This window comes from Bufo gargarizans, unplaced genomic scaffold (assembly GCF_014858855.1).
Source record: "Bufo gargarizans isolate SCDJY-AF-19 unplaced genomic scaffold, ASM1485885v1 fragScaff_scaffold_79_pilon, whole genome shotgun sequence".
Taxonomy (NCBI): domain Eukaryota; kingdom Metazoa; phylum Chordata; class Amphibia; order Anura; family Bufonidae; genus Bufo; species Bufo gargarizans.
Genome location: NW_025334190.1, coordinates 2,304 through 74,392, shown reverse-complemented (window position 1 = coordinate 74,392; position 72,089 = coordinate 2,304). Strand labels below are relative to the sequence as shown.

General features: G+C 46.1%; 1 protein-coding gene across 2 annotated transcripts; it reads left to right on the top strand.

Moving 5' to 3' along the window:
• The first annotated feature begins 33,005 nt into the window (after positions 1-33,005).
• Positions 33,006-54,458, top strand: LOC122922861. Of its 2 annotated transcripts, XM_044273615.1 has the most exons (4): positions 33,006-33,063; positions 35,190-35,829; positions 39,242-39,361; positions 53,788-54,458. In XM_044273615.1, exons 2-4 carry the CDS (start codon positions 35,385-35,387, stop codon positions 53,916-53,918), a joined length of 696 nt encoding a protein of 231 aa, XP_044129550.1. In that variant the 5' UTR covers positions 33,006-33,063; positions 35,190-35,384; the 3' UTR covers positions 53,919-54,458. The 2 variants fall into 2 exon arrangements, with proteins under 2 accessions (XP_044129550.1, XP_044129551.1); XM_044273616.1 differs by lacking the exon at positions 39,242-39,361 and having other exon boundaries at positions 53,788-54,453.
• The last annotated feature ends 17,631 nt before the right edge of the window (positions 54,459-72,089 follow it).

The following is a 72,089-nucleotide window of genomic DNA, read 5'->3' as shown; positions in this document are numbered from 1 at the left end:
ATCAGCTGCTGCAATAATATCTTTCACATGTGCGCGTACCCGAACCTTCAGCTCGCGAGTCGTCAGCCCTACATAAATTTTCTTGCATGGGCATGAGGCATAATAGACCACCCTAGAGCTAGAGCAAGTGAGATAATGTCTAATTTGAAATGTCCGTTCCCTGGACAAATCCACAAAACCGCACACCCATTCCATGTTCGGGCATGCAACGCATTTACCACACGGTCGACCACGGTCAACCAAGATATCTCGTAGAGTATTCGCTCTATGAGCTGTAATAGAGGGTCTTGAGGGAACAAATTTTCCCAGAACTGGATCAGTTAGAAGGACAGGCCAATGTCTGTTCACAGATCTCCTCATTTCCTCCCAACGTGAGTGATACTTGGTCACATACAGTACAGACTAAAAGTTTGGACACACCTTCTCATTCAAAGAGTTTTCTTTATTTTCATTACTATGAAAATTGTAGATTCACACTAAAGGCATCAAAACTATGAATTAACACATGTGGAATTATATACATAACAAAAAAGTGTGAAACAACTGAAAATATGTCATATTCTAGGTTCTGCAAAGTAGCCGCCTTTTGCTTTGATTACTGCTTTGCACACTCTTGGCATTCTCTTGTTAAGCTTCAAGAGGTAGTCACCTGAAATGGTCTTCACTTCACAGGTGTGCCCTGTCAGGTTTAATAAGTGGGATTTCTTGCCTTTATAAATGGGGTTGGGACCATCAGTTGCTTTGTGGAGAAGTCAGGTGGATACACAGCTGATAGTCCTACTGAATAGACTGTTAGCTGCTTTTTTCTTGCCATAATACAAATTCTAAGTAAAGAAAAACGAGTGGCCATCATTACTTTAAGAAATGAAGGTCAGTCAGTCTGAAAAATTGGGAAAACTTTGAAAGTGTCCCCAAGTGCAGTCACAAAAACCATCGAGCGCTACAAAGAAACTGGCTCACATGCGGACCGCCCCAGGAAAGGAAGACCAAGAGTCACCTCTGCTGCGGAAGAGAAGTTCATCCGAGTCACCAGCCTCAAAAATCGCAGGTTAACAGCAGCTCAGATTAGAGACCAGGTCAATGCCACACAGAGTTCTAGCAGCAGACACATCTCTAGAACAACTGTTAAGAGGAGACTGTGTGAATCAGGCCTTCATGGTTGAATATCTGCTAGGAAACCACTGCTAAGGACAGGCAACGAGCAGAAGAGACTTGTTTGGGCTAAAGAACACAAGGAATGGACATTAGACCAGTGAAAATCTGTGCTTTGGTCTGATGAGTCCAAATTTGAGATCTTTGGTTCCAACCACCGTGTCTTTGTGCGACACAGAAAAGGTGAACGGATGGACTCTACATGCCTGGTTCCAACCGTGAAGCATGGAGGAGGAGGTGTAATGGTGTGGGGGTGCTTTGCTGGTCAATTTTATTCAAAATTGAAGGCATACTGAACCAGCATGGCTACCACAGCATCTTTCAGCGGCATGCTATTCCATCCGGTTTGCGTTTAGTTGGACCATCATTTATTTTTCAACAGGACAATGACCCCAAACACACCTCCAGGCTGTGTAAGGGCTATTTGACCATGAAGGAGAGTGATGGGGTGCTGCGCCAGATGACCTGGCCTCCACAGTCACCAGACCTGAACCCAATCGAGATGGTTCGGGGTGAGCTGGACCGCAGAGTGAAGGCAAAAGGGCCAACAAGTGCTAAGCATCTCTGGGAACTCCTTCAAGACTGTTGGAAGACCATTTCAGATGACTACCTCTTGAAGCTCATCAAGAGAATGCCAAGAGTGTGCAAAGCAGTAATCAAAGCAAAAGGTGGCTACTGTGAAGAACCTAGAATATGACATATTTTCAGTTGTTTCACACTTTTTTGTTATGTATATAATTCCACATGTGTTAATTCATAGTTTTGATGCCTTCAGTGTGAATCTACAATTTTCATAGTCATGAAAATTAAGAAAACTCTTTGAATGAGAAGGTGTGTCCAAACTTTTGGTCTGTACTGTACCTGATGTTGTTATCTCCGGGTTTTTCCTTTCTGGGTTGTAATAGGTCCATTTGTTGGTGTGCCTTAGCCCTTTGGTAATCTTTCTTTATGGAACGATGGCTCTATCCCTTTTCAGGAGCCGATCTCTTAGATCGGTGGCCTGTGCTTCGAAAGCTGTGTCCGTCGAACAGATTCTATGCATCCGTAAAAACTGCCCAGTCGGTATGGCATTAATGCTACTCCTAGGATGCGAAGAAGATGCATGCAAGTAAGGATTTACTGCAATTTCCTTGCGATATACGTCAGTCTGGATATGGCCATCATTGGGTCTGCTTATGGACACGTCCAGAAAGTCTATCTTATCCTTATTGTACATATAAGTAAGCCTAATATTGTGTGTATTTGTGTTGAGAATCCCAAAGAATTCCTGTAAACATTCAGAAGTACCCTGCCAAATAAGGAAAATGTCGTCTATGTACCATGCCCAAAAAATGTTCTGTGTCCTGCCCCTGGGCGTCTCTACGCCGGCTTGGCGCGTCACGTGACTATGTAATGTGGCTCGCCGCATGGCTTCGGCTGCCGCGCTCGGTGCGCCCATGGATGTTCAGGTGGGGGTAATCATTATTAAAGCATGGATTGGCCAAGGGCTGGTTAAATAGCAATCCCCACAGTGATGGCGTTACCCACTGACGAAGGTACGCCGAAACGCGCGTCGGGGTAACGCCATCCCAGGTATTCAGGTCGCTGTTATCTCTTGGTGAGTCCATGTTACTTCCATCCACACTCATGGCTTTTCATATATAATCAAGACATAGCTCCGGTGGGTTTATACAGCCGCCTTTTGTTGCGTTTTTTGTATAACACCTTTTGGGGACATTACTTGTTATAGCTACATTGTCTGCTAGTGACGCCTTCATACTAGGACTCGCTTCTATTAATTATCGTGTATGTCATTGTTGACGTTATATACGTAGACACTGTAATGCTGGTTGGTGTTTGTGCTCCTTATCCCCCTTGTTTTATGGTATTTCTTATCCATTCATTTTTGTAACTAATAAAGTAAACTATTTTTCATTATTGGACGTCTATGACCTTTAGTCCTCTTGTCTAAAACCTAACAGAAATTGTCCGCACGGCTCATCGTCAACTGTCACCATTGGATGCGCAATAGGTACAACTGTATTCGCTATATAAGTGTTCTTTACCTGCAGCCAGCTCTACGGACATATTTGTATTGATATTATATCTCTAGTGACAACAGTACTATATATTTTTTATATATATTTTATATATTTTTTTGGGGGGGGTTCTGTGTTTTTCTCTTTTTACCATGTAGAAGAATATAATGGATTACACAATACATGTTTGTATAGAAGGTACATTTATTCTAGATGATTGAAGTGGGGAGGAGGAGGAGGGCCTGTTTTAAATACAACTATAATTACCATTGTGAAATAATCCCTGCCACCCTATTGTCTCAGATTGACGTACTATGTGGATTAAGACGTAATACTAATGAGAGGGTCCACCCTCTGCCCACGCCTGTAGATACAATGGGCTTGTGATTGATGACGGGGATGTTCAGTGATTGCCTCACTATATAAGGCTGACTGCTGAGAGGCTGGTGAGGACAACCTCTGGATATCTTCTAGATCTCTCCGACGTCTCCTACAGGCTGTACTGAAGAATGAAGTTCTATATCTCTGCCGCCATCCTGCTCCTGGTACCAGCCCTGATAATGGGACAAGGTTCTCCTTGCGGCATTGATAACGCCATACGATCCATCGATATGGAGAATGAGACCTGACATATATCAGTCACACTTCTCATTTGTTGTTTGTCTGTTCTGTCCTCTCACCTCTTCCTTCCTGACCGGATACATTTCCATTTCTTTAGTAAAGGCAGTTTTGAAACCCACGACTTTCTTATATTTTGATATTTAAAGTGTAACCTTCCTTCTATTTTTCTTTGTGTAATGTGTAGGGGCAGTGATACTGAGCATTTATGTGATATAATAATTACTGAAATCTTACATTTCTATCAGAAAAATAGCTCTAAAGTGGCCCATCCTGAGCCCCAGCAAAGCCCCCCGTCTTCTGTTTACATAACAGTCAATATTGAGCGAGTCTCCCCTGTTATGTAAACAGAAGACGGGGGGCTTTGCTGGGGCTACTTTCACACTTGCGGCAGAATGATCCAGAAAGAAGCTCTGTCGTCGCAATCTGCATGCAAACGGACAGCATTTGTATCCGGATGCGGATCCGTCTCACAAATGCATTGTGTGACGAACTGCGACCGCCGCGGCCACAATACGTCACGAAACCGTCACAGCGCCCCTAGTGGTCAATCCGCAAACAGGCCCCCCCAGCCACTTCCAGCACACCGACAGTCTAACTTGAGTCCGTACAGTCGATAGGCTGAAAGCGCAGGGAGTGGACCTCCGATTGACCGCAAGTAAGCGTGCGACGAACTGCGACCGGAACTACACACAGGGTAGTTTAACTGCCACCACCTTGCAATTTATGGGAGCAAGGACCCCACTATCTAGATAACACAACCGAGTAGCTTTCCCTTCGGAGAGGCTAGGGTAAGTTTTTGCAGTGTTTGAAAACAGGCATATGGCTAGAGAAATGACTTGGAGGTCATTTATTATATATCTATATACAATACAAATTATCACGATGCACAGTAATTATTAACACAATAATCAAGGAGAGTATAGTCCAATAAACAAAAAGAGAGAAAAGAAAGAAAATACTTAGTTTCCGCAGAAAAGATGTCCGTTGGGGAAATAGTCCGTTGCAGGGGTCAAGTCCAAGAAGCCTTTGTCCAGTGTAATATGCCTACAGCCCACGGGTTCTCTGGCTGAGGCCCTCTTTAGGTGTTGTTAAAAGTGGAGAACTCCTTTAGCAGATTCTAGATGTGTTATAAAGGGTCTCAGAATCAAGGCGGGGAATTGAGAGTCCGCCTGCTGGGGCCGGCTGTATTCCTGAGGTGAATGTCAGTTCTGAAATATGGCATGTGCCATATCGTGGGATGTCTCCGCTGTACACAAGTAACAAGCACATATTCACATTCCCTACAAAATATGGAGTTCAGGGATACCAAATATTACTATTATAACTGGTTCTATGATGGGGTAACACCATAACTTTACCTGGGCACATCTTAGAGTTATGTTTGTCCTATGTAAACGTCCAGTGACTTCTGAGTGACACGATGATGTAATTTTTACGTCCGTAAGATGCATGGGCTCTCTTAAAAAGGTAAAAATCATATCTCAGATTCATGTTGCAGTCTGGGAAACCTTGGTGCCGGCTTGTCTGCAGCAAGCCAGCTTACAGATCCTGATAGCAGCGACACCAAATGGCTCCCCCCAGGTGCCGTCTTCACACCTAGCTGTGATATCTCTTCAGGAAGAGAAGTTCTTTTGTCAACCATAGGAAGCCAGCTGTAATTGCGTTATCTGCTAGGCATCTATTGACTGACTTGAACAAAAGGACTATGTTGTTCTCTGGGTACAACAGAAGAAGACGCTCTGAATAATCAAATTGTAGGTTCTGGGGCCTAGGGAAATAATTACTGTTTAATAAGGCAGAGTAATATTGATAATATTGGGAGGACAGTTCAATATTCTCGCGGCTCATCCGTGACACCTCCCCCCCGCGTCTGTGGCTAGACATCCGTCCGCAAGACGGGTGGCGTCGCCGCTAACCTGCGCTGATCGGTCTGGATCGCCGTTGCACCGGGATAAGCCATCCGCATTTTGATGTCTGCTGCCTGCCCTGTGCTGGATGGTAAAATCGTACTGCTGCAGCGACAAGCTCCAACGTAGGAGTTTCCCGTTGGACCCCGCAGTACGGTTCAGCCAACTGAGAGGATTATGGTCCGTAATGATTGTGAAGGAGCGGCCGTACAGATAGGATTGAAGCTTCTGCAGGGCCCACACAATCGCCAGACACTCCTTTTCTGTAGTTGAGTAGGAGACTTCTCGGGGAAGAAGTTTCCGGCTCAGGTACAGAAGAGGATGCTCGTCCCCTTTTCCATCCACCTGGCTTAAGACAGCGCCGAGACCATAATCTGATGCGTCGGTTTGCACTACGAACCGACGGCTGAAATCTGGGGCTTGAAGCACAGGGGCGCTAGCTAACGCCTGCTTCAAGGCCCGGAAGGCGTTCTCACACTCAGGGGTCCACGTAACCACTTTCGGGTGCTTCTTACCAGTGGCATCCGTCAGGGGCTTCGCGATGGCACTATAGGCCGGTACAAACTTCCTATAGTAGCCCGCGGTCCCCAGGAATGCCTGAACCTGTCGCTTGGTGATAGGCCGAGGCCACGCTAAGATGGCGTCAACCTTTCCCAGTGTCCGGTTTCAGGGTGTTCCCTCCCACTCGGTGCCCTAAATACTGGACTTCCGTCATGCCGATCTGACACTTACTTGGCTTAACTGTCAAATTGGCTGCAGCCAGCCGTTGCAGTACCTGGGACAGATGTTTGAGGTGTTCTTCCCAGGTGGGGCTAAACACCGCAATATCGTCCAAATATGCTGCAGCGAACGGCTGCATTTCCTCCAGCAGGTCGTTCATAGCCCGCTGGAACGTGGCAGGCGCATTTTTCATTCCAAAGGGCATCGTCGTAAATTCGAAGAGCCCGAAGGGAGTGATAAAGGCCGACTTCTGCCGCGCGTCCGGGGCAAGAGGGATCTGCCAGTACCCCCGGCTCAGATCCATGATTGATAGATAGCTGGCAGCCGCCAGCTTATCTAGCATCTCATCGATGCGAGGCATGGGGTAGGCGTCCGTAGTGGTTACAGCGTTCAACTTCCGGTAGTCCACGCAGAACCGCGTTGTCTTGTCTTTCTTGGGTACCAAGACGACGGGTGCCGCCCATGGACTACAGGACCGCTGAACGACCCCCAGTTCTAGCATCTCCCCCACCTCACGCTGCATGTCCGCCTGCACCTCCGGAGAGACGCGATAGGCGGATTGCTTGATGGGGGGATGTGCTCCGGTATCTAACCGGTGAGCGACCAGATTGGTCCGTCCCGGGATACCTGAGAAGGTCCGGTGGTACCGACCTAACACCTCCTGTAACTGCTCTCTCTGGGACGGGGAGAGCTGCGGGTTGACATTTATGTCCCCGTCCGTCTCCCGGGTGTCAGCCAGCAGATCTACCAGAGGGTCTGTCTCGCCCTGTTCTAACCGGCTGCACACTGGGAGTACATACTGGGTTCTATCGTGGTGAGCCTTCAGCATGTTAATGTGAAAGGCCTTCTGTTTTCTACCCCCCATGTTCACCAAGTATGTCAGGGGGTTTAAACGCTTCTCTATGGTGTATGGCCCCTCCCATGCCGCCTGTAACTTATTGTGCCGTATGGGAAGAAGGGCATAGACCTTGTCTCCTGTTTCAAATGCCCGGTCTCCCGCGGTGCGGTCGTACCATAGTTTCTGTTTGGCCTGGGCCTGGGCCAGATTCTCTGTTACCATGGCAGAGAGTGACTCCATTTTGTCTCTGAACTTCAGGACGTAATCCACTACAGAGACATCCGTGGGATCACCTTTGCCTTCCCACGTCTCTCGCATCAGCTGTAGTGGCCCTCGGACGTTCCTGCCATACAGGAGTTCAAACGGGGAGAACCCGGTGGACTCTTGCGGTACTTCCCTGTAGGCAAACAGCAGATGAGGCAGGTACCGTTCCCAGTCCCCACCCTGCGACTCAATGAATGTGGCCAGCATCTGCTTTAATGACGCGTTAAAGCGCTCGCAGAGGCCGTTGGTTTGCGGGTGGTATGGACTGGAGACGAGGTGCGTCATCTGGATCTTTGCCGCCAGGGCGTTCATCAGTTCAGACATAAACTGGGGTCCCTGATCTGTGAGCATCTCCGCAGGGAACCCTACACGGGAAAATATGGAAATTAGCGCGTCTGCTACCTTGTCTGCCCTCAGGGAGGAGAGCGCGACCGCATCTGGGTAGCGAGTCGCGTAATCCACCAGCGTCAAGATGTACCTCTTGCCGCTGTGGCTGGGAATGGGCAGAGGTCCAATTATGTCGACTGCCACTCGGTGAAATGGCTCACTTATGATTGGCAGTGGACACATGGGAGCCTTGCGCGGATTCCCAGCTCGTTTAACTTTCTGACAAACCGTACAGGAGCGACAATAATTGATGACATCTATCCTCATTCTAGGCCAGTAGAAATGCCCCTGAATACGGTCAAGTGTCCTGCGAATTCCTAGGTGCCCTGCCAAGGGGATGTCATGTGCGGATTTCAGCACATGCCCCCGGAAGGCACTAGGTACCACAAGCGACTTGGTACTCACGGTCATTTCGCCTTCGGTGGGTTGTATCGCCTCACTATACAACTTCCCACCTTCCCAGTACACTTTGAACCCGGCCCCATCCGCGAGGGGCTCAGCAGCCTGTCTTCTGAGACCCTCGAGGCTAGGATCGGTTTGAAGTGCGTGCTCGAAGGCCGCCTGATCCGTTTCAGCCAGCTGGCCCGTGGCGTACTGAGGCCTGTGGCTGACAGTCACCCTCCCTGGGGTCAGAGGAGTGGGAGGAGACCGGAGCCTCTTCCCCCTGTTCTGAGTTCAAGTTTTGGGTGGCCCGACTCCGAGTCACAGCTAGGACAGGTATGACTTCGGAGCAAGGCAGATTAGCATTTTCAATATCACATGTAGAAATCACATTAGCAGGTACATCATGCATATCATCAACATTAATATTGGATACATTCAACCCCCCTCCCACAGACTCTTGCCCCCGGGTGCCAAGCATCTGGGTGGGGGCAGAGGGCGGACCCCCTTCCTGGGATCCCGAGGGGTTCGTGGCGGGTTCATAATAGGATACCAGCTTGCCTAGATCGGACCCCAACAAAACAGGAACTGGTAGCTGGTCTAGGATACCAACTACCTTTTCTTGAACACCCACCCCCCAGTCGATGGAAACCCGGGCTTGGGGAATGTGAGAAAGAGTGCCCCCCACCCCAGTGAGGGTGAGATACTTGTCTGGGATGATGTCCTTTGTGGGCACAAGGTGCGGACGCACCAGGGTGACATCGGCTCCCGTGTCCCGGAAACCGGTGACTAGCTGGTCATTCACTGTAACAAGCTGGTGATTGCTGGTGATGGGGTGAATCTCCTCCCCACCGGCGAACAAAACAGTTGAGGATGATGGTTCACGCTGGGGTGCGCTGGCTGGCTGTGTCTGTCGTGGGCGAGGTACAGGTGGTTCAGATGCTGGCTGTGGCTGTCTCCGCTCAGGACAGTTGAATTTCATATGTCCAGGCTTGCGGCAGTAGTGACAGGTGATTCCATTAGGTGCCCCAGGTCTGGAAGCAGTAGCTGCACTTGGTGGTCTCTGTGGTGGACGGCCCACAGAGGCAGGGGGGTCTGCCCTGACATTGGGCAGACCTCCTCTCCAGTGCGATGGTGCAGATTTACGCAGATCGGGCACTCGGGTTGTGACAAAAGTCTCAGCTAAGTCTGCAGCAGCGGTTGCTGACGCAGGCTTCCGTTCTAGCACGAATTGTCTCACATCCGCAGGGCAAATACAAAGAAGCTGGTCTAGCACCATCAAGTCCTCTAGGATGTCATAAGACCCTTTTGTTAGGCCTAAAGTCCACTGGCGGAATGTAGTGCGTAAGCTGCTGACCACATCCGGATAAGAGTCCGTACGATCCTTTTGTAAGGACCTAAACCTTTTCCGATAGACTTCAGGGGTCAGCTGGTATTTAGCAATGATAGCGTCTTTTATGGCGGAATAATCTTCATCCTGCTCCATGGATAACTCCGCAAACGCGTCCAGCGCTTTGTAGCGCAACAGGGGTGTCAGGTGTCTGGCCCACTGCTCTTGGGGCAGACGATACTGACGGCAGGCTTTCTCAAAGGATCGCAAAAACAAGTCTATGTCAGTGTCCTTTTCAATGGGAGCAAATTTAAATTTTGCACTCACGTGTGATGCTGCTCCTTCTGCAGGAAAGTTGGGTGATGAGCTTCGGCTGGGTTGATGTATTCTGGCCATGCTCAGTTCATGCCGACGTTGGCTTTCTGCAGCAGCGGCCTCCCTCTCAGCTCGGCGTTCTTCGCGCTCCGCCATGTACTGCAGGTACTTTACTGGGTCAGTGTCCATTAGTTTTTGGAGGGCCTGCTGCATCATAGGGTCTGTACAAATAGATAGTCTGGTACTGGCCGGTTCCGGGCGAGTACTTAAAGAAAAATTAGGATCCGTACTGAAATACTGCGCTGGGGGGCCAACAGGGCCCGCAGGATGTTCCCCCTCCGAGTAGTCAGGATTCTCAGTCTCCGGTTCCTCAGGACTTGAGTCAGATGGGCCGGTGTCTCCCGCAGTAGACACATCCAACAGCCGCAGTTGTTGGTTATCCCATCGGAACAAGTCTTTTATCAGGTCGGTCTTCGTCTTGCGACCGACTTCAATGCCCCGTTCTTGGCACAGATTTTCCAGATCTGCCAAAGCCATTTTCTTGTATTCCCCGGACATTTTCACGCCAAATAAAAGATAGATAAAGAAAACAAGATTTCGGGGAGGGTACTGGACTACACAGTCTCTCTGTACACACAGATAAATGTATTGCACTCAGCCACACCACCACCAAATTGGTTTGGTTCTGACAGAGGTAAATTAGTTAATCTCTGTTCAGATGTTCTAAACACATGCAAAAAGGAATCCCAGTAGCTGCCTACCAATATGTGACGAACTGCGACCGCCGCGGCCACAATACGTCACGAAACCGTCACAGCGCCCCTAGTGGTCAATCCGCAAACAGGCCCCCCAGCCACTTCCAGCACACCGACAGTCTAACTTGAGTCCGTACAGTCGATAGGCTGAAAGCGCAGGGAGTGGACCTCCGATTGACCGCAAGTAAGCGTGCGACGAACTGCGACCGGAACTACACACAGGGTAGTTTAACTGCCACCACCTTGCAATTTATGGGAGCAAGGACCCCACTATCTAGATAACACAACCGAGTAGCTTTCCCTTCGGAGAGGCTAGGGTAAGTTTTTGCAGTGTTTGAAAACAGGCATATGGCTAGAGAAATGACTTGGAGGTCATTTATTATATATCTATATACAATACAAATTATCACGATGCACAGTAATTATTAACACAATAATCAAGGAGAGTATAGTCCAATAAACAAAAGGGAGAAAAGGAAGAAAATACTTAGTTTCCGCAGAAAAGATGTCCGTTGGGGAAATAGTCCGTTGCAGGGGTCAAGTCCAAGAAGCCTTTGTCCAGTGTAATATGCCTACAGCCCACAGGTTCTCTGGCTGAGGCCCTCTTTAGGTGTTGTTAAAAGTGGAGAACTCCTTTAGCAGATTCTAGATGTGTTATAAAGGGTCTCAGAATCAAGGCGGGGAATTGAGAGTCCGCCTGCTGGGGCCGGCTGTATTCCTGAGGTGAATGTCAGTTCTGAAATATGGCATGTGCCATATCGTGGGATGTCTCCGCTGTACACAAGTAACAAGCACATATTCACATTCCCTACAAAATATGGAGTTCAGGGATACCAAATATTACTATTATAACTGGTTCTATGATGGGGTAACACCATAACTTTACCTGGGCACATCTTAGAGTTATGTTTGTCCTATGTAAACGTCCAGTGACTTCTGAGTGACACGATGATGTAATTTTTACGTCCGTAAGATGCATGGGCTCTCTTAAAAAGGTAAAAATCATATCTCAGATTCATGTTACAGTCTGGGAAACCTTGGTGCCGGCTTGTCTGCAGCAAGCTAGCTTACAAGCCCCTTATGGCAGCAACACCAAATGGCTCCCCCCAGGTGCAGTCTTCACACCTAGCTGTGATATCTCTTCAGGAAGAGAAGTTCTTTTGTCAACCATAGGAAGCCAGCTGTAATTGCGTTATCTGCTAGGCATCTATTGACTGACTTGAACAAAAGGACTATGTTGTTCTCTGGGTACAACAGAAGAAGACGCTCTGAATAATCAAATTGTAGGTTCTGGGGCCTAGGGAAATAATTACTGTTTAATAAGGCAGAGTAATATTGATAATATTGGGAGGACAGTTCAATATTCTCGCGGCTCATCCGTGACACATTGCAAGAATGGATCCGTTTCAATACGTTTTTTCATTAGCGGAGGAGTGTAATAATCTCTTCTCTGTCCCTGTATCTGGTGTAATCATTAGCGGAGGAGTGTAATAATCTCTTCTCTGTCCCTGTATCCGGTGTAATCATTAGCGGAGGAGTGTAATAATCTCTTCTCTGTCCCTGTATCCGGTGTAATCATTAGCGGAGGAGTGTAATAATCTCTTCTCTGTCCCTGTATCCGGTGTAATCATTAGCGGAGGAGTGTAATAATCTCTTCTCTGTCCCTGTATCCGGTGTAATCATTAGCGGAGGAGTGTAATAATCTCTTCTCTGTCCCTGTATCCGGTATAATCATTAGCGGAGGAGTGTAATAATCTCTTCTCTGTCCCTGTATCCGGTGTAATCATTAGCGGAGGAGTGTAATAATCTCTTCTCTGTCTCTGTATCCGGTATAATCATTAGCGGAGGAGTGTAATAATCTCTTCTCTGTCCCTGTATCCGGTATAATCATTAGCGGAGGAGTGTAATAATCTCTTCTCTGTCCCTGTATCTGGTGTAATCATTAGCGGAGGAGTGTAATAATCTCTTCTCTGTCCCTGTATCCGGTGTAATCATTAGCGGAGGAGTGTAATAATCTCTTCTCTGTCCCTGTATCCAGTATAATCATTAGCGCAGGAGTGTAATAATCTCTTCTCTGTCCCTGTATCCGGTGTAATCATTAGCGGAGGAGAGTAATAATCTCTTCTCTGTCCCTGTATCCGGTGTAATCATTAGCGGAGGAGTGTAATAATCTCTTCTCTGTCCCTGTATCTGGTGTAATCATTAGCGGAGGAGTGTAATAATCTCTTCTCTGTCCCTGTATCTGGTGTAATCATTAGCGGAGGAGTGTAATAATCTCTTCTCTGTCCCTGTATCTGGTGTAATCATTAGCGGAGGAGTGTAATAATCTCTTCTCTGTCCCTGTATCCGATATAATCATTAGCGGAGGAGTGTAATAATCTCTTCTCTGTCCCTGTATCTGGTATAATCATTAGCGGAGGAGTGTAATAATCTCTTCTCTGTCCCTGTATCTGGTATAATCATTAGCGGAGGAGTGTAATAATCTCTTCTCTGTCCCTGTATCCGGTGTAATCATTAGCGGAGGAGTGTAATAATCTCTTCTCTGTCCCTGTATCCGGTGTAATCATTAGCGGAGGAGTGTAATAATCTCTTCTCTGTCCCTGTATCCGGTGTAATCATTAGCGGAGGAGTGTAATAATCTCTTCTCTGTCCCTGTATCCGGTGTAATCATTAGCGGAGGAGTGTAATAATCTCTTCTCTGTCCCTGTATCCGGTGTAATCATTAGCGGAGGAGTGTAATAATCTCTTCTCTGTCCCTGTATCTGGTGTAATCAGTAGCGGAGGAGTGTAATAATCTCTTCTCTGTCCCTGTATCTGGTGTAATCATTAGCGGAGGAGTGTAATAATCTCTTCTCTGTCCCTGTATCCGGTATAATCATTAGCGGAGGAGTGTAATAATCTCTTCTCTGTCCCTGTATCTGGTGTAATCAGTAGCGGAGGAGTGTAATAATCTCTTCTCTGTCCCTGTATCCGGTGTAATCATTAGCGGAGGAGTGTAATAATCTCTTCTCTGTCCCTGTATCCGGTATAATCATTAGCGGAGGAGTGTAATAATCTCTTCTCTGTCCCTGTATCCGGTGTAATCATTAGCGGAGGAGTGTAATAATCTCTTCCCTGTCCCTGTATCTGGTGTAATCATTAGCGGAGGAGTGTAATAATCTCTTCTCTGTCCCAGTATCTGGTGTAATCATTAGCGGAGGAGTGTAATAATCTCTTCTCTGTCCCAGTATCTGGTGTAATCATTAGCAGAGGAGTGTAATAATCTCTTCTCTATCCCTGTATCCGGTATAATCATTAGCGGAGGAGTGTAATAATCTCTTCTCTGTCCCTGTATCTGGTGTAATCATTAGCGGAGGAGTGTAATAATCTCTTCTCTGTCCCTGTATCCGGTGTAATCATTAGCGGAGGAGTGTAATAATCTCTTCTCTGTCCCTGTATCCGGTGTAATCATTAGCGGAGGAGTGTAATAATCTCTTCTCTGTCCCTGTATCTGGTGTAATCATTAGCGGAGGAGTGTAATAATCTCTTCTCTGTCCCTGTATCTGGTGTAATCATTAGCGGAGGAGTGTAATAATCTCTTCTCTGTCCCTGTATCCAGTGTAATCATTAGCGGAGGAGTGTAATAATCTCTTCTCTGTCCCTGTATCTGGTGTAATCATTAGCGGAGGAGTGTAATAATCTCTTCTCTGTCCCTGTATCTGGTGTAATCATTAGCAGAGGAGTGTAATAATCTCTTCTCTGTCCCTGTATCCGGTGTAATCATTAGCGGAGGAGTGTAATAATCTCTTCTCTGTCCCTGTATCCGGTGTAATCATTAGCGGAGGAGTGTAATAATCTCTTCTCTGTCCCTGTATCCGGTGTAATCATTAGCGGAGGAGTGTAATAATCTCTTCCCTGTCCCTGTATCTGGTATAATCATTAGCGGAGGAGTGTAATAATCTCTTCTCTGTCCCTGTATCCGGTGTAATCATTAGCGGAGGAGTGTAATAATCTCTTCTTTGTCCCTGTATCCGGTGTAATCATTAGCGGAGGAGTGTAATAATCTCTTCTCTGTCCCTATATCCGGTGTAATCATTAGCGGAGGAGTGTAATAATCTCTTCTCTGGCCCTGTATCCGGTGTAATCATTAGCGGAGGAGTGTAATAATCTCTTCTCTGTCCCTGTATCCGGTGTAATCATTAGCGGAGGAGTGTAATAATCTCTTCTCTGTCCCTGTATCCGGTGTAATCATTAGCGGAGGAGTGTAATAATCTCTTCTCTGTCCCTGTATCCGGTGTAATCATTAGCTGAGGAGTGTAATAATCTCTTCTCTGTCCCTGTATCTGGTGTAATCATTAGCGGAGGAGTGTAATAATCTCTTCTCTGTCCCTGTATCCGGTGTAATCATTAGCGGAGGAGTGTAATAATCTCTTCTCTGTATCCGGTGTAATCATTAGCGGAGGAGTGTAATAATCTCTTCTCTGTCCCTGTATCCGGTGTAATCATTAGCGGAGGAGTGTAATAATCTCTTCTCTGTATCCGGTGTAATCATTAGCGGAGGAGTGTAATAATCTCTTCTCTGTCCCTGTATCCGGTGTAATCATTAGCGGAGGAGTGTAATAATCTCTTCTCTGTCCCTGTATCCGGTGTAATCATTAGCGGAGGAGTGTAATAATCTCTTCTCTGTCCCTGTATCTGGTGTAATCAGTAGCGGAGGAGTGTAATAATCTCTTCTCTGTCCCTGTATCTGGTGTAATCATTAGCGGAGGAGTGTAATAATCTCTTCTCTGTCCCTGTATCCGGTATAATCATTAGCGGAGGAGTGTAATAATCTCTTCTCTGTCCCTGTATCTGGTGTAATCAGTAGCGGAGGAGTGTAATAATCTCTTCTCTGTCCCTGTATCCGGTGTAATCATTAGCGGAGGAGTGTAATAATCTCTTCTCTGTCCCTGTATCCGGTATAATCATTAGCGGAGGAGTGTAATAATCTCTTCTCTGTCCCTGTATCCGGTGTAATCATTAGCGGAGGAGTGTAATAATCTCTTCCCTGTCCCTGTATCTGGTGTAATCATTAGCGGAGGAGTGTAATAATCTCTTCTCTGTCCCAGTATCTGGTGTAATCATTAGCGGAGGAGTGTAATAATCTCTTCTCTGTCCCAGTATCTGGTGTAATCATTAGCAGAGGAGTGTAATAATCTCTTCTCTATCCCTGTATCCGGTATAATCATTAGCGGAGGAGTGTAATAATCTCTTCTCTGTCCCTGTATCTGGTGTAATCATTAGCGGAGGAGTGTAATAATCTCTTCTCTGTCCCTGTATCCGGTGTAATCATTAGCGGAGGAGTGTAATAATCTCTTCTCTGTCCCTGTATCCGGTGTAATCATTAGCGGAGGAGTGTAATAATCTCTTCTCTGTCCCTGTATCTGGTGTAATCATTAGCGGAGGAGTGTAATAATCTCTTCTCTGTCCCTGTATCTGGTGTAATCATTAGCGGAGGAGTGTAATAATCTCTTCTCTGTCCCTGTATCCAGTGTAATCATTAGCGGAGGAGTGTAATAATCTCTTCTCTGTCCCTGTATCTGGTGTAATCATTAGCGGAGGAGTGTAATAATCTCTTCTCTGTCCCTGTATCTGGTGTAATCATTAGCAGAGGAGTGTAATAATCTCTTCTCTGTCCCTGTATCCGGTGTAATCATTAGCGGAGGAGTGTAATAATCTCTTCTCTGTCCCTGTATCCGGTGTAATCATTAGCGGAGGAGTGTAATAATCTCTTCTCTGTCCCTGTATCCGGTGTAATCATTAGCGGAGGAGTGTAATAATCTCTTCCCTGTCCCTGTATCTGGTATAATCATTAGCGGAGGAGTGTAATAATCTCTTCTCTGTCCCTGTATCCGGTGTAATCATTAGCGGAGGAGTGTAATAATCTCTTCTTTGTCCCTGTATCCGGTGTAATCATTAGCGGAGGAGTGTAATAATCTCTTCTCTGTCCCTATATCCGGTGTAATCATTAGCGGAGGAGTGTAATAATCTCTTCTCTGGCCCTGTATCCGGTGTAATCATTAGCGGAGGAGTGTAATAATCTCTTCTCTGTCCCTGTATCCGGTGTAATCATTAGCGGAGGAGTGTAATAATCTCTTCTCTGTCCCTGTATCCGGTGTAATCATTAGCGGAGGAGTGTAATAATCTCTTCTCTGTCCCTGTATCCGGTGTAATCATTAGCTGAGGAGTGTAATAATCTCTTCTCTGTCCCTGTATCTGGTGTAATCATTAGCGGAGGAGTGTAATAATCTCTTCTCTGTCCCTGTATCCGGTGTAATCATTAGCGGAGGAGTGTAATAATCTCTTCTCTGTATCCGGTGTAATCATTAGCGGAGGAGTGTAATAATCTCTTCTCTGTCCCTGTATCCGGTGTAATCATTAGCGGAGGAGTGTAATAATCTCTTCTCTGTATCCGGTGTAATCATTAGCGGAGGAGTGTAATAATCTCTTCTCTGTCCCTGTATCCGGTGTAATCATTAGCGGAGGAGTGTAATAATCTCTTCTCTGTCCCTGTATCCGGTGTAATCATTAGCGGAGGAGTGTAATAATCTCTTCTCTGTCCCTGTATCCGGTATAATCATTAGCGGAGGAGTGTAATAATCTCTTCTCTGTCCCTGTATCCGGTATAATCATTAGCGGAGGAGTGTAATAATCTCTTCTCTGTCTCTGTATCCGGTGTAATCATTAGCGGAGGAGTGTAATAATCTCTTCTCTGTCCCTGTATCCGGTGTAATCATTAGCGGAGGAGTGTAATAATCTCTTCTCTGTCCCTGTATCCGGTGTAATCATTAGCGGAGGAGTGTAATAATCTCTTCCCTGTCCCTGTATCTGGTATAATCATTAGCGGAGGAGTGTAATAATCTCTTCTCTGTCCCTGTATCCGGTGTAATCATTAGCGGAGGAGTGTAATAATCTCTTCTTTGTCCCTGTATCCGGTGTAATCATTAGCGGAGGAGTGTAATAATCTCTTCTCTGTCCCTATATCCGGTGTAATCATTAGCGGAGGAGTGTAATAATCTCTTCTCTGGCCCTGTATCCGGTGTAATCATTAGCGGAGGAGTGTAATAATCTCTTCTCTGTCCCTGTATCCGGTGTAATCATTAGCGGAGGAGTGTAATAATCTCTTCTTTGTCCCTGTATCCGGTGTAATCATTAGCGGAGGAGTGTAATAATCTCTTCTCTGTCCCTATATCCGGTGTAATCATTAGCGGAGGAGTGTAATAATCTCTTCTCTGGCCCTGTATCCGGTGTAATCATTAGCGGAGGAGTGTAATAATCTCTTCTCTGTCCCTGTATCCGGTGTAATCATTAGCGGAGGAGTGTAATAATCTCTTCTCTGTCCCTGTATCCGGTGTAATCATTAGCGGAGGAGTGTAATAATCTCTTCTCTGTCCCTGTATCCGGTGTAATCATTAGCGGAGGAGTGTAATAATCTCTTCTCTGTCCCTGTATCCGGTGTAATCATTAGGAGAGGAGTGTAATAATCTCTTCTCTGTCCCTGTTTCCGGTGTAATCATTAGCGGAGGAGTGTAATAATCTCTTCTCTGTCCCTGTATCTGGTGTAATCATTAGCGGAGGAGTGTAAGATTCTCTTCTCTGTCCCTGTATCTGGTATAATCATTAGCAGAGGAGTGTAATAATCTCTTCTCTGTCCCTGTATCCGGTGTAATCATTAGCGGAGGAGTGTAATAATCTCTTCTCTGTCCCTGTATCCGGTGTAATCATTAGCGGAGGAGTGTAATAATCTCTTCTCTGTCCCTGTATCCGGTATAATCATTAGCGGAGGAGTGTAATAATCTCTTCTCTGTCCCTGTATCCGGTGTAATCATTAGCGGAGGAGTGTAATAATCTCTTCTCTGTCCCTGTATCCGGTGTAATCATTAGCGGAGGAGTGTAATAATCTCTTCTCTGTCCCTGTATCCGGTGTAATCATTAGCGGAGGAGTGTAATAATCTCTTCTCTGTCCCTGTATCCGGTATAATCATTAGCGGAGGAGTGTAATAATCTCTTCTCTGTCCCTGTATCCGGTGTAATCATTAGCGGAGGAGTGTAATAATCTCTTCTCTGTCCCTGTATCTGGTGTAATCAATAGCGGAGGAGTGTAATAATCTCTTCTCTTTTCACTGTCTCAGTACAACAGGTATATGAGTTTTGAATGCAAGTCTGTTAGTGACCGGTCATCCTCCGTCACCTGTCCTTCAGGTAAGTACAGTCCTGAACTGTATGTACCCACCTTGTGCCCGGTTCATCATCAGTGGGCTCCTTTGCCACTTGTTCGTAGAGGATGACATTACCACCTTTCATATTAAAAGGGTTTTCTGAGATATAAACACTGATGACCTGTCTTCTAGATAGGTCATCAGTGTCTTATCGGTGGGGTCAGACACCCAGGACTCCCCCGATCAGCTGTTTGAGAAGGCACCGGCGTGCCTGTGAGCGCCACGGAGTACTCTCAGCTCCCCAAGCACAGTGCTGTACATTGTATAGTGGCCATGTTTGGTATTTCGTTCTGCCCCATTCACTACTATGGGGCTGAGCTGCTCCTAGACCACATGACTACTAAACCTGTCATCACTTGGCCTAGGAGATATTTGTAAAGAATAAATCATGGCAACTGGACGTACTGTAGATTTCTTGAAAACGTTTCACTCTTTTTTCCAACGAGCTTTCTCAATTCTAAATGGGAAATCTCCTTGGAAGAACGAGTTAAATGTTTTCAAGAAATCTACAGTACGTCCAGTTGCCTTGATTTATTCTTTACAGATACACCATGACCTAGATAAATGAGAACCTTCACAGACATATTGGCCCAAGAGAGCTGTAAGAAGACCGCAGCACTACTCTGAGCACCGATGCCTTCTCAAACAGTTGATCAGCAGAGGTCCTGGGTGTCAGACCCCCACCAATCAGATACTGATGACCTATCCTGAGGCCAGATCATCAGAATTTCAGTCTCGGAAAACCCCTTTACGGCTTTCTTTTAAGGTTAATTCAAACCTTAGTAATGCACCTTCCATGTTTCATTAATAATTTATAAAATCTCTCAGATGTCACCACTAGGGGATGGAGGAATGCTATGATGTCACCACTAGGGGATGGAGGAAGGCTATGATGTCACCACTAGGGGATCGGAGGAAGTCTATGATGTTACCACTAGGGGATCGGAGGAAGGCTATGATGTCACCACTAGGGGATCGGAGGAAGGCTATGATGTCACCACTAGGGGATGGAGGAAGGCTATGATGTTACCACTAGGGGATCGGAGGAAGGCTATGATGTCACCACTAGGGGATCGGAGGAAGGCTATGATTCGGATCCCCACTGATGACCTATTCTGAGAACAGGCGATCAATATAAAAAACCTGATAACACCATTTATTCACATGGAGGACTGATGGCCGCTGTGCAGGGTCATTCTCATTAGGGTAGAGTATAGGTGGGGAAGATATATTATGATTCATGTCTTAAAGGGTCCTCCAGTCTCAGACACTGATGGCATACCGCTAGGATGTGCCGCCAGTATCAGATTGGTGCTAGTCCTACCTCCGGGTCCTCCTGCTATTTCCAGAATGGGCACCTGAAGTGAACACAGAGCAGCCGACATGTGCCGCCAACCTCCCTTCTATGTGATACGACTTCCGAAAATAGAATAGCGCTCGCTCGGCTGTTTTTCTTAGAACTCTCATAGCAGTGAATGTAAATGCAGCTCATGGGCAGTGAATGCTTCATCACTTTAGAGGGCCGGTTCTGGAGATAGGTGCAGGTCCCACCTCTGTGACACCGATCTCTTATTAGTGTCTGAGAGGGGAAGACCCCTTTAATAAAAAGTTAGAATAAGATGTGACAGGCCACTTAACAAATGTCTTGCATCTCCCGGCACCAGGATACTCTGAGCGGGCGCCGATTAGAGAAATAATTTACACCACGTAGCCGTATCTTATACAGAGGGGAGAAAATAACCGGGAAAGGAAAGGAAAGCCAATACCTGCAAATGCACTGAAAGAGTTTGAGCTGCACCGACGAGCCTGCCACCCACTATCAGGAGATTAAAGCACATTCAGCAATGTTTTTCATATATTTTAAGGCACTATTGTGGTGTAGAAGAGTCAGACATTATGGCGCACTGCTGTAATATATAGAAGAGGTGTATTGAGGCTCACCTAGTGGAAGACGCGGATATACGCCAGGAACCGGGCGACGAACAAATTCTAATAAAAAGGTAGAATCCAGTTGCCAAACGTGTAAAGCTTTAATAAATAAGTGCTTTAAAATCGAACATGTACATCCAAGAGATAAAGGCTCTGATGTCACCACTAGGGGACGGAGGAAGGCTCTGATGTCACCACTAGGGGACGGAGGAAGGCTCTGATGTCACCACTGGGGGATGGATGAAGGCTCTGATGTCATCACTAGGGTACAGAGGAAGGCTCTGATGTCACCACTAGGGGATGGAGGAAGGCTCTGATGTCACCACTAGGGGATGGAGAAAGGCTCTGATGTCACCACTAGGGGATGTCGGAAGGCTATGATGTCACCACTAGGGGATGGAGGAAGGCTAGGATGTCACCACTAGGGGACGGAGGAAGGCCATGATGTCATCACTAGGGGACAGAGGAAGGCTCTGATGTCACCACTAGGGGACGGAGGAAGGCTCTGATGTCACCACTAGGGGACGGAGGAAGGCTCTGATGTCACCACTAGGGGACGGAGGAAGGCTCTGATGTCACCACTAGGGGACGGAGGAAGGCTCTGATGTCACCACTAGGGGACGGAGGAAGGCTCGGATGTCACCACTAGGGGACGGAGGAAGGCTCTGATGTCACCACTGGGGGATGGATAAAGGCTCTGATGTCACCACTAGGGGATGGAGGAAGGCCATGATGTTACCACTAGGGTACAGAGGAAGGCTCTGATGTCACCACTAGGGGATGGTGGAAGGCTCTGATGTCACCACTAGGGGATGGAGGAAGGCTCTGATGTCACCACTAGGGGATGGAGGAAGGCTCTGATGTCACCACTAGGGGACGGAGGAAGGCTCTGATGTCACCACTAGGGGACGGATGAAGGCTCTGATGTCATCACTAGGGTACAGAGGAAGGCTCTGATGTCACCACTAGGGGATGGAGGAAGGCTCTAATGTCACCACTAGGGGACGGAGGAAGGCTCTGATGTCACCACTGGGGGATGGATGAAGGCTCTGATCTCATCACTAGGGTACAGAGGAAGGCTCTGATGTCACCACTAGGGGATGGAGGAAGGCTCTGATGTCACCACTAGGGGATGGAGAAAGGCTCTGATGTCACCACTAGGGGATGGCGGAAGGCTATGATGTCACCACTAGGGGATGGAGGAAGGCTAGGATGTCACCAGTAGGGGACGGAGGAAGGCCATGATGTCATCACTAGGGGACAGAGGAAGGCTCTGATGTCACCACTAGGGGATGGAGGAAGGCTCTGATGTCACCACTAGGGGATGGAGAAAGGCTCTGATGTCACCACTAGGGGATGGCGGAAGGCTATAATGTCACCACTAGGGGATGGAGGAAGGCTAGGATGTCATCACTAGGGGACAGAGGAAGGCTCTGATGTCACCACTAGGGGATGGAGGAAGGCTAGGATGTCACCACTAGGGGACGGAGGAAGGCTATGATGTAATCACTAGGGGACGGAGGAAGGCTATGATGTCACTACTAGGGGATGTAGGAAGGCAATGATGTCACTACCACGGAATGGAGGAAGGCTATGATGTCATCACTAGAGTATGGAGGAAGGGTAGGATTTCACTACTAGGGGAGGGAGGAGGGCTATGATGTCACCACTAGGGGATGGAGAGCTCTACTGTGAGGGAGAGGAGACAGGAACACTCTGCAAAATGCAGAAAAAAAGCGCCTTGCACTGGAGGGCTTTGAAGTCAGTATCAATTTATTAAAAACATAAAAAAATACATAAAAATAGGCAATGCTTTTTGGTGGCAATCCACCACCTTCACCAGGCTAAACCAAACAGCGAAGAAAAGTACTTTTATAGCCAAAAGACATGAAATGGGAGTTAACCCTCTGTGGCAGGTGCAGCACTATGAAGTGCCTTTTGTGCTGTGGCATTAGAAGAATTCTGATATCTCTGACTGTTAGTCTAACCAGACTGTCTGTTACTCTGTAATTCCTCTAGCGCCGTTCTATGGAAACAGTAGGTGTAAAGAGCACAACAAATGCTAGAAATAACTTATTTATTAACTTCAACTTTTCTTCATATATAACACTGCCGCCTCCGCAGCAGATAGTCCATGTACAAAACACGTGTTGAAAAGATATCACAAAATGGCGGTATGCATAAGATGGTGGTTCATCTGTTCAATCTTGTCATTCAACATAAAATGGTGGATATATTTCTCTCTTCAGTATCTGTGCTCTCACTTTAAGTTACTTAAGCACCTTATGATCTCTCTGAGAGGTATATCTAAGATTTGACTGATAGTTCTACTGATCTGTATGCAATTTGTATGGATTGCTATTTGTATGCTATTTGTAGTATGCAATTGTATTTGCAATTTGTATGGATTGTTAAGTAGTTCACAGTTTGCAACTGTAGCTTGCAATTTGTATTTGCTATTTGGTGGAACTGTAAGTAAACACATATATATATCTAGTTAAGTTTACAGTTCTAATCACTATAGTAGTAACATAGTACATAAGACCGAAAAAAGCCCTCCGTCCATCCAGTTCGGCCTGTCATTATGCAAGTTGATCCAGAGGAAGGCAAAAAAAAACTGTGAGGTAGAAGAGAATTTTCCCCACTTTAGAGGAATAAAAAAATCCTTCCTGACTCCAATCAGGCATCAGAATAAATCCCTGGATCAACGACCCCTCTCTAGTAGCTATAGCCTGTAATATTATTACGCTCCAGAAATACATCCAGAACTCACCATCACCACCTCCTCAGGCAGAGAGCTCCATAGTCTCACTGCTCTTATCGTAAAGAATCCTCTTCTATGTTTGTGTACAAACCTTCTTTCCTCCAGACGCAGAGGATGTCCCCTCGTCATAGTCACAGCTGTCGTCTTTTTTCTAAAGTGAATAACCCTAATGTTGATAATCTTTCAGGGTCCTGTAGTTGCCCCATTCCAGTTATTACTTTAGTTGCCCTCCTCTGGACCCTCTCCAGCTCTGCTATGTCTGCCTTGTTCACAGGAGCCCAGAACTGTACACAGTCCTCCATGTGTGGTCTGACTAGTGATGTGTAAAGTGGTAGGACTATGTTTTTATCACGGGCATCTATGCCCCTTCTGATGCAACCCATTATCTTATTGGCCTTGGCAGCAGCTGCCTGACACTGGTTTTTAAAGCTTAGTTTGCTGTTTAATAAAACTCTCCAGATCATTTTCCATGTCAGTGTTACCGAGTGTGTTACCATTTAGTATGTACGGGTGATTTGTATTATTCCTTCCCATGTGCATAACCTTACATTTGTCAGTGTTAAACCTCATCTGCCACTTATCTGCCCAAGCCTGCAATCTATCCAGATCCCTCTGTAGCAGTATACTGTCCTCTGTAGTATATATACAGTATACTGTCCTCTGTAGTGTATATACAGTATACTGTCCTCTTCAGTGTTAATTACTTTACATGGTTTAGTGTCATCTGCGAAAACCTATATTTTACTATGCAAGCCTTCTACAAGATCATTAATACATATTTTGAAGAGAATAGTGCCCAATACTGACCCCTGAGGTACCCCACTAGTGACAGTGACCCAATACTAACAGTAGGAACATTATATAACTGTTTTAAATACCTATTTTGGCCTCTTGTTCCCATAAACTCAGCTCTCAGTGGAGTGAATGTCTCTTTAGCTCCTGTCTCTGGTGAATAAGGATTCTAGCAGCAGGAGCTGGGGGAATTCCCAGACAGGCTGTGATTGTTGAAAACTTTTGCTGTGGCTGTGATTGGTCTAGACTTCTGCCCAGCAACAACAGATTAACACTATGCTTTCTGTTGTTTCTGCTGTGTCACTGAGCTTACCTTACATTACAAAATGAATCTTAAAGGCATATCATCTTTTTCTGCTTCTGTGAACACAAAATATAACAGTTATATGACATCCAAAACATGATGTCACAGTAAATAACTCTGCTTTTGTCTTTAGCACATAAACATAGGAACTGTATTAAGGCTATTGGCAGGTCTAGCTGTATACACAGATCAGCTATACTAGCAACCTAGGTCAGGTCTTTACTGGCCAGCTACACCCTAAATGGTCGAAGGGGCAGAAAGTGGAACTTAACTCTTCATAGACCAAAAGAATGGATTAGTTAACCCTATGCATGGCATGAAAGAGGACAGTATGGAAACAAATGCCCCCATAGGTGGTGTAAAAAGTTAAAATAATCTCATATATATAAAAATGAGTTTTTGTCTGTCTGTCTAGACGTCTGTCTGGACGTTCTTTATGCGCGACCAAACGACTGGACTGATCTATACCAAATTTGGCACACATGTACATCAGGTGTCCGGGAAGGTTTTAGACTGGGTCTCAGCTCTCTAGGACATACCGTTCCGGAGATATTCCGCAAAAATGAACCCCCCCCCACCCCATTTACAAGCCTGCAATTATTTTTCTTCAAATCCCAACTGCCATAAACACAGTTTTACTCCAGGTTTCCATAACAACCCAGCCATATTTCTTTACTGCCTAAAGGGGCGGTCACAGTGAAAGTCACGGGTTAAAGGGGCGGTCACAGTGAAAGTCACAGTTAAAGGGGCGGCCACAGTGAAAGTCACAGTTAAAGAGGCGGTCACAGTGAAAGTCACAGTTAAAGGGGCGGTCACAGTGAAAGTCACAGTTAAAGGGGCGATCACAATGAAAGTCACAGTTAAAGGGGCGGTCAAAGTTAAAGGGGCGGTCACTGTGAAAGTCACAGTTAAAGGGGCGGTCACTGTGAAAGTCACAGTTAAAGAAGCGGTCATAGTGAAAGTCACAGTTAAAGGTGCGGTCACAGTGAAAGTAACAGTTAAAGGGGCGATCACAGTGAAAGTCACAGTTAAAGGGGTGGTCAAAGTGAAAGTCACAGTTAAAGGGGCTGTCACAGTGAAAGTCACAGTTAAAGGGGCGGTCCCAATGAAAGTCACAGTTAAAGGGGCGGTCACTGTGAAAGTCACAGTTAAAGGGGCGGTCACTGTGAAAGTCACAGTTAAAGGGGTGGTCACTGTGAAAGTCACAGTTAAAGGGGCTGTCACTGTGAAAGTCACAGTTAAAGGGGCGGTCACTGTGAAAGTCACAGTTAAAGGGGCGGTCACTGTTCTGTCCCCAGATTCAGTTCCAGTTGTTTCTGTCTCATTATCAGTTGACATGGCATTTTAACTGTTGTAATTCATTTGCATTACATTGTGTCGTAACAGCACCATCTATTGATGAGTTTAGGTATTTCACCCAGCCTCTTTTTCTCTATGCATTATGGGAGTCCCAGTGCATTGTGGGTAGTTCCTGGTTCTTGCTAGTCTTGTGCTGGTACAGCAAGCAGCCACCATCTTATGTCTCAGCAATCCTGCTCTCTCACTGGTTTTCCTGTCACATCATTCTGTTATTCAGCCTGTTTTTGAGCATAGTCGGTAAGAGCACTATCTATGTGTCATTATCCTGCATTTTATTATGTTTCTTGTATTGATAGCTCATTACTATCATTGTATTATATCATATACTGAATGTATAGCAGGTTAATCTGTGTTTTATGCCATATACCATGGTATTTATGTTCTAAAATACTACTGTTTATTCTGTAGTTTCACCTTTCCTGTCAGTCTACGAGCAATAAAGAGAACCTTAAAGCGGAACAGTCTCTTTTCTCTCAGAGGACAAAAAGGTTTAGCTACATGTCAGATTACACACCGTGCTAACGTGTATGAGGACAGTATAGTGAAACGACTGCTGAGAACAAGCTCAGTGAATAACTGCCAAAGACAGCAGTGAAATGACTGCTGAGAACAAGCTCTGAAGATCAGACTGACGGAGCCGCCATTATCCACGTGGAGCCTGCATACGGATATCGCAACAGTCTTCTAACAGTCGCACCGAATATCTGACTATACGGAGCCCGCCATTATCCACGCAGAGCCTACTTACGGATATCGCAGCAGTCTCCTAACAGTCGCAACATGTCTATTAGTCGAGCATCTTCCATTAAGACAAGGTCTCAGATAAGTGGCTCTAATAGGACATCGATCAGAGAAGCTGCCGCCATTGCCCGCGCCAAAGCAGAAGCAGCAAAGGCAAAAGCCAGCTTCATAGAACAAGAGGTGCAGATAAAGCTAGAGAAAGCGCAACTTGAAGCTTCTCTGAATAGGGAGAAAGCGCAACTTGAAGCCACTCTAGAAAAACTGGCCGCAGATAAAGAGACAGCAGCTGCCATAGCGGAAGCAGAGTATCTAGAAGCCACGGAACTTCAGGAAACCAAGAGTCATCGCAGCAATGTCCATCCAGAAGTTGAATACCAAGATCCAGAACAGCGTACCTTACAATATGTCTATCAACATTCCAAGTCGGACGACGACCCAGATCCACAGCTTAATACAAAGCGGTTTGTTGACAAGCCAAGCCTACCTGCTTATTTGGATCATCAGAAAGTCGACTATCGGTCTCCTTGCAGCAGACTAGAGAATACACATCAGAGTGAAACTGCCTACAACAACTTCTCTCCAGAACAGAGAATCAGAAATCCGCCCCTGCTAAGAGAGATGCCCTTTGCTTCAGAACGGTATTACACAGACAGGATTAAACCAGAGACTTCCAACAGGTATGGCCATGCACCACACATTCACTCTGACAACACACCACCAGCCGGTTCCAGCGCCAATCAAGCCACAATGGACTTTGCCAGGTTCCTTGCTCGACGTGAGCTGGTCAACAAGGGACTTGTAAAGTTCAGCGACCGTGCTGAGAACTATAGAGCTTGGCGAGCTTCCTTCCAAAATGCCATCAGAGACTTAGGTCTGTCTTGTAGTGAAGAACTGGATCTCCTGGTAAAATGGCTGGGAAGTGAGTCCGCCGAACACGCTAGAAGGATTAGAGACATCAATGTAAATTATCCAGACATTGGTCTAAAAAGGGTCTGGGAGAGACTTAATGAGGTTTATGGCGCAGCAGAGGTCATAGAAAGCGCCTTATTTAAGAGAATTGAGGACTTTCCTAAAATAGTGAACAAAGGCTATTCAAAGCTTAGAGAGTTAAGTGACTTATTAATGGAACTGAGTGTAGCAAAGGCAGAAGGGGATCTGGTGGGATTGACATTTCTTGACACTGCTAGAGGTGTGAATCCCATAGTTCAGAAGCTCCATACAACTTGCAAGAGAAGTGGGTCATGTATGGTTCTCGGTATAAACAGACTTACAATGTACCATTTCCTCCATTTAATGTGTTTGTAGATTTTGTCTCTGAACAAGCAAAAATCAGAAATGATCCTAGCTTTGATTTCATGATGTCATGTGCCACCACCTCACTCAGTAAACCTCGTAGGGCAACGGTGGAGGTCCACAAAACTAACGTTTCTTCCACAGGTGCAGTCCATAAAGAGTTCAGCTCCTATCAAGGAGGAGACAAACCCAAGGACCCGACCAGACAGTGTCCCTTACACAGGAAGCCTCATTCTCTACTTAAGTGCAGAACCTTCAGAGAAAAGTCAGTGGAAGACCGCAAGACCTTCCTCAAGGAGAACAACATCTGTTTTAAATGCTGCTCGTCAACTTCGCACTTCGCCAGGGACTGTGAGGTTAGTGCAAAGTGTGCCGAATGTGACAGCTCAAACCATAACACAGCTCTACACCCTGGGCCACCATCGTGGGCTTCATCCAAAACCCAAGAGCAAAGCGGGGAGCTGAAGGACACAAATACTGACACTTTGGCAGTTACTTCTAAATGTACAGAGGTTTGCAGAGACCTCAGAGGAGGCAGATCCTGCTCTAAAATCTCCCTAGTGAAGGTTTACCCAGCAGACGACCGAAGCAAAGCCATCAAAGTGTATGCAATTCTAGACGATCAAAGCAACAGGTCGTTAGCGAAGTCTGCCTTCTTTGATAGCTTCGACATCAAAGGACCCGGTGCCCCCTACTCTCTAAGAACTTGTGCTGGTACTGTGGAAACAGCCGGAAGAAGGGCAAGCGGCTACATAGTTGAGTCCAGCGATGGTCAAGTGCGTCTGCCTTTACCAACTATACTGGAATGTAACCAGATTCCTGACAACAGGTCCGAGATACCCACGCCAGAAGTAGCAGCGCATCAGCCTCACCTGAAGCGTATAAGACACCTGATCCCGAACCTTGATCCTGAAGCTCAGATAGTATTACTCCTCGGGAGGGATATCCTACAGGTCCACAAGGTTAGACAGCAGATTAATGGACCTCACAACGCTCCATACGCCCAGAGACTTGACCTAGGATGGGTCATTGTAGGAGAAGTCTGTTTGGGAGGTGTACACAAACCAACAACTGTCTACAGCATGCTTACCAGTACACTTGAGAATGGACGCCCATCTCTTCTCCAACCATGCGAAAATCACTTCTTCATCAAGGAACTGCCTCAAAGCACTTCATCACCAGGTACCTTTGCAGGTCCCACCTACGATGACTTCGTCTGGGATGCCAATCAAGACCACCTGGGATCCACAGTCTTCCGCAAGACTAAAGAAGACAATCGTATAGCGATGTCATTCGAAGATAGACTGTTCCTAGATATAATGGAGCAGGGAATGGTGCAGGACGAAACAAGAAGCTGGGTTGCACCTCTACCCTTTAAACCTCAAAGACAACGCTTACCCAACAATAGAGAGCAAGTTTTCAAGCGATTTGTCTCTCTCAGGCACAACCTAAGAAGCAAACCTGAGATGAGAGATCACTTCTTTACCTTCATGGAAAAGATATTCCGGAATGGTCATGCAGAGCTAGCACCTGTACTTCGAGACTCGGAAGAGCGCTGGTACCTGCCCATGTTTGGCGTGTATCACCCGAAGAAGCCAGGTCAAATCAGAGTAGTGTTTGACTCAAGTGCCAAGTGTGAAGGCGTATCATTGAATGACGTTTTGCTGTCAGGCCCGGATCTAAACAACAAGCTCATAGGAGTGCTTCTCCGGTTTCGCAGAGACTCCGTTGCATTCACGGCTGATATCCAACAGATGTTCCATTGCTTCCTAGTTAAGAAGGCACATAGAAATTTCTTGAGATTCCTATGGTTCAAGGACAACGATCCCTCTAAAGATGTTACAGAGTATCATATGAAAGTTCACATCTTCGGCAATAGTCCTTCTCCTGCAGTCGCTATCTATGGATTAAGACGCGCAGTTCAGAAAGTAGAAGAAAAGTACGGAGCGGATGTCAGACTCTTTGTAGAGAAGGACTTCTATGTGGATGACGGTCTGAAATCAATGCCCTCAGATGAGACTGCAATCAGTCTTCTTAAAAGAACCCAGGAGATGCTCTCTCTGTCTAACCTGAGGCTACACAAGATCGCTTCTAACAGCCAGAAATTGATGGAAGCCTTTCCTTCTCAGGACCATTCAGAAGACTTGAAGGATTTAGACCTAGGCTTTGACTCGCCTCCGATGCAACGGAGCCTTGGCCTACTATGGGACATAAAAGCTGATACTTTCACTTTCCAGGTTAGCAGAGAAGAAAAACCCTTTACTCGCAGAGGAGTACTGTCGGCCATAAGCAGTTTATATGACCCACTGGGATTTGCAGCTCCTATACTCATCGAAGGTAAAGCTATGTTAAGAGACTTCACCAAAGAAGGGTCGAACTGGGACACTCCCCTTCCCATGAAGGAAAGAACCACGTGGGTGGCCTGGAAGAATTCCCTTACAGCCTTATCGGATCTTCACATAGCACGTCCATATGTTTCTATACCAACTACCAAGGTTGAGACACAAAAACTTTGTGTTTTCTGCGATGCTTCAGTCAAAGCAATTGCGGCGGTAGCTTACTTGAAGACGTTAGATACCAGCGGACAATGCCATGTAGGGTTCGTCATGAGTAAAGCAAAACTAACGCCACTCCAGGAACACACAATACCACGCCTGGAACTATGTGCCGCGGTGTTAGCGGTGGAGTTAGCCGAACTCATCGCTACAGAAATGGACCTAGAGATTAAAGATTCTGAGTTCTATACAGATAGCAAGATAGTACTGGGATATATCTGTAATGAATCTAGACGCTTCTATGTCTACGTCAACAACAGAGTTCTAAGGATCAGAAGATCTACCTCTCCTGAACAATGGAAATATGTACCTACTCATCTCAACCCTGCAGACCAAGCAACCAGATCCGTCGCTGCTGACCGTCTCAAGGATACAATTTGGTTTACAGGCCCCACCTTTTTGTATAAACCAACGCCCAACACAACAGAAACTGCCATGTTTGAACTAGTAGACCCCCATGCTGATGTTGAGATACGTCCTCAGGTATCTGTGTTACATACGGAGACTCTGGACCACCACCTGAAATCCCACAGATTCAGTAGGTTCTCTACTTGGAGATCTCTTGTCCGTGCCATCACTTGCCTGACCCACATTGCTCGGTCGTACAAAGCAACCTCATCGGCAGATAAAGATATCTGTAGAGGTTGGCATCATTGTAAACATGTCTACACAGCTCTCGATCTAGAGCGGTCAAAAAATGTAATTATCCAGGCTGTACAGCATGAAACCTATGCTACGGAAATCGACTGTGTAGTCAGCCAAAGACCCGTGCCTAAAGGTAGTGTTTTAAGGAAACTAGACCCAGTGATCGATGAAGATGGGCTCTTAAGGGTAGGTGGACGCCTTATGGAAGCCGATGTAGGCCTAGCAGAGAAACATCCTGTGATAGTTCCTGGACAGCATCATATAGCTACTCTGCTCGTGCAACATTACCACGAACAGACAAAGCACCAAGGTCGTCTGTTTACTGAAGGAGCTCTAAGAGCAGCCGGAATGTGGATAGTTGGAGCTAAAAGATGTGTATGCAGATTCATATTTAAATGTGTTACCTGTCGGAAACTCCGTGGTATGTCACAGGCACCGAAGATGGCAAACCTCCCGTATGACCGACTAAGTATGGATCCACCCTTCACCAATGTTGGCCTAGACGTGTTTGGACCTTGGCCTGTGGTTGTCCGACAAACCAGGGGAGGCCGTGCGCACGGGAAACGTTGGGCGATTATGTTCACCTGTCTGTCCATCAGAGCTGTCCATATTGAAGTAATTGAATCTATGGATACTTCCTGTTTCATTAATGCTTTCCGACGTTTCATTGCCATTAGAGGACCTGTCAAACACATTCGTTCTGACCGAGGCACAAACTTTGTCGGAGCAGCGAGAGAACTACAACTCTCTTCCAACTTGGATGTTAACAACATAGAAAGATACCTCAGTGAACGAGGATGTACTTGGACCTTCAACCCACCACACTCTTCTCACATGGGAGGTGCTTGGGAGAGGATGATAGGCATCGCACGGAGAATCCTCGACTCAATCTTCTTACAAGAAGGATCTTCAAAGCTGACTCATGAAAGCCTGACTACCTTCATGGCAGAAGTATCGGCTATCATAAATGCCAGACCGCTAACCCCGATTTCTAGCGATCCTGATGACCCAACAGTTCTCACACCCGCCACACTGCTTACCCAAAAGACTGAACAAATTTGTGCTCCACCTGGAGAATTCAATTCCAAAGATCTTTACAAAAATCGATGGAGACAAGTACAGAGTCTCTCAAACTCGTTCTGGGACAAGTGGAAAAAGCAATACATTCCCACTCTGCAACCGAGGAGAAAGTGGCAAACCAACAAGCCTAACCTCCAGACTGGCGATGTAGTCCTAATGAAAGACTGCCAGTCACGGAGAAACGAGTGGCCGTTAGGACTTGTGACTAAGACATTCCCAAGTAAGGACGGAATTGTACGCAAAGTAGAATTGAAAATACGGAGACAGGGAGAGACCAAATTGTTCCTCAGACCAGTAGGAGAACTCGTTCTACTGTTTGCACCAAAAGAATACAATAGTGACGTTGGTTGACGTCAAGCGGGGAGTGTTCTGTCCCCAGATTCAGTTCCAGTTGTTTCTGTCTCATTATCAGTTGACATGGCATTTTAACTGTTGTAATTCATTTGCATTACATTGTGTCGTAACAGCACCATCTATTGATGAGTTTAGGTATTTCACCCAGCCTCTTTTTCTCTATGCATTATGGGAGTCCCAGTGCATTGTGGGTAGTTCCTGGTTCTTGCTAGTCTTGTGCTGGTACAGCAAGCAGCCACCATCTTATGTCTTAGCAATCCTGCTCTCTCACTGGTTTTCCTGCCACATCTTCTGTTATTCAGCCTGTTTTTGAGCATAGTCGGTAAGAGTACTATCTATGTGTCATATCCTGCATTTTATTATGTTTCTTGTATTGATAGCTCATTACTATCATTGTATTATATCATATACTGAATGTATAGCAGGTTAATCTGTGTTTTATGCCATATACCATGGTATTTATGTTCTAAAATACTACTGTTTATTCTGTAGTTTCACCTTTCCTGTCAGTCTACGAGCAATAAAGAGAACCTTAAAGCGGAACAGTCTCTTTTCTCTCAGAGGACAAAAAGGTTTAGCTACATGTCAGATTACAAAGGGGTGGTCACTGTGAAAGTCACAGTTAAAGGGGCTGTCACTGTGAAAGTCACAGTTAAAGGGGCGGTCACTGTGAAAGTCACAGTTAAAGGGGCGGTCACAGTTAAAGTCACAGTGAAAGTCACAGTTAAAGGAGTGGTCACAGTGAAAGTCACAGTTAAAGGGGCGGTCACAGTGAAAGTCACAGTTAAAGAGGCGGCCACTGTGAAAGTCACTGTTAAAGGGGCGGTCACTGTGAAAGTCAATGGTAAAGAGGCGGTCACTGTGAAAGTCACTGTTAAAGGGGCGGTCACTGTGAAAGTCACAGTTAAAGGGGTGTTCACAGTGAAAGTCACAGTTAAAGGGGCGGACACTGTAGAGGTCACTGTTATGTGGGAAACTGTTGATATTCTTTTACTACACACGGAAACATAAAATGAAATAGATGAAATATACCCGTGCAAAGCCGGGTCCTTCTGCTAGTATATATATATATAAAAATGAGTTTCTGTCTGTCTGTCCGGGAAGGTATCAGCTCTCTAGGATAAATTTTTCTATGGTCTTGTTAGACCAACAAATCCCTGTAGGGGTCGCTAACTAATATTTGAATGATTTATAAACTTATCTTTATTAATGTCAAACTACGACTTACAGACACAAACTTGTTTAAAATTGTCAAGGTGCAGTGAGATGATATAAGGTTATAATTTATATATGCTGAATAACTCTTAGCTGCATTGCGATATTCCCTTCTGCCTGTAGGGTGCGCTAACGAGGCACATCCAATTATATGCTTGAGAGAACCGCTTATAAATTTTTATATTTTTTATATATTTATTATGTTTTTTTTTGGACCGGTCCTTTCTTTATCAACAACCTTTTTATTTTCCAAGTTGTTTATCCGCTGCAGATGGGATACAGGGGTGACGAGTACACGGTATATTGCAGTCTATCCGTGCATGCACGCTCCAGATGGCTCCTAGGGAGGGGTGTAACACTGTAGCGTTTTCACATTTTAAACAGGGACAGTGATAGATTGAGGGAGCTACAATGAAGGCACAGTGATATCAATCCAATGTTACAATGCACAAGGGAGTGTGACCGAGTCCATCTAGCTACTGCACAGGGCTATTTAGTGAATGCATAGTTATAACAGGGAGCAGTAACCCGTGCTGCAATTGAACATCCAGTAACTACACCGCACTACAGGGGGGCACCTATCAGCAAATTGAGTAGAAGACTCGGACTGTAAATACGGCTATCCCATAATAGGAGCATAGGGGATGGTGCCATCTGGAGCGTGCATGCACGGATAGACTGCAATATACAGTGTACTCGTCACCCCTGTATCCCATGTGCAGCGGATCAACAACTTGGAAAATAAAAAGGTTGTTGATAAAGAAAGGACCGGTCAAAAAAAAACCATAATAAATATATAAAAAAATATAAAAATTTATAAGCGGTTCTCTCAAGCATATAATTGGATGTGCCTCGTTAGCGCACCCTACAGGCAGAAGGGAATATCGCAATGCAGCTAAGAGTTATTCAGCATATAGAAATTATAACCTTATATCATCTCACTGCACCTTGACAATTTTAAACAAGTTTGTGTCTGTAAGTCGTAGTTTGGCATTAATAAAGATAAGTTTATAGATTATTCAAATATTAGTTAGCGACCCCTACAGGGATTTGTTGGTGAAGACCATAGAAAAATTTATAGTAATATCCCGAGGGTCTCTAATAAGGGTCTTTGAACATTAGCTCTCTAGGATGGACAAACCTGATTGTGCATGCAATTAGGGGTGACATGGTGTCATGGCACCTTTAAATGCATGTGCAATTAATAATAATTATATTCTTACCTGGTAACAGATGCTATTGCGATCTGGGTCTTTGCTGGTAATAGATGCCTTGTGCGATCTGGACTTGAAGGAATATCTTCTTCCTGATTGGAGAATGGTTCAACGGTCCGCACGTGAGTACCTATAAAAGAAAAGGATCGCATGGTTAATCGTCAGTTGGTGAGCAGCAGGCGAAGAAACCGGACCTGAAAAAGAAGTCTCCAGCATGGAAGAATTACTTAAGCAGTTAATTTCGAAAGCAGCATCTTCTGGAGGTGAAGATTGGCTAAGAAAATGCTTACAAGACGATGCAGCAGGATCGCAAGTACATCCGGATAGGTCCTCTGCTAACTCGGTCTGCGCTGCCTTTCCCTTTAGGAGCGCAGAGCCGACAACGCGTGACGTCATTCCAATGCGACATCAAGAAGTAGAAGTATTTACACCTCATCCAGTTCCAGCTAAAAGACCCAGGAAAGAAAAGAAAAGATTTTCACCGTCTAGACAATCTCCGAAACGCAGGATTAAATTATCTGCTGCGCAACAAGGCACGAGAGCATCCGACAAGCATAGCAAGCGTTATCAACAGCCACTACAGCCAACTGTCAACTTCACTGCAAGATCTACAACTGTCAAGCCTGTGACAGCAACAGCGACTCGAGATTCATCTAATGGTGAGAAAAATTACACACAAACACTAAATAGTGACTGTTTATTACAGGGCACTATACAAGAACAGGGTAATAGTCATATTTCAGATGTAAATTTTGATAGAGAAAAAATACAGCTATTTAAGGACTTTGTTTCTTTTCTATCAAAAAACGAATCTCATACTAATGAGGAATCTGTTTGGTCAATTCAAGATAATGATTCGTTAGTTGAAATCCCTAATACGTTAGCAAACTTGGATAACATTACAAAGCCAGAGGACAGGTTAGGCCCTCAGTTAATTCCATATTTAGATAACAGTTACAGGTATTAAAGAAACTTCATTAAAAGACACCATGCCTTGCCAAATGTCTCCTCTGGGCTTCCATCTATCCCATCAAATTAAAGAAAAAATATGGAGAAGAGAATATGTGGATTTATTCTCTTTACTCCCTTCTTCAAAAGATATAAAAAGTGATAAGAAGGAAGAAGAAGATAGAAAACGCAATATACAAAAATCCTTTTTAAATTGGGTACAATCATTCTGCATTTACGCAGCAGTATTAGGGGAAAAACAGCCTTTACATTGTTGTGATTTATTTTATTACTTGGATAGTATTTTGGAGGCTTTCAGAAATTTTGGAGGCACAGCATGGATTAATTATGACGAATCCTATAGGCAAAAATTAGCAGTATACCCTAATTTAGGTTGGGGGACAAAAGATGTGGGCTTATGGCTCAATTTAATGTTACCACAAAGGAATTTTCTTTTTCGTAACCAGCAAACTAAAAAAGGAGATTACATTATTTAAAACATTACCCAGACAAACAGAAGGCCCATCTTCTAATTAATGGTTTTTCAAAGGGTTTTTATGTACCAACTTTTTTAGGTACAGGTTGTACTGTTGTAAAAAATGCTAAATCCGTTGATTTAAATAAATTCATTGTTCAAGAAAAAATAGATAAAGAAATTTCGGATAATAGAATTGCTGGTCCTTTTTCTTCTCCCCCTTTTCAGAATTTTAGAATTTCTCCACTTGGTCTAGTCCCGAAAAAAGAAAATAATTATTTTCGTCTGATTCATAATCTGTCTTTCCCTAAGGATGGATCTTTGAATGACACGATTGATAAGGAATGGTCTACAGTGCATTATGCATCTTTTGATTTGGCTTTATCTCTGTTACGTAAGGCAGGCAGAAATGCTCAGATGGCTAAGGCCTCTTTCACACTACAGTATGTCCATTTCAGTGTTTTGCGGTCCGTTTTTCACGGATCCGTTGTTCCGTTTTTTTGCTTCCGTTGTGGTTCCGTTTCCGTTCCGTTGTTCCGTTCCATTTTTCCGTATGGCATATACAGTATACAGTAATTACATAGAAAAATTTTGGCTGGGCATAACATTTTCAATAGATGGTTCAGAAAAAACGGAACGGATACGGAAGACATACGGATGCATTTCCGTATGTGTTCCGTTTTTTTTGCGGACCCATTGACTTGAATGGAGCCACGGACAGTGATTTGCGGCCAAATATAGGACATGTTCTATCTTTCAACGGAACGGAAAAACGGAAATACGGAAACGGAATGCATACGGAACACATTCCGTTTTTTTTGCGGAACCATTGAAATGAATGGTTCCGTATACGGACCGTATACGGAACGCAAAAAACGGACCGCAAAACAGAAAAAAAAAACGGTAGTGTGAAAGAGGCCTAAAACAGATATTAAGTCAGCATTTAGACTATTACCTATCAATCCAGCTGGTTACAATTCACTAGGTTTCCATTTCGACTGTAAATTTTATTTTGATAAAGCTCTCCCAATGGGGTTCTCTCTTTCTTGTAATTACTTTGAAGCCTTTTCTACCTTCTTACAATGGATGGTAGAGAAGCATTATAAATCTGGATATACAATTCATTATCTGGATGATTTTTTATTCATAGGCAAGGAAGGAACAGAAGAATGCATTAATCTGCTGAATACTTTTTGTGGAATAGCAGAATATTTAAATATTCCGTTAGCTAAAGAAAAAACCGTATTGCCAACAACAAATATAAAATTCCTTGGAATCTTTATTGATTCAGAAAAAATGGAATTTAAAATTCCAGAGGAAAAATTATTCGCCACAAGGGTTCAACTTATTAATATGTTATCAGCAAAAAAAAGTACACTCAAGCGATTGCAATCAGTATTAGGTTCTTTGAATTTTATTTCCAGAGTTATTCCTATGGGCAGAATATTTTCTAAAAGACTATACGCTGCCACGGCTGGTGTTAAAAACCCATACGATCACATACGATTATCCTATCAATTGAAAGAGGATATTCGCATGTGGATAAGCTTTCTTGAAAATTTTAATGGATGTACGGTTTGGCAAGAGGAATTCGTGGATTCGGATTCTCTCCATTTATTTACTGACGCAGCTATGTCAGTAGGTTATGGAGCCTGTTATGGTACACATTAGTCTGCCAGTAGTTGGCCAATAGAATGGCATGAAAAGCCTTTCATAAAAAACATAAATTTTTTAGAGCTTGTCCCAGTTTGGATTGCTTTATCTATTTGGAGTGAACATTTTAAAAACAGACAAATATTATTATTTTCGGATAACAAAGGAGTAGTATTCGCTATAAATTGTCTATCTGCACATTCTACTTTTGTTATCAGTTTACTTAGATTAATCGTTTTAACGTGTTTGCAAAATAATATTTGGCTTAAAGCTAGATACATTGAAGGTAGGAATAATATTATTGCCGACGCTTTGTCCCGACAGAACATGACACTATTCAGGGACCTCAATCCAGATGCGGACAAAGAAGGAATAGAGTGTCCAAGACAACTATGGGAACTCGTTGGCAAATTTATAGACAAGCTCCTAAAAAATTCGGTAGCAAACACTACATGGGCTGCATATTCAGCTGCATGGGCATGTTCTATTTAAAGCTGTATTCTTGCTGACTTTTTTCGGAGCTTTCCGAATCAGTGTGATAATGGCAGCAAACAGAATTTCAGAGGCCCCGCTGCTCCTCAAGGATATATGCCTATATGAAAATAAAATAAAAATATTTATAAAAAAATCTAAAACAGATCAGTTGGGTAAAGGTGATTGGTGCATGTTAAATAAATACCCTTTTCCAGAATTATGCCCAGTCATAGCTATGAAGGATTGGTTACAAACTAGAGGGGTAATTCCTGGTCCATTATTCATGCATGTCGACAAATCCCCACTAACGAAATTTCAATTTAATTTTATATTATCAAAATGTAAGACTTATTTACAATTAGAGCCAGAAAAAATATCTGCTCATTCATTTCGAGTAGGGGCAGCCACTTATGCTCATTCTTTAGGACTTAAGGAAGAAGCAATAAAACGAATTGGAAGATGGAAATCCAATAGATACCAACTATACATTAGACCTGAATTATTATTTTAATATTTTTCAGATTTAAAGATCGTATGGATCATAGGAAACCAGCTTATTTCTTTGGCACGTGATCGTTCAACGATGCGTTTTAAATCCGATAATTTAGGTTTTGGCAATAAAGTGGTTGTGTTTTGGAGAGGTATTTATGGTATCAGAATTCAGGAAATTTATTCTTTATGTTGTTCTTTTTCTCTAACTTGGCCTATGCCCGATTTGATTATTTTTCATATAGGTACTGATGACTTGGGCAGAATAAGCACACATGTATTATTAAAGGATATACAGGATACAATTTGTAAAATTCAAACATTATTACCATACTCAAAAATAGCATTCTCTGAAATTATACCAAATTGGGATTGGAATTCATCTCAACTATCTTTTATGGAAAAAATAAGAATACGAATCAATAGGAATATTAGAAAGTTTATGGGGTCACATAATAAGTTGTCTTATAGACATATTGAATTAGAAGGGTTTACAGCAGGATTATATAATATGGATAACAATTCATTATCTGATTTAGGATTAGACATTTTCAATGTTGGATTGCAAAATTTGGTGGAGAAAGGCTGCGGTGTTAATTAGCCATCTAGCTTCGCTCGTTGGCGGTGTGGGGTAATAGTCACTCTTTGAGTGGACTAGGTGGATTTAATTATTTATATGGAGTAATAGTCACTCTTTGAGTGGACTAGGTGGAGTTAATATTTATTGAATTGGTTTATCAGATTTAATTCTGTTTAAATATTTATTAAGTAACGTAAGTAACACCGTGGCCAATTTTATCCAACAAATAAAAGAAAGAAAATAAAATAAAAATGATTAATACTACTTTGTGTGTTGTATTTATTGGAAGTAAGTTGATAAATTGGTTACAATGGAGTTTATGACACCATGTACCATTCCTGAGATATTCCCAAAGAATTCCCCCCCAATACCAGCCTGCAAGTCTTTCTCTTCAAATCCCAACTGCCACACACACAGTTTTACTCCAGGTTTCCATAACAACCCAGACATTTTTCTTTACTGCTTAAAGGGGCGGGCACAGTGGGGGTCACTGTTATTAAATGGGCGGGCACTATGGAGGTCACTGTTATTAAATGGGCGGTCACTGTAAAAGTCACTGTTAAAGGGGCGGTCACTGTAAAAGTCACTGTTAAAGGGGCGGTCACTGTTAAAGGGGAGGTCACTGTGAAAGTCACTGTTAAAAGGGCAGGCGCTATGAAGGTCCCTGTTAAAGGGGCGGTCACTGTGAAAGTCACTGTTAAAGGGGAGGTCACTGTTAAAGTCACTGTTAAAGGGGCGGTCACTGTGAAAGTAACTGTTAATGGGGCGGCCACTGTTAAAGGGGCGGTCACTGTTAAAGTCACTGTTAAAGGGGCGGTCACTGTGAAAGTAACTGTTAATAGGGCGGCCACTGTTAAAGGGGCAGTAACTGTGAAAGTCACTTTTAAAGGGGCGGGCACTGTGGAATTCACTGTTAAAGGGGTGGCCACTATGAAGGTCACTGTTAACCACCTCCCGACCGCTGTACGCACATATGCGTCCGGGAGGTGGTTGCTTTACTCCTCCTGGACGCATATACGCGTCATCTCGCGAGACGCGAGATTTCCTGTGAACAGGCGCGCGCGCTCACAGGAACGGAAGGTAAGCGAGTGGATCTCCAGCCTGCCAGCGGCGATCGCTCGCTGGCAGGCTGGAGATCTGATTTTTTTTAACCCCTAACAGGTATATTAGACGCTGTTTTGATAACAGCGTCTAATATACCTGCTACCTGCTCCTCTGGTGTTCCCTTTTGTTTGGATCGACCACCAGAGGACACAGGTAGCTGTGTAAAGTAGCACCAAACACTACACTACACTACACCCCCCCCCTGTCACTTTTTTAACCCTTTATGAACCACTGATCACCCCATATAGACTCCCTAATCACCCCCCTGTCATTGATCACCCCCCTGTCATTGATCACCCCCCTGTCATTGATCACCCCCCTGTAAGGCTCAATTCAGAGGTCCGCATGTGTTTTGCGGATCCGATCCATGTATCAGTGGATCCGTAAAAATCATGCGGACGTCTGAATGGAGCCTTACAGGGGGGTGATCAATGACAGAGGGGTGATCAGTGACAGGGAAGTGATCAGGAAGTCTATATACGTGATCACCCACTTGTCATTGATCACCCCCCTGTAAGGCTCCATTCAGACGTCCGTATGAGTTTTGCGGATCCGATCCATGTATCCGTGGATCCGTAAAAATCATGCGGACGTCTGAATGGAGCCTTACAGGGGGGTGATCAATGACAGAGGGGTGATCAATGACAGGGAAGTGATCAGGAAGTCTATATACGTGATCACCCACTTGTCATTGATCACCCCCCTGTAAGGATCCATTCAGACGTCCGTATGATTTTTACGGATCCACGGATACATGGATCGGATCCGCAAAACTCATACGGACGTCTGAATGGAGCCTTACAGGGGGGTGATCAATGACAAGTGGGTGATCACGTATATAGACTTCCTGATCACTTCCCTGTCATTGATCACCCCTCTGTCATTGATCACCCCCCTGTAAGGCTCCATTCAGACGTCCGCATGATTTTTACGGATCCACTGATACATGGATCGGATCCGCAAAACACATGCGGACCTCTGAATTGAGCCTTACAGGGGGGTGATCAATGACAAGGGAATGATCACGCATATAGACTTCCTGATCACTTCCCTGTCATTGATCACCCCTCTGTCATTGATCACCCCCCTGTAAGGCTCCATTCAGACGTCCGCATTATTTTTACGGATCCACTGATACATGGATCGGATCCGCAAAACACATGCGGACGTCTGAATGGAGCCTTACAGGGGGGTGATCAATGACAGGGGGTTGATCACCCCATATAGACTCCCTGATCACCCCCCTGTCATTGATCACCCCCCTGTAAGGCTCCATTCAGACGTCCGCATGTGTTTTGCGGATCCGATCCATGTATCCGTGGATCCGTAAAAAATCATACGGACGTCTGAATGGAGCCTTACAGGGGGGTGATCAGGGAGTCTATATGGGTGATCACCCCTCTGTCATTGATCACCCCCCCCGTAAGGCTCCATTCAGACGTCCGCATGTGTTTTGCGGATCCGATCCATGTATCCATGGATCCGTAAAAAATCATACGGACGTCTGAATGGAGCCTTACAGGGGGGTGATCAGGGAGTCTATATGGGTGATCACCCCTCTGTCATTGATCACCCCCCCCTGTAAGGCTCCATTCAGACGTCCGCATGTGTTTTGCGGATCCGATCCATGTATCCGTGGATCCGTAAAAAATCATACGGACGTCTGAATGGAGCCTTACAGGGGGGTGATCAGGGAGTCTATATGGGTGATCACCCCTCTGTCATTGATCACCCCCCCCCCCCTGTAAGGCTCCATTCAGACGTCCGCATGAGTTTTGCGGATCCGATCCATGTATCCGTGGATCCGTAAAAAATCATACGGACGTCTGAATGAAGCCTTACAGGGGGGTGATCAGGGAGTCTATATGGGTGATCACCCCTCTGTTATTGATCACCCCCCCCTGTAAGGCTCCATTCAGACGTCCGCATGTGTTTTGCGGATCCGATCCATGTATCCGTGGATCCGTAAAAAATCATACGGATGTCTGAATGGAGCCTTACAGGGGGGTGATCAGGGAGTCTATATGGGTGATCACCCCTCTGTCATTGATCACCCCCCTGTAAGGCTCCATTCAGACGTCCGCATGTGTTTTGCGGATCCGATCCATGTATCCGTAGATCCGTAAAAAATCATATGGACGTCTGAATGGAGCCTTACAGAGGGGTGATCAATGACAGGGGGGGTGATCAATGACAGGGGGGTGATCACCCCATATAGACTCCCTGATCACCCCCCTGTCATTGATCACCCCCCCCTGTAAGGCTCCATTCAGACATTTTTTTGGGCACAAGTTAGCGGAAATTTTTTGTTTGTTTTTGTTTTTTCTTACTAAGTCTCATATTCCACTAACTTGTGTCAAAAAATAAAATCTCACATGAACTCACCATACCCCTCACGGAATCCAAATGCGTAAAATTTTTTAGACATTTATATTCCAGACTTCTTCTCACGCTTTAGGGCCCCTAAAATGCCAGGGCAGTATAAATACCCCACATGTGACCCCATTTCGGAAAGAAGACACCCAAAGGTATTCCGTGAGGGGCATATTGAGTCCATGAAAGATAGAATTTTTTGTCCCAAGTTAGCGGAAAGGGAGACTTTGTGAGAAAATACAAAAAAAATCAATTTCCACTAACTTGTGCCAAAAAAAAAAAATTCTAGGAACTCGCCATGCCCCTTACGGAATACCTTGGGGTGTCTTCTTTCCAAAATGGGGTCACATGTGGGATATTTATACTGCCCTGGCATGTTAGGGGCCCGAAAGCCTGAGAAGAAGTCTGGGATCCAAATGTCTAAAAATGCCCTCCTAAAAGGAATTTGGGCCGCTTTGCGCATCTAGGCTGCAAAAAAGTGTCACACATGTGGTATCGCCACGGCGAGTTCCTAGAATTTTTAATTTTTTGTCACAAGTTAGCGGAAAATGATGATTTTTCATTTTTTTCTTTTTTCCTTACAAAGTCTCATATTCCACTAACTTGCGACAAAAAATAAAAAATTCTAGGAACTCGCCATGCCCCTCACGGAATACCTTGGGGTGTCTTCTTTCCAAAATGGGGTCACTTGTGGCGTAGTTATACTGCCCTGGCAATTTAGGGGCCCAAATGTGTGAGAAGAACTTTGCAATCAAAATGTGTAAAAAATGGCCTGCAAAATCTGAAAGGTGCACTTTGGAATATGTGCCCCTTTGCCCACCTTGGCAGCAAAAAAGTGTGACACCTGTGGTTACGCTGTACTCAGGAGAAGTTGGGGAATGTGTTTTGGGGTGTCATTTTACATATACCCATGCTGGATGAGAGAAATATCTTGATCAAATGCCATTTTTGTATAAAAAAAATTGGAAAAGTTGTCTTTTGCCAGGATATTTCTCTCACCCAGCATGGGTATATGTAAAATGACACCCCAAAACACATTCCCCAACTTCTCCTGAGTACGGCGATACCAGATGTGTGACACTTTTTTGCAGCCAAGGTGGGCAAAGGGGCACATATTCCAAAGTGCACCTTTCGGATTTCACCGGTCATTTTTTACACATTTTGATTGCAAAGTTCTTCTCACACATTTGGGCCCCTAAAATGCCAGGGCAGTATAACTACCCCACAAGTGACCCTATTTTGGAAAGAAGACACCCCAAGGTATTCTGTGAGGGGCATGGTGAGTTCCTAGAATTTTTTATTTTTTGTCGCAAGTTAGTGGAATATGAGACTTTGTAAGAAAAAAATAAAAAAATAAAATCATCATCATTTTCCGCTAACTTGTGTCAAAAAATAAAAAGTTCTATGAACTCACTATGCCCATCAGCGAATACCTTAGGGTGTCTACTTTCCGAAATGGGGTCATTTGTGGGGTTTTTCTACTGTTTGGGCATTGTAGAACCTCAGGAATCATGACAGGTGCTCAGAAAGTCAGAGCTGTTTCAAAAAGCGGAAATTCACATTTTTGTACCATAGTGTGTAAACGCTATAACTTTTACCCAAACCATTTTTTTTTTGCCCAAACATTTTTTTTTATCAAAGACATGTAGAACAATAAATTTGGCGAAAAATTTATATATGGATGTCGTTTTTTTTGCAAAATTTTACAGCTGAAAGTGAAAAATGTTATTTTTTTGCAAAAAAATCGTTACATTTTGATTAATAACAAAAAAGTAAAAATGTCAGCAGCAATGAAATACCACCAAATGAAAGCTCTATTAGTGAGAAGAAAAGGAGGTAAAATTCATTTGGGTGGTAAGTTGCCTGACCGAGCGATAAACGGTGAAAGGAGTGTAGTGCCGAAGTGTAAAAAGTGCTCTGGTCATGAAGGGGGTTTCAGCTAGCGGGGCTGAAGTGGTTAAAGGGGTGGTCAATGCTAAAGGGGCGGTCACTGTTAAAGGGGCAGGCACTGTGGAAGTCGCTGTAAAGGGGCAGGTGTGAAGGGGTCACAGTCTGGGGCTCCCAAGATGAAACATATGATACTCCAATTGGATACACCTGTGACTACATTGAATAAGCTATAGTGATATAACATGCAGTTTGTGTGACTGGCCACTAGAGGCCATTAGTCGGACAGTCCCCTTAGAACTAATAGCAGCGAGATGTTGACAATTAATATATAAAAAGAAAAGTCATCTTATAGCTGCACCTGATTGGCTTTCTTATTGAAATAGACTGTAAAAAAAAGCTTCTTATTTGTTTTGTGCACTTTGTTATTTTGTTGCCATGTCCTAACTTCCTGGGAAAAGCTACAGGGGCTGGAGAAAGGAAGTGGCAGAAGGATACAGACGTGTCTGCTAAATTGTTTACCTGAGGTGTCCTGTGATCAGCCAGATATTGAAGGCTTTATCCACAGCAAGCAAAGGACGATTGGTGAATATCTGCTGCCTGCTAAAGAGGATCTGTAGTCTTCATTTATATTCAGGAGCTGAGGAGACCAGAGGCCTGTCTGCCCTGAGGCCCGCGGTGAATCATCATCAAGAAAACCAAGCTGCCATTCGAGCCTGCGCTGGAGATCTCAGCCTGAAGCGTTTTACACTCGGTTAGGGCGCACTTTTAATGGGACTTAAATCCTGAGCTCAGGTCCCTCCCTGCAATCAGGGTGAGGACAAGTTTTGACACCGCTGCAGCAAGTAAAGCTTTATTGCGACAGCAAGTGGATCCATATCCCGGTTCTGGAGTTACAAATAGCCACGTGGAAGTTCAAGGGAGTCTAGCTGAGGTGGGGGAGTGGGCATTATCGGCATTTGGGGGAGGGATAGTGTGGGATTTTTCTGTATTTGGCCTCTGTGAGCCACAGTGTCCCTCAGCCGAGATCCCAGGTACACAGACCCCAAATTTAGTGGCTTCGGTTCGCTGTGTTTGGTTAGGAGATCCTGCCATATTTAGTGGCATTTAGGCAAAGTATGAATATTTAAAGGTACAGTACCTAAATTAGGGAATTCCCAGCTGGGGTCCCACTGTGGACAATCTTGGGTTGCTAATAACCCAGAGAGTTTGTATCACCACTTCAGTACACCAGAACATACCTCACTCCGTGTGGTCCGGCTGGATCACGGTGTACATTATATTGTATATAGTTTTCTCTACTAAAGTCAGTAAAATTATTTTGGTTCACACAGCTCACTGTTCGTGCATTCATTCTTGTGTGGTTCACTGTATTCTAACGGACTCCCTCGGGTCCACCTCTTACAAATTGGCGTAGTTGGCAGGATACAGTGACACCCATGCAGGCGAGCGGCTCAGCCTGCCCTACAGGCTGTAGCAGCGAGTTCAGGGGGTGGTGAGGCAGTGGCGCCCATTGCCACCCACAGGGCAGCACCCCCACAGGCCCTGATGGGACACCTCCCGACGGGTGCTCTGTTGAATCACTTAGCGAAATATGACGGGAAAAACAGGTTGCTATGTGACTGGGTAGACCGGGTTAGGGGAGCCATAAAGATGTATAACCTGGCCCCTGAGATATGTTCGGAGGTTGCCATTAACGCACTGAGGGGCGGGCTAGACGGACCATTATGGTTAGGCCCCCGGAGGAGCGTGACACTGTTTGATAAAATCGTGGCCTATCTCGAAAAGGTACATGGGGGGTTGGCAGAGGTCACGACTCTACGTGCCCAATTCTTTAGCCGGACCCAAAGGGAAGATGAGGACCTACAGGACTATGCGACGGCCCTGCAGGAGTTAGGGAATAACCTTAATCGTCGAGCCCCTAGGGCTCTGGGTGATCCTGGAGGTGAAGACGATCCCTTAAGGGACCATTTTGTGGTAGGGATCGGGAACGAGCGGCTAAGGCAGCAAATGTCCGAATACATAATCCAGAACCCTGACAAACCATTTGTGGAAGTATACACAGAAGAAATCTCACAGGAACTCCGAATGACTATGGGAATCTTCAAGGCTGTGTTGGCTGTGCGAATGACTGGCAAAGTACGGAAGAATCCTCTGGAGAGGTGGTCCAGGAGAAGCTGTGTGAGGCAGTGACTGCGCTGTGTGCCGAGATGGCTCGAAGGAGGACGGCCGATTCGACAAGGAGGAGTGCCCCCATGGCCATACTAGCTATCCGGCAGGCAGGAGAGGAAATTCCTATGGGACGACCCCGTGAACAGAGGGAACGAATCCGGGTCCGCTGCTGGAAGTGCAAGCAGCTGGGTCATTATGCCCGAAACTGCTCCTCGGACCGGGTAGACAAAGTAGAGGGGCTTCCTTTAAACTCCCCACTGCCGCAGTGACATGGGAACCAAGATTTGTACTCCGAGAATTCATGGCTGGAAGCAGACATCGAGGGGCAGAGGGTTCGCTGCCTGGTGGATACTGGGTCAGAGTGTACGATTATGCCCTATGACTATTTTGAGGCCCATTTCGGGTGCAAAATGAGACCAGAAGCTGGCAACCTGATCCGCTTGGTCGCAGCCAACAATGAAAGCTTGGTAGTGAAGGGGGTGGTATGGATGAGGATAAAAAATGTTGGCAAAGATATGGGAACCAAAGGAGTGATCCTAGTGACACATTCCCTCAGGCGAGGGTTGACCGTGACATTAGGGATGAATGTCCTATGGGAGCTAGACCACCAGCTTTTTGCTAAGGAGGGCCCCCGCTATTGGCAGCATGCCACGACTCATCGACCGACACAGAGAGTCCTTCGGCAGATGGTGAGGAGTTGTGGCTTGCAGAACAGCGTGACTCCAGGCCAGTCTGTGGGGATTGTGAGGGTTCTATTGTGCGCCATAATGGTGTTTGGCCCACATCAGGAGCGTGTAGTTATGATGGCCGTGGGCACCAACCGGAGGCTAGACAGCTTGGAGGTCATGGTAGAACCTGTTCCCAGTGGAGAAGGAATAGCAAAACTGTTAGTAGCTAGAGCCTTTACAACCATGAGAGATGGTCGAGTACCCATCAGATGCATCAACCTGCAGGACCAGGAGGTCACCGTGCCACCCGGGACCCTGCTAGCCGAAGTCAGAGTGCAGGACAGGGAAGTGCTCCGGAAAGAGGAGTTCCCTCTCGAGCCAAGTCAGCAAAAAGTATGGACTTACGCTGTGGGGACGACCCCAGAAGAAATGCCCACTGCGGATTGGAATGGTCGGAAGATTATGGAGCTCATGGATATGGATCAGGGAACCTTGACTCCCGAGCAGTGAGGGAAGGTAGAGACCCTTCTGTGAAAGTACCAAGATGCCTTCTCCCGCCATGAGGCGGATTTTGGGTGTGCGACAGCGATAGAATATGAAATCCCCACAGGGGACTCCCCGCCGATCCGAGAGCGATACAGGCAGATCACTCCCAAGTTCTATCAAGAGGTGAAAACTATGTTGGCAAATATGCTTGATAACGGGGTTATTCAGGAAAGCCAAAGTCCATGGGCGGCACCAGTGGTACTGGTCCGAAAAAAAGATGGGACTCTCCGGTTCTGCGTTGCTTACCGGAAGCTGAATGCAAATACGGTACGGGACGCTTACCCCCTCCCGAGGATCAAAGAGACAATGTCTGCACTGGGGAGAGCCCAGTTCTTCTCCACCCTCGACTTGGCCAGCGGACACTGGCAGGTGCCTATGGTGAAGAAAGATAAGGCGAAAACAGCGTTCATCCTCCCGATGGGGTTGTATGAATTCAATCGGATGCCATTCGGACTAACTAACGCTTCGGGTACATTCCAACGGTTAATGGAGCACTGTCTGGGAGACCTTAACTTTGAATCGGTGTTGATATATCTTGACGATGTGGTGGTCTTCGGGAAAGCCTTTGATGACCTTCTGGCCCGGCTGCGGCAGGTCCTCCAACGCTTAAGGGACCATGGGTTGAAGATAAAACCGAAAAAGTGTCAACTCTTTCGTCAAAGCATTGAGTATCTGGGCCATGTGGTGACCCCAGAAGGGATGCAACCCTCTCCCGGAAAAGTGGAAGCGGTTCAGAAGTGGCCACGACCGAAGACCCTACGAGAACTCCAGGCGTTTTTGGGGCTGGCGGGGTACTACCGTCGATTTATCCCCAAGTTTGCACATATTGTGGGGCCCTTGAATGAATTGCTCCGGGGGACAGCTAACGGCCCTAAAAACCGTCCAATTTCATGGGGGGAGAGGCAGGAGAAAGCACTAGATGAAGTGAAGGATGCTCTTATAAAAGCCCCAATCTTAGCTTATGCGCGGTTCGATACCCCGTTTCTGTTGTACAAGAATGGCAGCCTGCATGGCCTGGGGGCCATGCTAGCACAGATGCAGGATGGTCGGGAGCGGGTTATTGCATATGGGAGTCACTCCCTCCGAGGGTCTGAGAGAAACCCAGACAATTACAGCTCCTTTAAGTTAGAGCTGTTGTCGCCGAATACCTGACTGGGATGGAGGTGTTGGTGCTGACAGATAATAACCCTTTGGCACACCTGAATAATGCGAAGTTGGGAGCTTTAGAACAGCGGTGGATAGCTCGACTGGCGAAGTTCAACTACCGGATCAAGTTCAGGTCTGGAAAAGAGAATGCTAACACTGATGCATTGTCCAGAGTACCTGTGGGCTCCCCAGATGGAGATGTTGACGATGACCTGGAGGACTCCGAGACTCCTGACCTGGGTCGCCTACCTTCCTTTGCAGCGGTGGCACACTCAAGTGGGGTTGGTGCAAGGGCCACCTGTACTGTTAGGAAGGACCCATGCAGATTGGGTGCGGGCCCAGAATGAGTGTGAAGATATCTGGAGGGTAAAACAGTGGGTCCGGCATAAAACGTGGCCAAAACCAGAGGAGCAAGAAAGTCTTATGCCTGAGGGCCATAGCACGACCGGTTACTCACCGTACATGCTTATGTTTGGTCGGGCTGGGAGAGAGCTGGGAGAGTTGAATATGCCCTCGCCTGACAGTGAGCAAGCACGCACTGCAACCGAGTGGACTCGAGAACATCGACGATGTTGAGGACCGTCCACAAGGTGGTGGGAGAGCGGTTGCAGCGACTACAACACCCTAACTCGGGGCCAGTATGGACTGAAGTCTTTTCCCCGGGAGATCGTGTGCTAGTCAGGGAGAAGAGGCCTTGTGGAAAACTGGACAATTAGTGGGAGGCCACACCATATATAGTTCGGCGCAGAGTGGGTTCAGACATACCCGTCTACGAGGTTGAACCAGAGGGGGGGTGGAGGTCCTGTTAGAAATTTACATAGAAACATGCTGCGGTTGTGCCGGTTTCGAGAGCAGGCTCCGCCCAGGAGTGAACTGGTTTCCCAGGAAGGGGCGATGACAGATGAGTGGTGGACGGTGCCCTGGTCCTATCCAGAGGGATTTCATCCCCAGTCAACTGTAATTGATCCGGTGTCACCCTCGAGTGTGGTGGTACCAAGTCAGACACCCCCTTCTCAACTACGTCGGACGACAAGGCCCACCGCAGGGATTCCACCTCAGTGCTATGCTCAGGAGGAGTTTGTGTGGGGGAACCCTGGGTCTGTGAGAGTGGTGTCGAGGTCGCCACCCTCTAGTGGGGTGGGATGTGAAGGGGTCTGGGGGCCCCCAAGATGAAACATATGATACTCCAATTGGATACACCTGTGACTACATTGAATAAGCTATAGTGATATAACATGCAGTTTGTGTGACTGGCCACTAGAGGCCATTAGTCGGACAGTCCCCTTAGAACTAATAGCAGCGAGATGTTGACAATTAATATATAAAAAGAAAAGTAATCTTATAGCTGCACCTGATTGGCTTTCCTATTGAAATAGACTGTAAAAAATAGCTTCTTATTTGTTTTGTGCACTTTGTTATTTTGTTGCCATGTCCTAACTTCCTGGGAAAAGCTACAGGGGCTGGAGAAAGGAAGTGGCAGGAGGATACAGACGTGTCTGCTAAATTGTTTACCTGAGGTGTCCTGTGATCAGCCAGATATTGAAGGCTTTATCCACAGCAAGCAAAGGACGATTGGCGAATATCTGCTGCCTGCTAAAGAGGATCTGTAGTCTTCATTTATATTCAGGAGCTGAGGAGACCAGAGGCCTGTCTGCCCTGAGGCCCGCGGTGAATCATCATCAAGAAAACCAAACTGCCATTCGAGCCTGCACTGGAGATCTCAGCCTGAAGCATTTTACACTCGGTTAGGGCGCACTTTTAATGGGACTTAAATCCTGAGCTCAGGTCCCTCCCTGCAATCAGGGTGAGGACAAGTTTTGACACCGCTGCAGCAAGTAAAGCTTTATTGCGACAGCAAGTGGATCCATATCCCGGTTCTGGAGTTACAAATAGCCACGTGGAAGTTCAAGGGAGTCTAGCTGAGGTGGGGGAGTGGGCATTATCGAGATTTGGGGGAGGGATAGTGTGGGATTTTTCTGTATTTGGCCTCTGTGAGCCACAGTGTCCCTCAGCCGAGATCCCAGGTACACAGACCCCAAATTTAGTGTTGATTCCTAGTGGCTTCGGTTCGCTGTGTTTGGTTAGGAGATCCTGCCATATTTAGTGGCATTTAGGCAAAGTATGAATATTTAAAGGTACAGTACCTAAATTAGGGAATTCCCGGCTGGGGTCCCACTGTGGACAATCTTGGGTTGCTAATAACCCAGAGAGTTTGTATCACCACTTCAGTACACCAGAACATACCTCACTCCGTGTGGTCCGGCTGGATCACGGTGTACATTATATTGTATATAGTTTTCTCTACTAAAGTCAGTAAAATTATTTTGGTTCACACAGCTCACTGTCCGTGCATTCATTCTTGTGTGGTTCACTGTATCCTAACGGACTCCCTCGGGTCCACCTCTTACACAGACACTTTGAAGGTCATTGTTAAAGGGACGGCATTGTGGAGGTCATTTTTAAATGGGCGGGTACTGTAGAGGTCACTGTTATGGGGCTAACTGTCGATATCTTTTTACGACACACGGAAACATAAAATGAAATAGATGAAATATACCCATGCGAAGCCGGTTCCCTCTGCTAGTAATACATAAAATCGTACAAGATGGAAACAGACAAATAGAGGCCAACCGCGGGTTTCCATGGTGACTATACACTCACCTAAAGAATTATTAGGAACACCATACTAATACGGTGTTGGACCCCCTTTTGCCTTCAGAACTGGATTAATTCTACGTGGCATTGATTCCACAAGGTGCTGATAGCATCTTTAGAAATGTTGGCCCATATTGATAGGATAGCATCTTGCAGTTGATGGAGATTTGAGGGATGCACATCCAGGGCACGAAGCTCCCGTTCCACCACATCCCAAAGATGCTGGTGACTGTGTGGGCCATTTTAGTACAGTGAACTCATTGTCATGTTCAAGAAACCAATTTTCCAGTCTTCAACAGTCCAATTTTGGTGAGCTCGTGCAAATTGTAGCCTCTTTTTCCTATTTGTAGTGGAGATGAGTGGTACCCGGTGGGGTCTTCTGCTGTTGTAGCCCATCCGCCTCAAGGTTGTGCGTGTTGCGGCTTCACAAATGCTTTGCTGCAGACCTCGGGTGTAACGAGTGGTTATTTCAGTCAACGTTGCTCTTCTATCAGCTTGAATCAGTCGGCCCATTCTCCTCTGACCTCTAGCATCAACAAGGCATTTTCGCCCACAGGACTGGCCAAAACTGGATGTTTTTCCCTTTTCATACCAATCTTTGTAAATCCTAGAAATGGTTGAGCGTGAAAATCCCAGTAACTGAGCAGATTGTGAAATACTCAGACCGGCCCGTCTGGCACCAACAACCATGCCACGCTCAAAATTGCTTAAATCACCTTTCTTTCCCATTCTGACATTCAGTTTGGAGTTCAGGAGATTGTCTTGACCAGGACCACAACCCGACATGCATCGAAGCAACTGCCATGTGATTGGTTGACTAGATAATCGCATTAATGAGAAATAGAACAGATGTTCCTAATAATTCTTTAGGTGAGTGTAATTCAGATACAGTACCAGATGGAGAATAAAGCGACAGTGCTAAAGTGACAAAATAGTGCTCCACAAGCGTAATACAGCCCCGTAGATCCGGGTGATGAGAAAAAGGTGAGGGTGGAGACACCATTCAGATCTCTAAGGTGAGGGTCTTCCTCATATTGTAGATATCTGAATGGTGTCTCGACCCTCACCTGTCCCCTACAGTGTCGGCTCTGTGCCCCAGTGTGGGGTAGAACTTAGCTCACTCCTGGTGTTGTGTCTAGCCTTGCACAACACCATTGGGTAAGGTACCTCCTATGGTGACCACGTTCCTATCCTCATGAGGACATCACACAGGGAGCCCCCTCTTATTTTTACTGTGATGGAGAGGGCATATCTGCAGGTGACACGTAAGGCTGGCTTCACAAATCTGTTTGCAGAGCATTTTTCCCACAGAAATCGTTGTAGTAAATGTCACCTAATGGTTTCTGACTGAATGCCGCATAGGTGGAGCAAGACCTTACGCACCATGCATTCTGTGCCCCTGATGTGAAGGTCTGGTAATTGATAACTGCTCTCCATCCCTCTACAGGTTACATGGCTGCAAGCTGCTCCTGCGGGATGGGCTGTGGATCATGGGATATCCAGGGAACAAATAAATGTCACTGTCAATGCGGGAACATGGACTGGACCACCGCTGTCTGCTGCAGAATCGCATCCTAGAACATTCAGACAACAGTGGACCCTCTATGTGAAGAAGGCCGCATGGGCTAATAATCTCAAACCTGAGGCCGAAATACAGAGGGTCAATGGAAGATGAAAATCGAGTTCAGATCATGGTGGTCACAGGTGGTGGGCTTGTCACTATATATACTTTCTGAATTCAATAAACGCAATGACCAACGTCGGTATCTATCGTCACATTCATACATGGGGCACGCACATCTAGAACAGTAATAAAGCATAACACTGAAAGGTGGAACATGTATGCCGGGTTACATGGACCGTTCCCATGTAGGGATGAGGTGGAAGAAGCCATGTCACCGAGGCTCGTCCGGATCTGAGAAGGGGATAAAGTCACAGATCCGGATTAGAGATGAGAGAACCACTCGAGATTTAGGTCAGATTCGTTGAATATTTTAAAAAATTCCGTTCGGACCTGAATTGATTTGGGCCAAACCAAAGTTTCTGCAGTTGTCCTGGAAGTTGGTCTCTAACCCCCTCGAGCCTCCTAGGGCTTTTTAGGAAAACTTGTTGTTCTTTTTGTTTATTGTTAATGATTTTTTTCTTTCTCCCTCCGCCGTCCACCCGTCCCTAAGTTCTGGAACACAATGCCAGCAGTAGTAAGTGATGTCAGAGTGACACGGACTACATCGCTGTGGGGAGACACGCGTATGACAGCGGTAACATACAGCATGTTTAATATCACACCGGCCGGCACATATCTTCTGCTTCTTCATATTCCAAAGCTTCCAAATATTGTCCCTAATCGAGGGCAGATGATGTTTAACCGCACACAGTGTTATGGCTTGTTGGGGGACCAAGTGTCCAAAAATGATACCATGACAGGGTCGGAATGCTGCCCAAACAACACGCACAAGAAAAAGAGGCTTATTGTGAACGAACCAAAAACATTGTCAGCAGCAGTGCAGTGTGGATGTGGAGAGGGTACGGTACGGTATAGTGGCACGTGGCCGCAATAGTAGCAGCAGCAGCAGCATAGCAAGGAACATACATGGCTGTCTGTGGGTGGTAGTAGTAATAGTGTTAGTAGTGGTGGTAGTAGTAGTAGTAGTGGTATACGGCCAACAATAGTATCAGCAGCAGCATAGCATGGAACATACATGGCTGTCTATGGGTGGTAGTAGTAATAGTGTTAGTAGTGGTGGGAGTTGTAGTAGTAGTGGCACACGTCCGACAATAGTAGCAGCAGCAGCAGCATAGCATGGAATATACATTGCTGTCTATGGGTAGTAGTAGTAATAGTGTTAGTAGCGGTGGGAGTTGTAGTAGTGGTATACGGCCGACAATAGTAGCAGCATAGCATGGAACACACATGGCTGTCTATGGGTAGTAGTAGTAGTAATAGAAGTAGTAGTAGTGATATTAGTGGCAGATGCTTTGTGTTAATAGCGGTGGCAGTACGGGATTAGCAGTGAGGAGCAGCAGCCTTATGGTACATGTTGGCAAAAAGGCAGCAGCATGATGGATGCAGTGACAGCCTTATGGATGATGATGGTCGGCAGGACGCAGAAGTGGCATGATAGCGACGGTGACAAGATGGAGGCAGCAGCAGCCGTACATAACATGGTTTGCAGGTCGCAGCAGTCATGTGATGGCGGCGGTGACAAGATGGAGGCAGCAGCAGTCGTACATAACATGGTTTGCAGGTCGCAGCAGTCATGTGATGGCGGCGGTGGCATGATGGAGGCAGGCAGGTAAGAACAGGGGCAAGAAGGGCACCACCAGCGAGGCAAGATCTATTCGTCTGCCTCAGCCGCAGGAGTGGGAAACTTCTCCCAAATTTAGGCTTGGTTCACTGGACACTGGCAGAGGACAACTTGGTCTGTTTGGGTGTCACTGCGCCCCCTCACAGTGCTGAAAACCCTCTGATAGTTGGGCAGGACACTGGAGGCTGTGCCAGTTCGGGCCACTGTTATAGTCTGCCTGCCGAGAAATCCATGGGGTCAGGAACGGGGTATACGCCAGAGACTGGACAGAGTAGGTAGGCCTGGATCTGGGCGTTGAGGTGGGAACTGTTGGCTTGCTTACTGGCCTCAGCCTGGCACTGGGGAGGAAGAAGAAGGGTTCTCACATGACCCTTAGAGGAAGTGGGGGAAGGGCGTGCCCCGATTGGCTCCAGGCCGACATACAGTCTGGACGAGCAGTCAGTGCTGTAGCAGCAGGGAGGGCATTCTGTGCCGGGCTGTGGATGAGGGGGTTGGGGCCTGACAGTGTCTGCCAGAAAATCCATCAGGGAGTCAGAGAGAGTGAGTGAAGCAATCAAGCTTGTATTCTGCTTCCAGAGACCGTGACGGGAAAGGACGGAATACGCAACAACTGTACAACATGTGTCCGACCACCAGTATAGCACAGCGCATAGAAAACCGGACACATCGGATACTGAGAGCAGAATATTAGGGCTCAATCTGCTTCTTCTCTCCACACTCAGCTCCGATCCAATGTATTCATTTTTATTTTATTTTTTTATTTTTAGGGGGGGATGCGGGTATTGAATTTAACCCCTTAAGGACCAGGCTAATTTTAACCTTCAGGACCAGGCCATTTTTTTCCAAATCTGACAAGTGTCACTTTATGTGGTGATAACTTTAAAACGCTTTGACTTACCCAGGCCATTCTGAGATTCTTTTTTCATCACATATTGTACTTCATGACACTGGTAAAATGGAGTCAAAAAAATTCATTTTTATTTATAAAAAAATACCAAATTTGCCAAAAAATTTGAAAAATTTGCAAATTTCCAAGTTTCAATTTCTCTACTTCTATAACACATATTAATACCTACAAAAATAGTTATTACTTTACATTTCCCATATGTCTTCTTCATGTTAAGATCATTTTGGGAATTACATTTTCTTTTTGGGGGATGTTACAAGGCTTAGAAGTTTAGAAGTAAATCTTGAAATTTCTCAGAAATTTTCAAAAACCAACTTTTTAAGGACCAGTTCAGGTCTGAAGTCACTTTGTGAAGCTTACATAATAGAAACCACCCAAAAAAGACCTCATTATAGAAACTACACCCCTCAAGGTATTCAAAACTGATTTTACAAACGTTGTTAACCCTTTAGGTGTTCCACAAGAATTAATGGAATTTAGATATTTTTTTTCCAGTTACAAAGCAAGGGTTAACAGCCAAACAAAGCTCAATATTTATGGCCCTGATTCTGTAGTTTACAGAAACACCCCATATGTGATCGTAAACCACTGTACGGGCACACGGCAGGGCGCAGAAGGAAAGGAATGCCATACGGTTTTTGGAAGGCAGATTTTGCTATTTTGTTATTTACAACATTCATCTGACAGGTTAGATCATGTGATATTTTTATAGAGCAGGTTGTCACGGACGCGGCGATACCTAATATGTATACCATTTTTTTATTTATGTAAGTTTTACACAATGATTTCATTTTCTAAACAAAAAAAATCATGTTTTAGTGTCTCCATAGTCTGAGAGCCATAGTTTTTTAAGTTTTGGGCGATTATCTTAGGTAGGGTCTAATTTTTTGTGGGATGAGATAACGGTTTGACTGGCACTATTTTGTGGTGCATATGACCTCTCTTGCTATTACACTTTTTTGGACATAAGATGACAAAAAATTGCTTTTTTACACCGTTTTTACGGACGCGGCGATACCTAATATGTATACTTTATTTTATTTATGTAAGTTTTACACAGTAATATTTTTTAAACAAATGGGCCATTGTCTCATTAAATTGCTAATTTTTTGCGGGATGAGGTGACGGTTTGATTGGTACTATTTTGGCGTACATGCAACTTTTTTGATCACTTTTATTACCTTTTTTGGGAAGTAAGGTGGGCAAAATTTCAATTTCCTCATAGTTTTTATTTTTATGGCATTCACTGTGCAGGGAAAGTAACATGACCGTTTTTTAGATCAGGTCGTTACGGAGGCGGCGATGCCTAATATGTGCAGTGTATTTTTTTATTTATTTTTTTATTCAGTGATAAATAATTTTTTTTTATCTTTACTTTTTTTTCACTTTTTTTACCCAGACCCACTTGGTTCTTGAAGATCCAGTGGTTATAATGTCTGTATAATACAGTACAGTACACTATATAGTGTATTGTACTGTATTTTACTTACACTTTGTCTGAACAGATCTATGCCTTTAGCACAGATCTGTTCCGCACCATGGACAGCAGGATGCCTGAGAAGGCGTCCTGTTGCCATGGGAACCTTCCCCGTCTGCCACAACTGAGCAGACTGGGAAGGGGAAGGAGGGGGGCTCCTTCTGTGACACCATCCTGTCTGGGGGCTGCAAAGGCACAGCAGCCCCCCGATGGGAGAGGGAGGGAGCTCCCTGACTGTTTACCTTTTCCATACAGCGGTCCCACTCTGGTATACCCACTGGACGCCAATAAATATTCAAGAGGAGGCGGACGGGGGATCCGCACCGCCCGCAACCCCCCCTCCTGCACCACCCGCCGGCATAAAATCATTCAGGGGTGCGGGGGGTGAAAAAATCTTTATTTTGGGCATTTTAAAGTTTATGATCCCCGCGGTCAGGGACCCTGGGTGCCTGGCTGTGTGTAACAGCCGGGGTCTCAGTGCTGTCACTATGTCTGCAGACATGGTGACAGTTTAATGCCATGACGAGTATACTTGTCATGGAGAGCTAAGTAGCAGTGCTCCATGACGAGTATACTCGTCATAGGTCGGGAAAGTGTTAATGAAAAAAGTATATAGGTGATAATTACACCAATACACAGGGTAGGGCAGGTACTTACCTGTCAGTGTTAACACAATATTAACCCCTTAGTGACCCGCCTGTTTTGGGCTTTACTGACCAAGCGTTTTTTTTTTCATTGTTGCCTTTCCAGCGCTATAACTTTTTTATTTTCCCATCTATGTAGCTGTATGAGGGCTTGTTTTGGAGGGGCGGACACAGACAGCAGAGGGCCCCTGACCAAAGAATGTACCCCCCCCCCCAAAAAAAAAATCCCACACATACAGATATAAACATATACATGCAAATAAAAAACATCTTGTTAAAAATGCTGTTTTATTATATGCAATCGGGGACGTTACCATTACGCCTAGAGCAGGGGTGTCAAACTCAAATTCATCGGGGGCCGCATCAGCAGTTTGGTCACCCTCAAAGGGCCGGTTGTACCTTCTGAAAAGCACTTTGAAGCTCGCGCAATTTCTTCAGCCACAAGGTAGCTGGCTTTCACTGCTGCATCATTTTTTGCTGTAATTTTTGCAAAAATATTCCGTTGAGAATGCAGGCTACCTATTAATTCTTGGACCTTTTGTTGCTTTTCCTGGTGGCTAAGGTTAGCAAATTTGGCTCCAGGTTTGGTCTCAAAGTGCTGGCGTAAATTGTATTCCTTCATCACTGCCACTGCCTCATAGCAAATAAGACATACCGGCTTGTCTCCATTAATCACAAACATGTATTCACTTTCCCATCTCTCCTGAAATTGCCTTCCCTCTGCACCAACTTTTCTTTTCTTGGACATTTTTGGGTTATTTGATTGTAGTTTATGGTCCCTATACCACTGTAAAGTGACATGGAAGTGGTCAGTATATCCAAAGTTTACCGCTCCACCTGCCATGGTATGTAACCATTGCAGTGCTGTGAAGGGCAGGTGCAGACCAACACAGAGCCCACTCGCATTTCAGTAGCAGATGATGCAAGTCAGAAAAGGAGGGTCACACATCGCTGATATTGTCCACAAGACACTTTATTGGAGACTGCTCAGACCAAATACCATGTTCTGAGCAGTCTCCAATAAAGTTTTCTTGCGGATGATACCAGCAGTGTGCAACCTTCCTACTGGAATTATATTCTCAAATCAAGTATAATCAGACTTTTAAGCAGAATAATAAGCAGACCCCCCCCCCCCCCACATACATCATATGTACTTACAGTACAAGAGAGAAGGGTTCAGGCAGCCGTTGGATCTGTCACATTACAGGATGGCATGCGCTCAATATAAAAACAAGGTTTTTAGTGGAGGTTTCCTGAATGCATGTAAAGTGGAGGTTTCCTGTGTAGAACGGCCGGCGCCGCTAGAGGGCAGACGTTCTCTGGCTTGTAGGCTGCCGCGCATGCGCTGAAGAGGCGGCTTTCTTGTGTCAAAAAAAAAAAGCGAGAATAAAAGGTGAAGGCTGGCGGCCGGCGGCGGCTGCGCGGGTCACATGACGAGGTCTGGCGGGCCGGATTCGGCCCCCGGGCCTTGTGTTTGACACCCGTGGCCTAGAGGCTCCGCTGTCTCTGTAACGGCCGTGTCCTCTGCCCTTTGACATGGCCCGGTGCGATGACATTTGCACTGCAGGGCCCTGTCAATGTAGACAAGGAGCGGTAGTTCCAGAGAAACCGGAGCCTCTAAGAGTAATGGTAACGCCCCCGTTGCTCCTAGAGGCTCATTTGCATATATTAAACCTTCCTTTTTGTCAGCAGTGCGGGCACATATGAACATGGGACCAACACAGACGCCTTCAGCTGCCGAGCGCCCATGTCACAGGTCAGCCGGTGTCAGAGGGACAGGTCTGCAGACAGGTGTCCTGTAAAGGGGTTGTCGGGGTTCAGAGCTGACCTCGCACATAACCCCTGCTCCACCACTAGGCGCCTCTGACATCGGAGCATTTCACAATTAGTCATACGACTACCTGCGCTCTATTAGCCCCGGCGTCACTGCAGAATTAAAACTTCACTTTTATTATTATAATAAAACAACAGAGGTGATGACAGTGAATGGTACAACTCTCAGCAGTGGTGAGAGGGTTAATCATTCTCTGAAGATGCCGCTGGTTTCGTCTATCCTCTGCAGTATAGTGTGGTAACAATTCCACTTGCTGCAGCGTTGGATAGCTGCGTGCCGCCACCGGCGCTGCTACTGTCCTTAGTCTATTGCTCCCCTACACATATAACGTCTCTCTGTACCACTAGCTGTGCTAGAAAATGGCGTGCCCAAACTCTGCCCCGACATGTTTCACCGGAGACCCGGTGTCTTCTGGGGATGGGAAATAATTGTAGTACAACCCAGCGGCGGCGCTAGGCATGTAGATTCAGGGCTTGGGCCCGGACTGCAAATACATTGCCCCGAATCTCTGGCCGATAGCTGAATTTTTTGCTTCTTTTTATGGTTATATTGAGTCACCAGTGCAGGGCTGCAGTGGGGCCCCAAATGGCATCAGCCAGGTGCACATTAAACCTGTAAGGAACTCCATTGTGCGCCGGGCTGAAGTGCAGTGAGACCGGCCAGCAGCCCCGCTCTGGTGTCTCAGTATCCGAGCAGGAAGCCCCGCCCCTCACTCAGGCCTGGCAGCGGAGGATCGGACCCAGCCCTGCAGAAGATTCAGACAGGACAAGCAGATTCCAGAGCTACTGCTGTCTGTCCTGCTCCAGCTGTCCAGGTCACCTCTGCCAGCCCAGCAGCAGCCACTACCACCCTGACAATATGGAACAGAAGAGACGTGTGTTACCACTGCAGACAGATTCATGTAAAGTTACCCACCATCCATGTATAGCACAGTGTGCTTATCCGACCTGTATCTTTGTTATATAAAATATTTGGATTATGAGGTGGCTCACCTGTTAATTAATCCGGACTGGGTGCTCTAACTGCTCGACTCACCCAGTCTATCCTAATAGTACGTATATTCTAGTATAGTTAGGCACACCTACATCTGGACACACCATGGATTCAATAATATTAGTAAAACTTATTTTTATTTGGTAATATTCTATACTAAAATGTCTTCAAAAAAACTTAATTAAATGTTCTAAAATACACACACAAATTGTTGATAGTCCACCTCCACCTTCTTTCTCTCGTGATTATTACTGCGCTAAACATCCTGGTTGTATGGCCGCAGGATCTAACCGGTGAACTCTGTACGGAGTGTTGGTAACGTCGGCGTCCCACGTGTTTTAGCGCTGTCGTGGTGGAACTCGATTTGCTAGTGAAGTGTAATTCTTCAGGAGCGTTCCAAATTCTGTAAGTGTAACAAGCAGACTTCCAATATATTGCTAGGGGGGCTTATTTGTACCAAACGTGTTTCGGAGATAATAGCATACTCCTTCTTCAGTGGTTAAAGGGGTTGTCCGAGTTATTTTTTTATTCTTTCTATGTTTCGAACTAGGGAAATGTAACAGCTTTCCAATTAACTCCCTTTATCTCCAGTGGCTGGTTTCTCAGATTTCACTGAGGGTCACATGACCTGTGATGTCAGCTTCTCTCCCTGCTCTGATAATGTTAGTGCACAAGCCTGAGAGATCTGTACAGGAGATGTCACTGTGCTGGCCACGCCCCCTGCACTGCGGCTGCTGCTTATTGCTCTCTCCCAGGATTCTTAACCCCTTCAGCTGCACAAACTCAGGGCTGAAGTGTTTATTGTGTAGCTGCAGGCAGTGAGGAGACAAATGCTGAACACAGGAGATGAAAGAGAAGTTCTGCAGAGCATTGCAGGAAGGGTGAAGATCCTATGTGTATAGGCAGTGTCATTGTACAGCTGGGACTTGTAGTCCTACACATACAACATGCTGCAGAGTCTCCCAGCAGGCAGACATGTCACTCAGGGCAGCTCTTGTATTCACTCCCTTAGCAGTGTCATTGTACAGCTGGGACTTGTAGTCCTACACATACAACATGCTGCAGAGTCTCCCAGCAGGCAGACATGTCACTCAGGGCAGCTCTTGTATTCACTCCCTTAGCAGTGTCATTGTACAGCTGGGACTTGTAGTCCTACACATACAACATGCTGCAGAGTCTCCCAGCAGGCAGACATGTCACTCAGGGCAGCTCTTGTATTCACTCCCTTAGCAGTGTCATTATACAGCTGGGACTTGTAGTCCTACACATACAACATGCTGCAGAGTCTCCCAGCAGGCAGACATGTCACTCAGGGCAGCTCTTGTATCCACTCCCTTAGCAGTGTCATTATACAGCTGGGACTTGTAGTTCTACACATACAACACGCTGCAGAGTCTCCCAGCAGGCAGACATGTCACTCAGGGCAGCTCTTGTATTCACTCCCTTAGCAGTGTCATTATACAGCTGGGACTTGTAGTCCTACACATACAACATGCTGCAGAGTCTCCCAGCAGGCAGACATGTCACTCAGGGCAGCTCTTGTATCCACTCCCTTAGCAGTGTCATTATACAGCTGGGACTTGTAGTTCTACACATACAACACGCTGCAGAGTCTCCCAGCAGGCAGACATGTCACTCAGGGCAGCTCTTGTATTCACTCCCTTAGCAGTGTCATTATACAGCTGGGACTTGTAGTCCTACACATACAACATGCTGCAGAGTCTCCCAGCAGGCAGACATGTCACTCAGGGCAGCTCTTGTATCCACTCCCTTAGCAGTGTCATTATACAGCTGGGACTTGTAGTTCTACACATACAACATGCTGCTTAGTCTCCCAGCAGGCAGACATGTCACTCAGGGCAGCTCTTGTATCCACTCCCTTAGCAGTGTCATTATACAGCTGGGACTTGTAGTCCTACACATACAACATGCTGCAGAGTCTCCCAGCAGGCAGACATGTCACTCAGGGCAGCTCTTGTATCCACTCCCTTAGCAGTGTCATTATACAGCTGGGACTTGTAGTCCTACACATACAACATGCTGCAGAGTCTCCAGCAGGCAGACATGTCACTCAGGGCAGCTCTTGTATCCACTCCCTTAGCAGTGTCATTATACAGCTGGGACTTGTAGTCCTACACATACAACACGCTGCTTAGTCTCCCAGTAGGCAGACATGTCACTCAGGGCAGCTCTTGTATCCACTCCCTTAGCAGTGTCATTATACAGCTGGGACTTGTAGTCCTACACATACAACATGCTGCAGAGTCTCCAGCAGGCAGACATGTCACTCAGGGCAGCTCTTGTATCCACTCCCTTAGCAGTGTCATTATACAGCTGGGACTTGTAGTCCTACACATACAACACGCTGCTTAGTCTCCCTGCAGGCAGACATGTCACTCAGGGCAGCTCTTGTATTCACTCCCTTAGCAGTGTCATTATACAGCTGGGACTTGTAGTCCTACACATACAACATGCTGCAGAGTCTCCCAGCAGGCAGACATGTCACTCAGGGCAGCACTTGTATTCACTCCCTTAGCAGTGTCATTATACAGCTGGGACTTGTAGTCCTACACATACAACATGCTGCAGAGTCTCCCAGCAGGCAGACATGTCTCTCAGGGCAGCTCTTGTATCCACTCCCTTAGCAGTGTCATTATACAGCTGGGACTTGTAGTCCTACACATACAACATGCTGCAGAGTCTCCCAGCAGGCAGACATGTCTCTCAGGGCAGCTCTTGTATCCACTCCCTTAGCAGTGTCATTATACAGCTGGGACTTGTAGTCCTACACATACAACACGCTGCTTAGTCTCCCACTAGGCAGACATGTCACTCAGGGCAGCTCTTGTATCCACTCCCTGTAATGACCGGCAACACACACAGGGAGGAAAACAGGGAAAGCCCTGCCCAAGGGAGAGGGAAAGGTGGTGACCCCTAACTCACCTTGCAGCTGGCACCTGCCTGCCCTGACGTCCCTAGACGGGTTCCTCACCCGTGCGGCGATCACGTGCCTAAACCCTGGCTTTCCCTGAAATGAGCCCTAGATAATGAACGGGCCGGTGGGATCGCTAGTCCTCACCACTGCACTAAGAGGGAAACACCAGGGAGAGGACAGACAAACACAGACAAACACAAACACCCAGGTGGACGGCAACAATTGTCCACAAAGGTCCAACAGGGATCCGGAGGGTAGCGTTCTAAGGCAACACTCAGAGAACGCAGCAACACAGCTCCAGTGGGTCAGAATAGATGTCCAGGCAGGAAGCTCTATATCTGGCAACCAGAGAAGTGCGAGAGGGGAATATAAGGAGGATTGGGAGTGCTGGACAAGGAACAGCTGAGAGAAGGAGCTACGGATCCCTGAGTGAGCCAAAAGGGTTCGCAAAGCAAACCCAGAAAGCTACAATAAGGAAACTTCCCTATCTGACATAGAGCGTGCAGCCAACCGCTGCGACCTCCTGACCCCGGGTACAACGGAGTCAGGCGTGGCTCTTGACACCCTCGTGACAGTACCCCCCTCTCTACGAGGGGCCTCCGGACACTCAGGACCAGGTCTCTCAGGATGAGAGGCATGAAAAATCCGGACTAGCCTGTCGGCGTTTACCTCAGACGCAGGAACCCACATTCTTTCCTCGGGACCGTAACCTCTCCAGTGCACCAGATATTGGAGAGAGCGGCGGACCCGACGAGAATCAATAATTTTGGATATCTGAAATTCCAAACTACCATCCACGACAACAGGAGGGGGTGGCAGCGGTGACGGTTCTAGAGGTGGAACATATTTTTTGAGTAACGACTTATGAAAAACATTATGGATTTTAAAAGTCTGAGGTAACTCCAGGCGAAAAGCCACGGGGTTGATGATGGCTACAATCTTGTAAGGACCAATAAACCTAGGACCCAGTTTCCAAGAGGGAACCTTCAACTTGATATTCCAAGTAGACAACCACACATAGTCATTCACTCCTAGGTCCGGACCTGGCGACCGTCTCTTATCAGCCATGCATTTGTATTTACCTCCCATATTTTTCAAGTTAGCTTGCACCTTCTGCCATACTGATGAAAGAGATGACGAAAACCGTTCCTCTTCAGGAACCCCAGAAGACCCCCCCCTCTTTGAAAGTACAGAATTGGGGAAGAAAACCATATGCACCAAGAAATGGTGACTTGCCAGTGGATTCCTGACGACGATTATTTATGGCAAACTCAGCTAACGGTAAATATGACGACCACAACTCTTGGTTTTCAGACACAAAACATCTTAGATATGTCTCCAGGTTTTGGTTGGTACGCTCAGTCTGTCCATTCGACTGAGGATGGAAAGCTGAGGAAAAGGACAAGTGAACCCCCAAACGGGAACAAAAAGCTTTCCAAAATTTAGAAATAAACTGGGTTCCCCGATCCGAAACAACATCGGAGGGGACCCCGTGAAGCTTCACGATCTCACTGACAAATACCTGAGCAAGAGTTTTAGCATTAGGTAGTGCGGGTAACGCAATAAAGTGTGCCATTTTGCTAAACCTGTCCACTACTACCAAGATAACTGTTTTACCCGCAGACAAAGGTAAGTCAGTGATAAAATCCATAGATAGATGTGTCCATGGTCTATTGGGAATGACGAGTGGTAATAGAGACCCTGCAGGACGTGTATGTGAAACTTTTGCGCGCGCACAGGTAGAACAAGAAGACACAAAATCCAATACATCCTGACGCAACCTTGGCCACCAAAAACGACGAGATAATAGCTCCAAGGTTGCTTTACTACCCGGGTGCCCAGCAAGTGCTGAATTATGATGTTCCTTTAATAATTCGAGACGTAGGTTCAACGGTACAAACAATTTCTCTGAGGGGCAAGAGACCGGGGCGTCCCCCTGGGCCTCTAACACCTTCCCCTCCAAAGCAGAGTGTACCGCAGAGACAACCACTCCTCTTTGTAGAATGGGTACCGGATCACTCACATTACCCCCTCCAGGGAAACAACGAGATAGTGCATCAGCCTTGGTATTCTTTACCCCAGGACGATAGGTAATCACAAAGTTAAACCTGGTAAAAAATAGCGACCACCTAGCCTGTCTAGGGGTGAGACGCTTAGCTGATTCGAGGTACAGCAGATTTTTGTGGTCCGTAAACACAGTGACGGGGTGGACTGCCCCCTCTAAAAAGTGACGCCACTCCTCAAACGCAAGTTTAATAGCTAACAGTTCCCTATTGCCAATATCGTAGTTCTGTTCTGCTGCAGATAGTTTTTTAGAAAAGAAAGCACAAGGACGCCATTTGCCAGGAGACGGACCCTGAGATAGTACAGCCCCCACTCCCACCTCTGACGCATCTACTTCAACAATAAAAGGCTGAGAGACATCAGGTTGGACTAGTACAGGTGCTGAGGTAAACCTCTCTTTTAGAGAGGAAAAAGCAACTTTAGCTGCGTCAGACCATTTAGAAAAATCAGTCCCCTTCCTACTGTAGTCATGTCAGTAAGGGGTTTTACGATCACCGAATAATTTTTTATGAATTTCCTATAGAAATTCGCGAAGCCCAAGAACCGTTGTAGTGCTTTGAGGTTCTCAGGAAGATCCCAATCCAAAATTGCCTGGACCTTCCTAGGATCCATACGGAAACCTGACGCAGATAAATAATAACCTAGGAATTGTATCTCCTGAACGGCAAAAACACATTTTTCAATCTTAGCATATAATTCATTCGTCCGTAGGACCTGCAGTACTTGTCTGACATACTCCTCATGTGTTCTCAGATCAGACGAATAAATTAAGATATCATCTAGGTATATTACCACAAACCTGCCGATTAGATGACTAAAAATGTCATTAACGAAATGTTGAAAGACGGCAGGAGCATTGGTCAGGCCGAAAGGCATAACTAGATTTTCATAATGCCCCTCAGGGGTGTTAAAAGCTGTTTTCCACTCATCCCCCTCTTTAATACGAATCAGATTGTAGGCCCCCCTAAGATCGAGTTTGGAGAACCACCTAGCACCCGCAATCTGGTTAAACAGGTCAGGAATGAGAGGAAGAGGGTATGGGTCTCGGATGGTTATCCGGTTTAATTCACGAAAATCTAGGCAAGGACGCAGGCCCCCATCTTTCTTTTTAATGAAGAAAAACCCTGCAGCCACGGGTGAAGAAGAGGGTCTGATGTGTCCCTTAGCCAAACTCTCGGAGATATAATCCTTCATGGCTTGTCTCTCTGGACCTGAAAGATTATATAACCTGGTCTTGGGTAATTTTGCGCCGGGAATAAGGTTAACCGGGCAATCATAAGGACGATGAGGTGGTAACTTCTGACAACCCTTTTCAGAAAAAACGTCCTCAAAGTCCGAAACAAATGTAGGTAGGGTAGCTATGGAGGCGACTAAGCAATTGCTATTTAAGCAATTTTCTCTGCACGGCTCACTCCACTCCAATATCTCCCTGGCCTGCAAATCCACCACTGGATTGTGTGCTACCAACCAGGGAAGACCCAGCACTACCGGAGCGGGAAGCCCCTCCAGAACAAAACATGAGAGCATCTCGTTATGGTGATCCCCTACCCGAAGGTGTAAATTAGGAACCATGTGGGTGAGATTTCTCTGAGACAGAGGAGCAGAATCAATAGCAAATATGGGAATAGGTCTCCGTAGTGTACAGAGAGACAAACCCATAGTGCGGGCAAAATGGGCATCTATCAAATTTACCCCTGCTCCACTGTCTAGAAAGAAAGAAATAGTCTCTGTCTTATCACCAAAAACAATAACCGCTGGCAACACAAATTGCGATGTACGTATGGAGGAGACGTATACCCCCCGGCTGACATTCTCCACACAGCCTGGGGTTAGTAGTTTTCCGACGGTTTTTTGTTTCTGAGGAAAGAAGGACAGACATTAATGAAATTACCCCTCTCCCCACAAAAAAAAACAACCCCCACGCCTACGGCGAACCTCAGGAGGACGGACCTGACGAGTAGTTCCTCCTAGCTGCATAGGCTCGTCTAAGTCCGTACAGACTAACTGCTGCTTGGGAGGGGTTACCAATGGCTCCGGTTTTTTCAACCTGTCCCTAAGGCGTCTATCTATACGGATAGAAAGGGACATAACTGCATCAAGGGAAAAGGGGGGTCTCATATAATGCAAGTGCATCCTTAACCCTTTCGGATAACCCAGAGCAGAACTGACTCCTGAGAGCCGGGTCGTTCCATTGGGTATCCGTAGCCCACCTACGGAAGTCAGAGCAATACTCCTCTACCGGCCGCTCTCCTTGTAGGAGTCTCCGTAATTTTGATTCAGCCAGTGCGACTCGGTCAGGGTCGTCATATATGAGACCCAAGGCCCCGAAAAACTCGTCCACTGACCGAAGAGCCTGGGAATCAGTAGGTAAAGAGAACGCCCAGGACTGCGGGTCCCCCTGCAGCAGGGAAATAACAACACCCACCCGCTGTTCTTCATTACCAGAGGAGTAAGGACGCAGTTTAAAGTATAGTTTACAGGCCTCACGAAAAGTCAAAAACTTGTCCCTTCCCCCAGAAAATCTGTCAGGGAGAGGGACCTTGGGTTCCGCAACAACCTGGTTACCAGTAGCAACCGCTGGGCTTGCGGTCAGTTGTAATTGCTGCTGTTGCTGGAGGACCGACGCCTTCAATCCTGCCACCTCCAAAGACAGGCCATGAAATTGTTCGGACAGAGCAGCAATTGGATCCATACTGGATTCTAAGTAGGTAAAAAAAATTTATTTTTTTTACCTACACAAAAATAAGGGCCAGATATAATGTAATGACCGGCAACACACACAGGGAGGAAAACAGGGAAAGCCCTGCCCAAGGGAGAGGGAAAGGTGGTGACCCCTAACTCACCTTGCAGCTGGCACCTGCCTGCCCTGACGTCCCTAGACGGGTTCCTCACCCGTGCGGCGATCACGTGCCTAAACCCTGGCTTTCCCTGAAATGAGCCCTAGATAATGAACGGGCCGGTGGGATCGCTAGTCCTCACCACTGCACTAAGAGGGAAACACCAGGGAGAGGACAGACAAATACAGACAAACACAAACACCCAGGTGGACGGCAACAATTGTCCACAAAGGTCCAACAGGGATCCGGAGGGTAGCGTTCTAAGGCAACACTCAGAGAACGCAGCAACACAGCTCCAGTGGGTCAGAATAGATGTCCAGGCAGGAAGCTCTATATCTGGCAACCAGAGAAGTGTGAGAGGGGAATATAAGGAGGATTGGGAGTGCTGGACAAGGAACAGCTGAGAGAAGGAGCTACGGATCCCTGAGTGAGCCAAAAGGGTTCGCAAAGCAAACCCAGAAAGCTACAATAAGGAAACTTCCCTATCTGACAAAGAGCGTGCAGCCAACCGCTGCGACCTCCTGACCCCGGGTACAACGGAGTCAGGCGTGGCTCTTGACACCCTCGTGACACTCCCTTAGCAGTGTCATTATACAGCTGGGATTTGTAGTCCTACACATACAACACGCTGCTTAGTCTCCCAGTAGGCAGACATGTCACTCAGGGCAGCTCTTGTATCCACTCCCTTAGCAGTGTCATTATACAGCTGGGACTTGTAGTCCTACACATACAACATGCTGCAGAGTCTCCCAGCAGGCAGACATGTCACTCAGGGCAGCTCTTGTATCCACTCCCTTAGCAGTGTCATTATACAGCTGGGACTTGTAGTCCTACACATACAACATGCTGCTGAGTCTCCCAGCATGCAGACATGTCACTCAGGGCAGTGCTTGTATTCACTCCCTTAGCAGTGTCATTATACAGCTGGGACTTGTAGTCCTACACATACAACACGCTGCTTAGTCTCCCAGTAGGCAGACAGGTCACTCAGGGCAGCTCTTGCATTCACTCCCTTAGCAGTGTCATTATACAGCTGGGACTTGTAGTCCTACACATACAACATGCTGTAGAGTCTCCCAGCAGGCAGACATGTCACTCAGGGCAGCTCTTGTATCCACTCCCTTAGCAGTGTCATTATACAGCTGGGACTTGTAGTCCTACACATACAACATGCTGCAGAGTCTCCCAGCAGGCAGACATGTCACTCAGGGCAGCACTTGTATCCACTCCCTTAGCAGTGTCATTATACAGCTGGGACTTGTAGTCCTACACATACAACATGCTGCAGAGTCTCCCAGCAGGCAGACATGTCACTCAGGGCAGCTCTTGTATCCACTCCCTTAGCAGTGTCATTATACAGCTGGGACTTGTAGTCCTACAAATACAACACGCTGCTTAGTCTCCCAGTAGGCAGACATGTCACTCAGGGCAGCTCTTGTATTCACTCCCTTAGCAGTGTCATTATACAGCTGGGACTTGTAGTCCTACACATACAACATGCTACAGAGTCTCCCAGCAGGCAGACATGTCACTCAGGGCAGCTCTTGTATCCACTCCCTTAGCAGTGTCATTATACAGCTGGGACTTGTAGTCCTACACATACAACACGCTGCTTAGTCTCCCAGTAGGCAGACAGGTCACTCAGGGCAGCTCTTGCATTCACTCCCTTAGCAGTGTCATTATACAGCTGGGACTTGTAGTCCTACACATACAACATGCTGTAGAGTCTCCCAGCAGGCAGACATGTCACTCAGGGCAGCTCTTGTATCCACTCCCTTAGCAGTGTCATTATACAGCTGGGACTTGTAGTCCTACACATACAACATGCTGCAGAGTCTCCCAGCAGGCAGACATGTCACTCAGGGCAGCACTTGTATTCACTCTCTTAGCAGTGTCATTATACAGCTGGGACTTGTAGTCCTACACATACAACATGCTGCAGAGTCTCCCAGCAGGCAGACATGTCACTCAGGGCAGCTCTTGTATCCACTCCCTTAGCAGTGTCATTATACAGCTGGGACTTGTAGTCCTACACATACAACACGCTGCTTAGTCTCCCAGTAGGCAGACATGTCACTCAGGGCAGCTCTTGTATTCACTCCCTTAGCAGTGTCATTATACAGCTGGGACTTGTAGTCCTACACATACAACATGCTACAGAGTCTCCCAGCAGGCAGACATGTCACTCAGGGCAGCTCTTGTATCCACTCCCTTAGCAGTGTCATTATACAGCTGGGACTTGTAGTCCTACACATACAACACGCTGCTTAGTCTCCCAGTAGGCAGACATGTCACTCAGGGCAGCTCTTGTATCCACTCCCTTAGCAGTGTCATTATACAGCTGGGACTTGTAGTCCTACACATACAACACGCTGCTTAGTCTCCCAGTAGGCAGACATGTCACTCAGGGCAGCTCTTGTATTCACTCCCTTAGCAGTGTCATTATACAGCTGGGACTTGTAGTCCTACACATACAACATGCTGCAGAGTCTCCCAGCAGGCAGACATGTCACTCAGGGCAGCTCTTGTATCCACTCCCTTAGCAGTGTCATTATACAGCTGGGACTTGTAGTCCTACACATACAACATGCTGCAGAGTCTCCCAGTAGGCAGACATGTCACTCAGTGCAGCTCTTGTATCCACTCCCTTAGCAGTGTCATTATACATCTGGGACTTGTAGTCCTACACATACAACATGCTGTAGAGTCTTCCAGCAGGCAGACATGTCACTCAGGGCAGCTCTTGTATCCAC

What these genes read in the sequence shown, in the direction of transcription:
- LOC122922861 (XM_044273615.1), top strand. Translation starts at nt 35,385, where the DNA reads ATGGAAGAATTACTTAAGCAGTTAATTTCGAAAGCAGCATCTTCTGGA. An exon ending in GACTCGAGATTCATCTAATG is followed by an intron (nt 35,830 to 39,241) that starts GTGAGAAAAATT and finishes AATATTTTTCAG; the next exon opens with ATTTAAAGATCGTATGGATC. An exon ending in AGTGGTTGTGTTTTGGAGAG is followed by an intron (nt 39,362 to 53,787) that starts GTATTTATGGTA and finishes ATCCCTCTACAG; the next exon opens with GTTACATGGCTGCAAGCTGC.